This window comes from Marmota monax, unplaced genomic scaffold (assembly GCF_021218885.2).
Source record: "Marmota monax isolate L192 unplaced genomic scaffold, Marmota_monax_Labrador192_F-V1.1 WCK01_AAM20220418_F8-fsc00015, whole genome shotgun sequence".
NCBI lineage: Eukaryota > Metazoa > Chordata > Mammalia > Rodentia > Sciuridae > Marmota > Marmota monax.
This window is the reverse complement of record NW_026692194.1, coordinates 6141342-6213430: the sequence shown is the minus strand read 5'-3', so window position 1 is coordinate 6213430 and position 72089 is coordinate 6141342. Positions and strand designations below refer to the sequence as shown.

Here is a 72089-nt window from a genome sequence, read left to right as displayed (position 1 = left end):
ATGGTCTTTGAGAGCCTGTGTTTACCCAGGTGTATCTCTTTCTAGCCCTGCTGTATTTGATGCATTACAAATAGCTACTACAAAGTACAAAAGCATCATGTAGGCATTTTTGTACACATTTTTCTCTATCCTTACACAAACTATATAAGCACGGTATTATTATTTCAATTTCTCAGTTGATGTTCTGGTTATCTACTGATGCCTAACAAATCACCCCCAAATTTTGGTAATTTGGGGGTGGATGTAGCACAGTGGTAGTATACTTGCCTACCATGCACAAGTACCTGGGTTCCACCCCCAGTACTACGAAAAAAAAACAAAAAACTATTAAACTGGACACCTAAGAAAGCTTCTTCACTCAAGCCTGATGTCTCAGCTGCGGTGACCAGGACAACTGGAAGCTGACTGAGCATCTCTAGCCTAACACTGGCTCTCCACGTTGGACTTCTTCACAGCATCATTACACCAGGGTAGCTGGAATTCTTATGTGACTTTTGGCTTCCCCAGAACCGGTATTCTAAGATGCCAAGACTTCTTATGACCTGCTGTCACTTCTGCTGCATTCCATTGATTATTATCTGCAGTCTAGTTCAGTGTAGGAGGGAACTGGAAGAGAATATGAATCCTGGAAGACAAGACAATTGGTAGGTAGAGAGCATCTTTGCAGACTAGCTTCCATAGGTGAGGAAATGAAGGCTCTGACAGGTTGTGTCATGTCTCCAAGATTACACTGCCTATAAGTAGGTACATTTAAATTTGAACCTAAGAGTCTACCCCCCAAAACAAGGTCTTTCTTCTGTACCATTCTTCTTGTGAGTGTCCTGTAGCTTTTAAGGTATGTCTATATATTTTTTTAGTCAGGATAGGCTGGATTATGCTGAAAAAAAAAATCCCAGTACCTTAAAGCTACAAAAGTTTATTTTTCACTTATAGTACATGTTCATTGCTCATGAGTTAGGTGTTCTGCTTCTCTGCCCTTTGCCTCCTCACTCTGAGATCCAGGTTAATGGAACAGCCTCTATCCAGAACACTGTTGGTGACGATGGCAATATTATGGTAGATTTCACTCAGCAACTAAATGTGTGGGCCCCAGATGATATGTAGAATAAAACTCACTGGTCAAAGAAATTCTTTGGCCAGAACTGGTCACATAAGGATGCCAAGAAGTATAATACTAACATGTTCCCAGAGGGGACAAAATGAAATGAATGTCTGGCAAAAAATATTAATGATTACTATACATTGATGACCTTATAGGTTTACTTTGCAACTCCATGATGCAAGGAATTGGGTAATCATTTTAATTTTCCACCAGTGCAGAGGGAAGCTCAGGGTCTCCCTCCCAGGGCCTAGCTACCCTTTCCTCTGAAACCCCAAGCCTCAATTTGAATATTCACTTTATTAAACAGACCAGTTTGGGTCCTTTGGATTTCCAAGGGCTCACTTGAGCCTGGCCTCAGGGGCTTACCTGTGTATAATCAGAGTCCATTAATGGGTTTCCCAAACAAAAGGTAAATTCTTTCCCAAAATGAATTCTTACACTCTTGGAATGGGGAATGCTACAGTTAAAAAGTACAACAAAGTAAGAATAGCCCCCTTTATTTCTACTTGTTATTTACCACAGAAATAAGTAGTCTTACTGTGTGTGTTGTGATATTAAAAAAACAGATTTTTGCATCATAACATGTACACACACAACTTAAAAGAATAATACCTTTTGTTGTTATTTGGGATATATATATATATATATATATATATATATATATATACTGGTATATAAATAAATAAATAAATAAATAAATAAATAAATAAAGTGTCTGTATGTGGAGGTTGGTTGGTATATAGTAGAATTCTAAATGTGGCTTAGTTGGAAAAATATTTGTTAAAGGGTAAGTATCTCTCTCTCTCTCTCTCTCTCTCTCTCTCTATTTCTCTATCTCTCTCTCTCTTTTGTACTGGGGATTGAACCCAGAGGGCTTAACCACTGAGCCACATCCCCAGCCCTTTTTATTTTTTCTTTTGAGACAGGGTCTTGCTAAGTTGCTTAGGGCCTCACTAGGTTGCTGAGTTTGGCTTTGAACTTGCAATCTTCTGCCTCAGTCTCCCAAATCACTGGGATTATAGGTATGCCCCACCACGCCAGGCAAGAGTCAGTAGCTCTTAATAAAAATTCTGACTTCAATTATAACCATGCATGACCACATGCAATTTATTTAGGCTTTTTAGCCCTTATGCTCTCATTTCTAAAATACACCATTTCTATTGATTTTTGTGATGTAAAATTCTACACCTTGATATTTTCTACTCTATTTAATTTTTTAAAATGTCGATAATGATCCATGTAGGAGATCATAATATGCCACCCCAAATATGTCCTTTTGGCATAAAGATTATTTTGAGCTGATTATTGGAGAAATAGACACAGGAGAAGTTCAGCTGTTGAAGTTAGCTTTTTGTAAGGGAGATTTATATTTAAGGAGTAAGTTTCTATTTGTAAGTGTACCTCCCTCTCTGTGTCAGGAAGAGTCTCTGAATCCCGGGACTCCAGTCAGTGAGGAAACACAACTGAAGTCTGCTCACCCACTTACCCTTGTTTGTACTTTCCCCTGCTACTCTCATAACTGGCCTCTCCCACACCCTTCTTCCTTTGTTTAGCTGAAGATGTTGTTTATTTAAGCTCAGGTTGTAGCCACCTCTTTGAGTTGTTCCTGAGTTTCTCCCAGGTATATAAAAGACCCACATTTGAATCAATTTCTGAGTGCGGTGCTGGCTGCCTTTAGTCCTAGCTAGAGACTGAGCTGGGACAGTGAAACAGACAGAAATGAAAGAGGACTTCCTGGTCACTGTTTTTCTGCACCCAGTATTTCCTCATATTGAATGTAATGGCTGAAGGGCTGACCCCAGCCTGACAGAGGCCAAGAATGATCAGACAGACACGTTTCTGCTGAAAAATAATCTGGGACTAAATCTACATTTGAATATCACCTAATTTCTGTTTCTGCTTCTGTGGGACCCACTAGAGAAGCAGTCTAGCTGTTTCTCCACAGTTTGATCAAACTGCATAAAATTTATTCTTCCTTTTTTTTTTAATCGTTCTATCATTTTTCCATTTCTTGTGTGTGTGGGAGAAGGCAGAGGATAACCAATTCAGCCAGCCAGAATCCAGGTAGGTTCCCTGGGCTAGGATGCCAGTAATAGCATCAACGTTGCTTAAGCCAGGAGATCCAGGCCAGCTTGATTAATACAGCAAGACTCTGTCTCTGAAAAATAATTAATTTATTAATTAAAAAAATATTCGATTGTTTTTCTTTTGTTAATTTGTCTTTTGTAATAGGTGCTTCAGCTGAGAACCTAGAAGAGAAGGAAACAGTTTCCTTCCCTATACCCACTCCCCACCCCCTTCACAACCTACTGATGGCTCACACAACCCTTACTCTGAAAAACACAGCACTAAACCTAATACCCACTTCTCTTCCCTCCCAGGCCTAAGTATTTGTGTAATGCTTTGATGCCTGCAAAGCATGTTTGAAAGCACACATTATCCTATTTAATCCTTTCACAACCCTAAAGTGGCAAAAATAATTCCTTTTTTACAAAGGAATTCAGGAAGTGCTACCCCAAAATATGTCACTTTGATGTGCTGATTGCTTTGAACTGGGGCACGTGGGGGCCAGGGATACAAGCAGGAGCTTTCTCTAGGCTCCCCTTATATGCCTAAAGAGGGAGCCTCCAAAAGGAACTCAAGAGTCATGAATCCCCTCCTGGGAACTTTACCAACCAGGGAAGATACCTGACTACAGGAGAGGAGACCGGGAGCCCAGACAACCACCTATTCCCAGGGCTGCTGCCTGCCTTTATTCCTAGCTAGAGATTGAGCTGGGACAGTGAAACAGACTGTCACTTCTATCACCCAAGTGACTTCTGTGCATAACATTACAACCTGTATTCACCAAACAATTCCTCCCCAAACTCTCCCTCTGGTCACCACGCCCCAGAACCCCAAGCCTTTATTATCTGTCCCACAGGATGATACCTAAGCTTCAGTTATCTGATTTGTGTGTGTGTGTGTGTGTGTGTGTGTGTACTGGGGATTAAACCTAGGGTGCTCCATCCCCAGTCCTTTTTATTTTTTTACTTTTAGGTAGGGCTTCACTGAGTTGCCCAGCTGGCTTTGAACTTGTAATCCTCTTCCTTTAGCCTTCTAAACTGCTGGGATTACAGGAGTGTGCCACCACTCCCAGACTGGCCCTTCTTAAAGTCCCATAGTTTGTGGAACTTCTATGCATAGAAGAGTTTGTGGAACTTCTATGCATAGAAGCATGACTAAATGTGTGTGTTTGTTTTTTTTTTCTGTTAATCTATCAATTTAATTCATAACGCAGACAAAGGACCCAGGAGGGTAGGGGGAAGTCGTTTTCCTCTATGTGGGGAAAACAAAACCTAAAATGTTGAAACAGTTTGCTCAAAGTCCCACAGACAGAAAGGGAAGAGTTTGGTTGTAGATCTTGCAATCTAAATCCAGGGCACTTTTACCAGAACCAGGCTCCTAGACCCACTTTATCAACGCATTCACCTAATGGTTTAGGTTAAACCAGAAACAGGAAGCTCTTTTTGTGGATGCTGGATTCTTAGTGCTCTCAAAACTTTAGAATTCTTCCCCTCTGTCAGTCTGTATATATGTCTTCCCCTCACCCTTTTTCAACCCAGAGGGCCTGGCAAAGTTGGAAAGGTCTGTGTGGGGTTCCGTGTACACCTGCCCGGGGGTAAGAGGTCAGTTCCGGCTTCTGCCTCCAGGGTGGCTGACCTTGGCTTTGAGGAGCATTGCCTCTAAAAGCAGCAGGAGGGTATAGTTCCTGCCCTGGGATTTGAGTATGGGAGGCTCAGCCCAGTGCCTTCATTCCTTCAGGTTGCTATTACAAAGCATCATAAACTGAGGGGTTCATAACAACCAGAAATTTAATTCTCACAGTTCCAGAAAAGATTGAAGTTCAGCACTCTGTGTCTCCTGGTTCATGGATAGCAGCTTTGAGCTGTGTCCTCCTGTGGTAGAAGGGACAAGGTTCCTCTCTGGGTCCTTTTTTTTTTTAATTAAGACCCAATCCCACTCAAGATGGTCCCACCTTTGTTACCTAAGCACCTCCCAAAGGCCCTCACCCCTCCTAATACTATCACCTGAGGGATTAATATTTTAACATGAATTTGGGGAGGGACACAGGAAACACTCAAGACTATAGCACCCAGGAGGGTGGGAATTATAGCAAGGAGGGCAGACCATAGGCTGAAGAGTCTAGGGTGACTGAGCTGGCCAGAGGATGGGGCAGTGGTGGGACTTGGCCAGAGGGGTCCCTGGTAAGGTCACCTGAATGAATCACTGAAAGGCATAGGGCATCACCTACCCAGGGAACACTATTTGGGTTTTCTACATGAGACAGATGTTAGGAGGGTTTAAAAATACTTCAGACAGCCAGGCGCAGGGTGCATTCCTGTAATCCCAGCAGCCTGGGAGGCTGAGGCAGGAGGATCTTGAGTTCAAAGCCAGCCTCCGCAATTTAGTGAGGCCCTAAGCAATTCAGCAAGACCCTGTCTCAAAATAAAATCCAAAAAAGGGCTGGAGATGTGGGTCAGTGGTTAAGTGCCCCTGGGTTCGATCCCTGGTTAAAAAAAAAATCAGAAGGGATGGGAGACATACGGGAAATGATATTGGTGAAATTATATAGTTATACTGTGTGTATGTATGAATATGTAACAACAAATCCCACCGTTATGTACCACTATAATGAACCAATAAAAATGGAGAAAATCTGGGCAAGGTAGCCCATGCCTGTAATTTAGCGACTTGGGAGGCTGAAGCAGGAGTTTTGAAAGTTTGAGGCCAGCCTTGGCAATTTAGTGTGGCCCTAAACAACTTAGTGAGACCCTGTCTCAAAAAATAAAAATAAAAAGGGCTGATGATGTGGCTCATTGGTAAAGTGCTTTTGGGTTTAATCTCCAGTACCAAAAAAAAAAAAAGGTGTGGGGGGGCCGGAATTAAAAAGAAAAAAAAATTTACACAAATGGTCTCTGTGTGTAGGGACAGCCACTAATGTTTCCAAACATTAGTTGGAGAAACTGACGAAAATAAGCTTTTTAAATGGGCTTCCAAGTTAGAGATAACCCACCAGTACCAACAGGCTGGGATGGTTAAAATTGTTGCTGTATTCTCTGGGTGTGGCTCGGAATACCTGGGATAACACTCTCTTCTCTCCTGGAGATGGCAAGGTTCCAGAGCACCAGGACTGTGCTTTCTAGAATCAACGAAGTCCATCTGGCTGTTGGGGACTGATAGTTACTTGTATTTTATCCAGTCTGAGATGCCACCGACTATAAGCCACACTATGGTTTTATGTGCCACTCAGTGAGGGGGGTAAAAATGCCAAAGATGGAAAAGCTCAGGAAATTATCTTCCCACAGAAGCGACTGGCAGGCACTGTGCCTATCTCCATGTTGGCACTGTGTGGAGAGAGGGATAACAATTCTCTCTAGAGAATTTAAACCACAAAGCTGTCCTTGTGCAGATTTGAGGTCTGAATTCATACTGTCAATGGGGTCTCAAAAAGTCAAGCAAAAAATTGACTGAGGATGGCCTCGCATTAATTGTGCCCCGGAAATGTGCATCCTCTCTGGGAGAACTCAGCTTCAATTCCTGCTGACAGCTGTTTCTAAGACACATCTTGATGTCAGTGATGTTAAATGTAAAGAAATACACTGCTTAGGTTTAGTGACATGGACATAAAACAGATGCGATGTTGCCTGAACAGGCAACCAAATTACCCAGGTTTGCCTAGGACTTTCTTGCTTTTAGCCCTAAAAGTCATGCTTCCTGTGAGATCCCCAATCCCAGACAAACCTACCCAGTGCTCTTCTGAGGTCTCCTCTGGCTTAAGGGGCTATATTGTAACAGCGATCCACTTTATGCTTTAATAAAGCTCAGGCTGCTCTGCCACTGCAATTTATTTTTAAAATGGACAGGTTTCTTTCTCTTCCTGCTCGTCCCTAATCTCAGGGGAAACAGGATTCACTTTCTTCCCCATCTTAGACAGAGTCATCTGTCCTTGGGCACTTACCCACCACAGGAATGAAGTAATCTAGACTTTGGGGAGGGTACCAGAAGATCTCAGACTATCCTCCAAATTAACAAGTGACTTAAACCCCAACAGAGAACACGTGGAATATAGCCTTTGAGATACCTCTTAAAAAGCGCCCCTGTTCCTGCTGTTGGGCAGAGTCACAGCCTTTGGGACAGGAGTCCCCTGTGTTTCTCCTTTGCTAACAGAGCAATAAACCTTCTTTTTCCTTTGTCTCAAAACTGTGTCCTTGTTATTGGACTGGCATCAGGGAAAAGGACCGAGCTTTTGACAACAATATTAGTCAGGATTCTCCAAAGAAACAGGACCAATGAATGTATACATTTTTAGGAGGGGACTTATTAAATAGGCTCACATAGTCAGGGGCTGAATAGTCCTACAGTGGCTGTCTACAGGCTGGAGAGCCAGGGCAACTGGTAGCCACTCAGTCTGAGAAGCCAGAGACTTCAGAATGAGAGAGAGAGAGAGAGAGAGAGAGAGAGAGAGAGAGAGAGAGAGAGAGAGAGAGATAAGTGATGTAGAGACCAGTGACGCAGCCCCAGCCTGAGGCCGAAGGCCGAAAGCCCCAGAGAGTCCCTGGTGCAAGTCCGTATTCAAAGACTAAAGAACCTGGGGTTTGATGTCCAGGGATGACAGGAGCAGAAAATTGCATCTACTCAGGAGGGTTGAGCAGCAAGTGCAAGTTTTCTCCTCCCTCTGCCTTTTCATTCCATTGGGGAACTCAGCCAACTGGATGGTGCCCCCCACATTCAGGGTGGGCCCGCCTGCTTCAGTTCATTGGCCCACCTGCCAATCTTCTCTGGAAACATCCTCACAGACACACCCAGAAGTGTGATTTACTCATCTTCTAACCTCGCTATCTAGGTTGTCCAGTCAAGGTGACAATCTAAATTAACCATCACAGGGGTCTTGAATTGTTTAGAGATGGACTGATAGCATCAGGATGTGGACACCCGGCCCCAGGGTTGACCACCATAAGCCATTTAGCACTAGGACTTAAGGCCTACTCAAGAGATAAAGGAATTTAGGTATTTGGGCTTGGAAATCTGAGGCGCTGAGAACACGAGGCCTGGCCTGGTTATTGAGGTCCTTTGGGGTTCCTGTGCATTGAAATTATTTCAAAAAATTCTCCCGGTTATGCATTTCCTCTTTGGAGGAAATGAGAGACATCTTTGGCCTTTATGGATAAAGGGACCCTAACTAGGTCAGGAAAGCTTCCCTGCAGGGTTTGTTAAGGGCATCCTGACTGTCCTGGGTGTAGACCTGCCATTTGAGATGCTGCCAAGAGGAGACCAGTGTTGCCTGTAGCAGTCCCCGTTCCCAGGGGATGGGTGATCCTCACAGTTGTCTCAATGAAACAAATAACATGAGCTCCATCTAACGTTGCTGTTATTCTCCCAACTCTGTCATTAGCAGAATAATGTGAATTATTCCCTAAACAAAGGTCAGGAGAACAGCTTAGCAATCTGTTTTTAGTAATGTGCTATATAACTAGTTGGAGCTGTGTTTGTTACCAAGTTCCTTCTGACATTTCCCTTTTTTTCTTCCCTGTCTCCCTCACTCAGCAATAAACTCTTAGGGGAAGCATCATATTCTTCTCATATGTCCTCCTCCTGACATTTGCCCCACTGAGCTGAGCATAGGTATTCATTTTTCTATAAGCTCCTAGAGGACAGCAGTGTGTGTTTTTAACACAGAGCACCATTACTGGGACTCAGAGAATGATACCACCACCCTCATAGCATTTGGGGCATGCTAAGCATTTGACCTAAAGAAAAACCTTGTATTGTTTCTGTCCATCCAAGCATAGGGAGAGAATCTCTGGAATTCCCTTATCTGCTTAAGGGCAGACTACAACAGGGACACAATCACCTCCATCCCCACCCCCAAATCCCACCACCTATCTCAGAACAGAGGCCTGAGGAATGCAACCTCACCTGCGGGCCTTCTCTGACCAGGTCCCTTAGTCTCATTCAAATTCCAAAGAGATATTTTTGACAGGGTAATTTTTGTAGGTAACATTCATTGCCCCCAATTATCATTCACAATCCCTCAAAATTGTCTACATTTCCCACTTTCCCCTTCTGCTATAGGAAAAAAAGTTATAGAAGCTTCTGGATGGTGTTGGTCTAGAGAGTAAGCACACTCCTGTGATTTCCCCCAATGCTATAATTCCCTTTTTTGCATGTTAAATACATTAGAATGCCTTTTCTCCTATTTAATCTCTGTTAGTTTATTCCAAGGAGTCTTTAGAAGGTGGAGGGGAAATTTCCCTCCCCTTCACCACGGACCCCATAAGTTCTCAGTGAGTAGAATGGAACTAAGCTGCAGAGTCAACAGTACCTACCTGGGCCAAGCATGGGTTTCTTCATCCATTCACTCACCAACACTCACCATGTGCCAGACATCATGCTGAGCCCTTGGTATTCAGTGAGGAAGGAGGTAGGAGCCATCCTGTCTCTGCACAGGCTTACCTTCTAGTGGAAGGCACACGAAAACCTAGTAAGCAGATGAATAAAGTCAAAATCAAAACTATGATAAATGCAATGGAAAACGAAAAAGGGAGAAGAGGCCTAACTGAGAATGGTCAGGGAGGGCTCCTCTGAGGAGCTGATGACTTCTAGGGAGGAAAAGCATTTCCTCTCCCCTCGAATGTTTAAGGATGGAGGGACTGTGAACTAAACCAACAAAGAACAGATCAATAGAACCAAAGTTGGAATTTTTTTTTTTAACTATGTGTTTGTGTTGCTGAGGTTTAAACCCAGGGCCTTGCACATGCTAGGCAAGCACTCTACCATTGAGCCACATCCCCAGACCCCAAAGACAGAAATTTATCCATGCACATGGGAAGTTCACAGAAAAATGTGACCTTGAAGAGGCATGAGAATTTGGGATTTATGTAACCTTTGAATTGGGAAGGAGAAAACAAATGACCTCTAAGAAAGATAAACTGGCCCTCAGGAGAATAGATGGGAGATGTGATAGTTTTGTGACAATGTCTTTTGAGGGGATTTTTTTTCATGTCCTTGCAACTTCTCTTGGTGATAGGAGTCAGTCTTCCCTAGTGGGGAAACTCCTGGAAATGGAGTTTATGACAGCTGAATTATTTTGGAAAAGGCTCTGCTTTTAATCAGATAAGGGTAGTTCAGGAAAAAAAAAAAAAAAAAGCAGGGCTAGGCCACTTTGTGGCCTCTGGGAATTTGTGGTGCTTTCCAGAAGCGTTCCTGCTGTCTCGTGAGGCCTCCTGCTCCCAGGCAAGGAAGCCTGAGGAAGCTTCTCTGTGACATCACAAATCTTTGCAGCCAGAAGTATCCTGAGCCACAAGAGGTTCCATCATTATTTTATAGCTGTACTATCAAGACCCAATTGACAACTTGTTTAAGATCCCTGGACTTGTGGGATTTATTTATTTATTTATTGGTGCTGAGATTGGACCCAGGGCCTCACAGCATGCTTGAGCTCTACCATGAGCTACCACCAGCCCTTGTGAGCACCTGGACAGGGCTCCAGCCTCTGCCTGTGGGGCCCTCCAGTCATCCTCACTTGTGAAGTATCCTTAGTGCACTCATACCTGGGACTCAGAAGCCAAGGTTCCTGTGAGCCTTTACCCACCAAGCCAGCCTGCTGGGCTGTTAGGCTCAGTGATGGGCATCCAAGGGGGATGGTGTAGTCTTGAGCCAGTTCCAGGCACGTTGGGCCAGTGGAACAACTATTAGGAGAGGCACCAATACATCATGTTTGCCAAGTGGTCTTTGCTTCTCAAGGTGATTTCATGCAAAGGAGGTCATGTGGGTTTCTTGGCAGCCCTGCAAGTGTGCACAGTGCACAGATGAGCTTAGGCCTAGGGTGAGGAGAGCTGGGCCTGCATCCCAGCTCCACTCCTGAGAGCACGAACCTGGACGACTTACCTCTCTTCTCTGATCTTCAGTTTCCTTCTGCACATGGTAAAATGGGATCCTCGCCTCTGACACGAAGAGAGGCTGTGTGTGGAGTATGGGCAAGGTTCCCCACGCTGGAGTGCTGGTGCCTCTGGAGCAGCATATCTGCAGGGCACATGGCTCATCCGTTTTCAACAGAGGAAGAAACAGTTTCGTTGATCATCTTCTTTCATTGTTCACCACATCTCTGCAAGTGGATATTCATATCTCCAATAAAAAGTCAGTGGGGATGAAGGAAGTCCAGGTCACCGAGCACGAGTGGCCCAGTTGCACTGGTCTGTGGGCGCTGGGTCAACACAAGCTCAACAGTGGTGCTGGGAGGGAAAAAGGGACATACCAGCCCTCTCCTTTCTAAATGGGTAGACATGGAGAACCTGTGCTACCCACCAGGGCTTGAGAGGACAAGGCTGGCCAGGTGAGATGTGCGGCAGGTACCAGCAGGAGTTGAAGCTAAGGCCCAGCTCTGGATCTCCCAGGTGCAGGGGAGGCCGTGTCACCTAAGGCTTCCTGAAATTAATTCCCTCAGCTGGGAGATCTGTGAGAGGGAAGTCTAGAGAACTTTCCAAGAATCTCCAAGATGAATCAGTAAAAGTGGGGGTTCTGGGTGTTGTGGTTCCTGGGTTGAGTCTTCTTAAACCACACCCATGGCTCTGAGTCAGCCCATAAGGCTGACCAACTCTTATAAGACTCCATGGTTTACATTTCCTCATGGATAGAAGCGAAGGGGATGTTCCATGGACCTCACTAACACCCTACATGCCCATATTTTCCTCCTACATTCTCAAAACAAGAGGCTGCTGAGTCCAATAATAAGGCTTCCTTCCAATCACTTCCATCTCAGACCCTCACCCTTAAGTTGCCTTCCAGGTCTGGGGCTATTGTCACATTGGCCCCACACTTGATTCAGGGAGGGGAGTCATGCTCACTTTCTTTCTCCTTGATCCTTTTAACCAGCTTGCCAAGTGCTGTGCCTCCCCGAATGTCCTTGTTTCTCTGCCAAGGTCATGAGAGAACTAGGGGCCAGGAACAGGAGCTCAGAGTCAGAGGTTAGTGGTAGCTTCTAAATATATGTGCAGGGATAAATTCTGAACCAAGGTGGCTCCCCCCTTTGCTTAAAAATCTATTTTTATTAAATGCCTTGTCAAAAATTTTTTTTTTAAATTAACATGGACTCATTGCAGCTTGTGTAACAGTTCGAAGGAGAAAAGTGAGCACAAAAAGCTGACTGTGTCTATACTATTTGTGCATCTCCTTCTACAGTATCTCAGTTCTCACTATTATTAGCTGAACTGTGACCCCCCACAAGCCCCCAATGTGACTGTATTTGGAGAAAGGGTTGATAAGGAGATAAAAAGGGATAGGTGGGGCCGTAAAGGTAGGGCCTAAATCCAAAAGAGCTGGTGTCCTTTTAAGAAGAAGAAGAGGAAGGAGAGAGCCTCTCTTTTCACTCATGCAGGCACAGGAAGAGGCAGGTAAGGACAGTGGGAAGCAGCTGTCTCCCAGTCAGGAAGAGAGGCCTCCCCAGAAGCCAGCCCTGATGGCATCTTCTGGCTTCTAGAACTGAAGAAAGTGTCTTTCTGTTGTTTAAGCCACCCTGTCTCTGGTATGGCAGCTCCAGCCGACTTATACCCTCATATAACCCCTGCATGAAGATCCACACAAAGGGAGAGAGGGTTTCATTGGATGTTTACTTGAGCAAAAATGGGATCATGCTTACATGAGTCTGGAACTAGCATTACTCATCTGTGCTACTTAACAGCCATCTGGCTCCTTGGCCACACCCCACATCCAGTTCCATTAGGATGTCCTGCAGGCCTCACATTCAGACTCCACTGGGAATTCCCCCACCCCACTGCCTCCCTGTGACGTCAGCTCCATCCGCTAGGGCTCAGGGCTCATCAGCGTTACTGTAACTGCCTCTTCACTCCTCCCTCGCTCCTAGCAGTCTGCGCAGCCAGAGGGATCCTTTCAAAAACCTGTCAGATCCCATATCTCCTCAGCTCAGAAGCCTTCAGTGGCTCACAGCCTACTCAGGATAAGAATCCAGGCTTCTGCAAAGGCCCTTCATGATCTGCACGCACACATACACCCAACCCCAACGCTGTCCGCCCTGACCTCCTTCCTACCCAGTACTTGGGCCACCCTCCTCCATGGTGTTTCTAGACCACACCATGCACATCCCCTAATCAGGGCCTTTGCACTTACTGTTACCTCAGTCTGGACTGTCCTTCCTCTACTGGTTACCAAGTTTCTTCCCTCACTTCCGGGCTCGACCACTCATCTCACCACCATTATTCTTCATAGCATTCATTACCATCTGACATACCATGTAGTTATTTGTTTATGATCTGTTTTCTTCCACTAAGATATGAACTCCATGAGCAACAGATCTTGTTTTTTTCCTTCCTGTATTTCTAGTGGTTAGAACAATGCTGGGTTTATGGTTGATGTTTAATAAATATTTAATGAATGAAAGAACAAACAAATCTCTCCAAGTCAACAGATATTAATATAACCACACTTTTAACTTTGCATAACATTTGTTAATGTGGATGGACTGCAGTTCACTTCACCCTTCCCCTATTAATGATTTTTTGTGTGAGGTACTGGGGTTTGAACCTAGGGCCTCCAACATGCTAGGCAAATGCTCTCCCAGTGAGCTACATCCCCAGCCTTTCTGATATTTTATTTTGAGATGGGGTCTCACTAAGTTGCTTGAGTTGGACTCCAAATTGAGATCCTCCTGCCTCAGCTTCCCTACTAGCTGGGATTTACAGGTGTTTGCCTAGCTTAATGATGTTAAAGTTGTTTCCACTTTTTCTTAATTTAAGCCAAGTTTGTGATAAACGTTTTTGCACATCTACCTTTATCTATTGGGCCTTTTATTTCTTCGGGAGATTTTCCCTAAAGTCTGTATCAACAGGCAAATTTAAGCTTTAATAACTGTTGCTTTTCCTTAGTCATAATTCATTGGCAAGTGCCCAAGTCTGGCCTCAATCATGTCGCCAAATAGGCCAGGACAATGTTGTGCTTATGTATGGCAAGTGGATTTTTGCTCTGGGTCCTGATGCCTTGCATATCACAAACATACACAAAAAGTTAAGTTTATTGAAGACCACATGGGAGCTTTTGTCACCTGGGTTCTTGCAAGTGCCACTGGCACAGTGCAGCCTGCAACCATGAACACTAATATGCATGGCTAACACCCTACGTGTCCATATTTTCCTCCTATATTCTCAAAACAAGAGGCTGCTGAGTCCAAATTCTGTGAAATTTTGCTGATTGCATCCCTGCTGACATTGGAGGCAGATCAGATACTGCTCTGGAGGGAGAAATAATGGAATTGGCTAATAATGTGTGTCTCTCCTCTCAGAGAGGGTGAATTCAGAAGGTCCCACATAACCAAGTATTGCTTCTCAGTAGTGCCTGGGACCCATTTTCTTCTTGTTCTAATTCGTGGTTCTGGAGGTATTCATGAAGTAGTATAGTGTTCACAACAGTTGTCTGTATCAGTTGCCTATTGCTGTGTAATAACCATACCAAAACTTGGTGGTTTAAGAATATAATTCTTTTGTTTCAAAATTAGGGTCAGTTTAGCTGCATAATTTCCATGCTGAGCTCCTTTGGAGTCACTTATGTAACTGTGCTAAGCCAACAGCTAACCTGGGATTGGATGGTTCAAGCTGGCTTTGTTCACTTTTGACAGGTACAGCACTGGCTGTTGGCTGGGATACTTTGGTTCTCCTCCAAATGGCCTTTATTCCTCTTGTCTGGATAGAGCTTTTTAACCTAGTTCAGAAATGTTCAAAGAAGGAAAAAGCAAGAACTACATGACTTCTTAAGGCCTTACTAGGGTGGGACTTGCACAATGTTACTTCTGGCTCATTCTATTGAGCAAAAGGAAAGTTGAGCATTTCTCAGATTCAAGGAGTGGGGGCAAGGCAGAAATCAAACTGCAAAGGGGATGGACACAGGAAGTTGTGATATGTTGGGGTCATTATGTAACAAAATACCGCAGTTGTCTCAGAAACATTTTGATATGGTAAAGAATTAATATTTTTCTTAAATTTATATACATGTAGCTATAACATATCTGAGGCGTGATAGTTTTTGCTTATTAAGTAGACTTTTTTTTTTTTAGTTGTTGAAGGACTTTTATTTTATTCACTTATTTATATGTTGTGCTGAGAATCGAACCCAATTCCTCACGCATGCTGGGCAAATGGTTTACCACTGAGCCACAACCCCAGCCCTTAAGTAGACATTAAAACCTCAGATTTGTCAACTTTTATTTCGTAACAATGCATGTACTCATTTAGCTTAGCCAGTCGTGGTGGCACATATCTGTAATTCTAGCTATGGAAGAGGCTGAGACAGGAGGATCACAAGTTGGAGGCTAGCCGGGGCAATGTAGTGAGATGCTGTCTGAAAATAAAAATAGAAAGGGCTGGGGATGTAGCTCAGTTCAAGGGCATTCCTGGGTTCAATCTCCAGTAGGGGTGGGGGCAGAGATCATACAGATTTAAGTAACTTGATTTAAAATTTTCTTCATTTTACCTTATAATGCTAATAAATCTGAATGTTTTAGAAGAAAGACAATTTTATTTTACAAACTCAACTGTCCTTTGCAAAGTCTTGGATCATTGGGAATGAGTACAAATTAAGTTGGGATTGATCTAGAAAACATCATGTGGAGCTCAGAAGAGAGAAAAAGCCAAAAAAGGAAAAGAATTCAGAAAAGCAGTCTGCTGAGATTCTTACAAAATGTACATGCTGAAAGTGAGCAGACTTCTGTTGAGCAAGTTCCTCATAAAGTTCTGAGCAGAAAGCTTCACAAATTCTTTTTGAATAAAGTCTTAGTTGCTGATGAAAACTGAAAATGAGCAAGAAAACTATTCTTATTAAATCCATAATGTGAACAGGTAGAATGCAATACCTGCATTGCCATCATTCTGTCTACCAGGGCGGTGGGATGGTGTCTACCAGCGCCTTTCTCCTGAGGAGTCTATTTCCAGGTTAGGCAAAGCAGGGTGGAGGCATTCTGGGAAGCTTGTGCCTTGTCATATTCTTCAGAAGGGATGGGTCTCCTGGGGCTGGGGGAGGAGGCACAGGTAGGGCCCAGTCCTGACAAAGTCCCTGAGTCATGCCAGAGCAGACTCTGGGTCCCAATGCCCTTGTGTTGGATGCTCCTGCCTCTGCACCTGGAGTCAGGGGACCTCTGCTGGCCCATCAGCCTGAGTTGGTGCAGACCAATGGCATCACTTTCTTTTCTGCTTGCCCTATCAAATCTGCTACCACCTACCAGCTGCCCCAAGCCACTCGTGTGTGGTGTCGGAGCAACTGAGCCACAGAGGGAGGGACACAAGACATCTTTCCATATGGAAGCCCAGAGAGGGAAAGTGATTTCTATAAGGTCACACAACTGGACTTAACTATAGGAAATTTCTCTTTAGTTAGGGGTGTTGGTTTCATTATGTATTGCAAGGTTTTATAACCAAAGTTAAAGGAGCATAAAAAGACTTCAGCATCCTATTTGCTATGACATATGAATAGTGAATATTCAGACTGCTTTATTTATAACAGAGAAAGTTTAGGAATGACTTAATTGTCCATTGAAAGAGGACTGATGAAATGACCTATAGGACATTCACAGGACAGCATAATTTGGAGCTATAAAAAATAAATGGAGCCTGGTGTGTTGACGCATGCCTGTAATCCCACTGGCTCAGGAGGCTGAGGCAGGAAGATCACAAGTTCAAAACCAGCCTCAGCAAGGACAAGGTGCTTAGCAACTCAGTGAGACCCTGTCTCTAAATAAAACACAAAATAGGGCTGGGGATGTGGCTCAGTGGTTGAGTGTCTCTGAGTTCAATCCCTGTTACTCAACCCCCTCAAAAAAATAGCATGAGAACTTTCTTTTTACTTTAAAAATTTATTATTATTATTATTATTATTATTATTATTAGTAGTAGTAGTAGCAGTAGAAATAGTAGTAGTATTAGTAGTATTGGGGATTGAACCCAGGAGCTACATTCCCAGTCCTTTTTATTTTTTATTTTGAGATGGGGTCTCACTAAGTTGCTGAGGCTGACCTTGAACTGCCTCATCCTCCCCAATACTAGAATTATGGCTTCTTTTTACTTTTAAATTTAAAAATTTTTGGAAAGTTAATGATCTATGCATATGCATATAGTAAAAAAAGCCTCCCTTCTATTCTTTTAGACACCTCCAGCAGAGAACCAGCATGACCTAGTTCTGTAAACTTTTAAGATATCTCATGTACCCAGAAGCATTTCTATGGATACTCAATCCCTCTCTTAAAGTAAATAGAAGCATGTTAAAAATCACTGCCTAGTATCTTGCTTTTTTCACTTAACATATTCATTTATTCAATTAATATTTACTGAGCACCTACTGTGTGTTGAGCAGTTGAGCATTAGGACTTGGTAATGAACAGTTGAGCATTAGGACTTGGTAATGAACAAAACAGATCCATTCCTCCCCCTCCTGGAGGTTCTGGGAAATAAATAAACAAGAAAATACATAATGATAAGGGTAAATGCTATGGAGAAAAGCAGGGCAAGGGGGACAGAGAGTGGAAGTAGGTGTGGGGGGTGGTGTGGCTTGTTGTCATTTCACATAGGGTGGAATGGGATAATAGACACCAGAATAGAATAACCTCCCTGCCAGTGAAGGACTCTTGAGCTGAAGGCAATTAAGAAGCAGATGCCGGAAAGCTCTCTCCCCTTTCTCTATTTTCCTAAAAGCAGGATACAGATTTATAAAAACAAAAGGCATCCTTCCCCAATCTGCTTTCAACCAGAGAGAACAAAAGATAACTTTGGACCCTTAAGGGCCTGGAGATGTTACCAGAGGACTTTGTGTCAACTAGCTTTACTAACCAGCTTTTAATTGCCTTACCCCTAAAGTTGCAGTTCCTAAAGACTCAAAATCCTTTTCCTTTGTCTTCTCACTTCTTAAAAACATCTTCTTTGTTGAAGATGCTGGAATCCAAAGCCATTTCTCTGAGAACTACTCTCTGGGTGTCCCCATGTATATATGAAATACACAAGTCAATAAACTTGAACTTGTTTTTCTCAACCTATGTATAGTTACAGAAGTTTGCTTGACCTAAGAGCCTAAGAGAATGGAAGAAAAAGCTATATTTCTTCTCTGGCAGTGGCCAGTGAAGGACTTGCTATGGCTTGATGTGAAGGAATGAGCTAGGCACAGACTCCAGCAAAATATTCAGAGCAGAGGGAACACCCTTCTAAGGCAGGAGCTGATAGGACCAAAGCAACCATTGTGGCTGGAACAGAGTGACTATCTCAGGGATACACTGTAGCACAAAAACTTTCTCAGTGTTTTTCACATCTGCACCTTCTTTCATTATAGGTATGAAGCATAGCTGAGCTCAATCAGCTCCTCCTGATGGATACTTAGGAGACTTCTGCTCTCTTGTGATTGCAAACAATATTGCAAAGAGTTACTTTATCAGGTGGCCCTTTGCACATGCGCAAGTTATCTGTAGAATTAATTCCCAGAAGTGGAATAACTAGGTCAAGGGTATGTGTACTTTTTTCTTTAAAAAAGATTTTTTTTTTTTTACCAAACTGTAACCAACAAAGAAGTTGTAGTATTTTTTTTTCAGTTGTTCATTTATTTATTTTTTATTGGTGCATTAAAATTGCACACAATGGTGGGATTCATTGTTACATATTTGTACATGAACACAATATAATGATATAATTTGGCCAATATCATTTGAAGTTGTGGTATTTTTGCTCGGCTGCCAACATGTATTGATTTTTAAAAAAATTTTATTTATCTTTTTATATTGTATCTTTTTTATTTATTTATTTTTGTGGTGCTGGGGATTTAACCCAGGGCCTTACATATGCTAGGCATTTGTTCTGCTGTTTAGCCACAACCCCAGTCCTGATTTTTAATTCTTTCAACATTTTTTTTTTAAAAATCGAGCTCCATGAGGAACAGAAACTGCACCAGCATAGCCTGACTCACAAACTTGTGCCAAACCAAGCTACAATGTGCTCCATATACATCAAAATTCAAATACCAGACACCAGTTCATTCAGACCATTAATGCTTCCATTAATTTTTTTTTTTTTTGTACCAGGGATTGAATCCAGGGGTGTTTAGCACTGAGCCACATCCCCAGCATTTTTTATATCTTATTTTGAGACAGGGTCAGGGTTTCCCTAAGTTGCTTAGGGCCTTGCTAAGTTGCCAATGCTGGTTTTGAATTCATGATCCTCCTGCTTCAGCCTCCCAAGTCACTGGGATTACAGATGTGCGCCACTGTGCTGGGCTGCTTCCATTAATTTTTGAGTTTAAAAATCTAATTAATCCTTGAAAAAAGCATCCTATGTCTAAATACCATCTAAGGTACAATGCACCTGACATTAAAAGAAATGATTTTATTCCAGCTAGTGCAATAGGGAAAGAGTTCATTAATGAGGAAAGTCTCAAAGGAGAGTGTTATGGTTTATGAAATTTATGGTTTTAGAAAACAAGGGAATCATGGAGGAAGGGTGGAGGCAAGTCTCATTTTGGGTATGTCAGGGTGAGGTGGTCTTTTGTCTCTGAACAACCAAGGAAAGAAGAATTTCTTAACCATTAAAAAACACTACCTTAGGGGCTGGGGGTGTGGCTCAAGCAGTAGCGCGTTCGCCTGGCGTGTGTGCAGCCCGGGTTCGATCCTCAGTACCACATACAAACAAAGATGTTGTGTCCACCGAAAACTAGAAAATAAATATTAAAAATTCTCCCTCTCTCTCTCTCTCTGTCTCTCTCTTTCTCTTTAAAAAAAAATCTTTATTAAAAAAAACAACAAAAAACACTACCTTGGTATAGTTTTGGTAAGTACCAGCTTGAGGTAAAAATTCACATACTATATAATTAACTCATTTAGAGTGTGCAATTCATTGACTTTCAATATTGTTACTAAGTTGTGCAGCCATTACCACAATCCATTTTAGAACAGTTTCATCTCTCAAAAAGAAATGCCAAGCCCATTAACAGTCGCTCCCCATTTCCAATTGTCCAGTTCCAGGCAATGGCTAATCTACTTTCTGCCTCTATGGATTTGCCTATTTGACATTCATATAAATGGAATTGTCTAATTCGTGGTATTTTGTAACTGGTCCTTCCACCTGGCACAACGTTTTCAACATCCATTCATGTTGTAACATGCAGTACTTCGTTCCTTCTTATTGCCAAATTGCATTTCATTGTTTACCACAATTTGGTTTTGCATCACCAGTTGGTAGACGTTTGGGTTATTTCCCCTTTTAGCTATTATTTTCCCTATTTAGCTATAATACTGCTATGAACATTTTGTTGCAAGTTTTTGTGTGAAAATAGGTTTTCAATTCTTTTGACTATCTATCTAGGAAATTGCTGGGTCCAATAGTAACTCTGTTTAATTTTTTGAAGAACTGCCAAACTTTTTCCAATTGGCTACACCATTTTCTATTCTTACCAACAATACATGGGGGTTCTCATTTCTCTATACTCTTGCCAACACTTTATTTATTTATTTATTTTTGGTAATGGGGATTGAACTCGGGGTACTCTACCACCAAGTCACATCCCCAACCCTTTTTATTTTTTATTTTGAGACAGGGTCTCGCTAAGTTGCTTAGGGCCTCGCTAAGTTGCTGATAACTGGCTTTGAACTTATGATCCTCCTGCCTCGGCCTCCCAAGTCACTGAGATTACTGTGTGTGCCACCCTGCCTGGCTCCAACACTTAAAAAAAAAAAAAAAAAAAAAAATATATATATATATATATATATATATATATATATATATATATATATATCCCAGTGGGCATTAAGTACGATCTGTGTATGTGTGTGCATGTGTACGCACGCATGTGTATATGTGTATATATTGAAGATAAAATGTCACATGAAGTTTTCATAGGCATATATATCCTGCATCCATAACCTCCATAATCTGACCGGTCATCTTCTTTTGTGGTGGTAGTTTACCACCAGGAAGTACATCTTTCTACTTTTTGGCCTTGCTTTGTTTTTCTTGCGCATGCGCGTGCGCGTGTGTGTATGTGTGTTAACTGCAAAGCCCAGTCAATTGAATTCAATTGAAAAAGATTGAATTGTCAATCTTTTTCGAACGATCCATTTCTAATGAAATACACTCCTCTCAAACTGAAATTTTCAAAAACTTGGTAAAATAGAGCTGGGCATGATGGCTCATGCCTGTAATCCCAGTGGCTCAAGAGCTGAGGCAGGAAGATCTTGAGTTCAAAGCCAGCCTTAGCAACTTAGTGAGGGCCTAAGCAACTCATTGAGACCCTGTCTCTAAATAAAAGATAAAAAGGGCTGGGGATATGGCTCAGTGGTTAAATGCCCCTGGGTTCAATCCTCAGTACTAAAATTTAAAAAATAAATTAAAAAAATAACATAGTATAATATAGTGATTTCATATTGTATAATTTATCGTTAGTAACTTTCCACACTCTATGACATCATCACTTGAAGAGGGATTTATAACATCTATTTCATAAACTGCATTATTCACACCCAGAGTTTCCTTTGCTGGTTTTCGATCCGGCCATAATTTGTTTAGCCACAGTTTATCTGTTAGTTGTTCTTCTGGTAGGTGTTGGGTTTTCAGTTCTTCTGACCTCTTTAATTTCCCCTTGTCTTCGGTTCCTGTTCTTTCTCTATTATCTTCTCTGCTCTTCTTTTCTTTTTTTTTTAATTTAATTTTTTTTCGTTACTTCTGAACTTTTTACTTCTTGTTTTACTTCTGCTTCCTCTCCATCCCCACCCCTGCCCCACTTCCCTGGACGACAAGGTCATCCCAGTTATCCCTGATATCCTGATCCTGGTCTTCCATTGGTTCTGCCCAGCATCGATGCTGCCCCCACCTTCTGCACCTTCTCTTCCATGAAGAACATGTCCACATTGGTCCTAGGAGAGTCCCACCTGCTACTGCTGCTGCCTGCCATCTGCAGCCAAGTGTGACTGTGTGTGAAGCGACCTTTAGGTTAGCTGAGGTGAGTCACTGAATTTGCTCCCCTTTGGTGGCTTGGTGTCCACTGTGGCTTTGATTGACATTTCCCAAATGACTAATGATGCTGAGCAGTTCTTCATGTGCTTGTTTATCATCATTTAAAATTGCATATCCCTTTTAATTTTGTTTTCATACTTTTATTTTTAATTGACAAATAATAATTATATGTATTTCTGAGGTATGATGTGATATTTTGATACATGTATGTATTGTGGAATGATAAAATCAGACCAGGCAGCATATCTATTACTTCAAATACTTATCATTTTCTTGTTTTTTTTTTTTTTTTTGTGTGTGTGTGTACCGGGGTTTGAACTCAGGGACACTCAACCACTGAGCCACATCTCCAGCCCTATTTTGTATTTAGAGATAGGGTCTCACTGAGCTGCTTAGCACCTTGCTGTTGCTGAGGCTTGCTTTGAATTTGCAATCCTCCTGCCTCAGTCTCCTGAGCTGCTAGGTCATTTCTTTGTGATGAGAACATTTAAAAATGTTTCTTTGGCCAATGGGGTGGTGCATGCCTATAATCTCAGTGACTGGAGAGGTTGAGGCAAGAGGATTCAAGTTCAAAGCCAGCCTCAGCAACTTAGCAAGACCCTGTCTCAAAATAAAAAATAAAAATGGCTGAAAATGTGGCTTAGTTAAGAACCCGTGGGTTCAATTCCTGGTATAAAAACAAAACAAGCAAAAAAAAATTTTTTCTTTTTAGCTACTTTGAAATGTATGTTAATTATAGTCACTTTACTGTGACTTCTTCCTCCTACAGAAGTGTGATTTTTTTTTATCCATTGACCAAGTGCTCCCCTTTTCCTGTCTATCCCCCATCCCCTACTAACTCCTGGGGACCACCATTGTACTCTCTACTTCTATAACTTTTGAAGATTGTATTTATAAGTGAGATCATGTAATATTTGTCTCTTTGTACCTGACTTATTTCACTTCTACGTTATATCATCTTCTATGTTCAGTCAATTTGTTGAAAATGACAGAATTTATATATTCATTGTGTATATGTTCATTGTGTATATAGACCATGTTTTAAAAAATGATTCATCCATTGTTGGGCATCACAGTTGTTTTTGTATCTTAGGGATTGAGAATAATGCTGCAACAAGCATGGGAATATAGGCATCTTCTGGGCATCCTGACTTCAGTTCGGGTACGTACCCAGTCGTGGAACTGTCGGATCATATGGTAATTCTATTTTTAGGTTTTTGAGGATCCTCCATGCTATTTTCCACAACGGCTATACTAGTGTACAATACTACCAACAGGGTCCTTTCTCTGCACATTCTCACCAACACTCACAATCTTTTATCTATTTTTACATGTGTTGGGGGGGGGAGAGAGAGAGAGAGAGAGAGGGAGAAAGAAAGAAAGAAAGAAAGAAAGAAAGAAAGAAAGAAAGATTATTAGACCTGGAGGCTCATATATGATTTTCTTTTTTAAATTTATTGTAATTTTAACATATTAATTGTATGAATCGATTGGATTCGCTGTGATATTTCCATTCTTGCATATATAATGCATTTTATACATCCTCCTTACTCTTCTCTCTTTCCTTTTTCCCCTCTCCCCAATTCCCTCCCCACTAGTTCCTCTTCTACTTTCAGGTCATCTTTTTTTTTCTTTAAGTTTATACATATGAGAAAAAGCATACTATACTTGTCTTTCTGTGTCTAGCTTATTTTGCGTAACATATCTTCCAGTGCCATCCATTTTCCTCCAAATGATAGGATTTCATTCATCTTTATGATTGAGTGATATTCCATTTTAAAAAATCCATTCATCCATTGATGGGCATCTAGGCTGATTTCATATCTTGGCTATTGTGACTAGTTCCACAGTAAACATGGATATGCAGGTATATCATTTGTGTGCTGACTTTACTTCCTTCAGATATAAATCCAGGAGTGGGATAGCTGGATCATATGGCAGTTCTATTTTTATTTTTTTGCGGAACCTTTATACTATTTTCCTAGTGGCTGTACAAATTTACATTTATACCAACAGTGTGTAAGGGTTCCTTTTCCTCCACATCCTTGCCATCATCTTTTCTTTCTTTCTTTCTCTTTCTTTCTTTCTTTCTTTCTCTTTCTTTCTTTCTTTCTTTCTTTCTTTCTTTCTTTCTTTCTTTCTTTCTTTCTTTCTCTCTCTCTCTTTCTTTCTTTACTGGGGACTGAACTCAGGGACACTTTACTACTGAGCTACATCTCCAGCCCTTTTAACTTTTTAATTTTGAGACAGTACCTTGCTAAATCATTGAAGCTGGCCTTGAGCTTGTAATCCTCCTGCCTCAGCCTCCTGAGTTGCTGAAATCACAGGCATGTGTCACCACACCTGGCTATTTTTTTAATGATAGGCATCCTAATTGGAGTGAGATGGAATCTCATTGTAGTTTTTATGTGCGTTTCTCAGATGGCTGTAGATGTTGAGCATTTTTAAATATATTTATTGACCATTTTATTTCTTGTTTGAGAAGTGTCTATTCATATCATTCACCCATTTTAACATTGGATTGATTGTGTATGTTCAATTTTTTGAGTTCTTTATACATTCTGGATATGAATCCTCTGTTGGGTAGACAACTGGCAGAGATTATCTTCCATTCTGTCAGTTACCTGTCCTCTCTGTTCATTATTTCTTTTGCTGTGCAGAAGTTTTTTAGTTTGATGTAATTCATTTGTCAATTCTTGCTTTTGGCATCCTACTAGGAAATCGTTGCCTGTGCCAATATCTTAAATGTTTCCCCAGTGTTTTCTTCTAGTAGTTTCAGAGTTCCAGGTCTTACATTAAAGTCTTTGATCCATTTTGATTTAATTTTTGTACAAGGTGAGACAGACATAGGGTCAAGTTTCAATTTTCTACATGGTTAAATCCAGATTTCCCAGCAATATTTGTTGAAGAGGCTGTCCTTTTTCTATTTCTGACAACTTTGTTTAAATCAATTGACTTAAAATGTGTGCATTTATTTCTGAGTCCTCTATTCTGTTCCATTGGTCCATGAGTCTGTTTTTCTGCCAAAATATGCTGGTTTTGTTACTATGGCTCTATAGTGTGTGTTGAAACCAGGTATTGTGATGCCGCCAGCATTGCTCTTTTGCTCAAGATTGCTTTGTCATTTGGTTTTTTAAATTTTTTATTTGTTGTTGTTTCCCTGTGACTTTTAGGATTTTTTTCATAGTTTTGTGAAAAAAAAAATGTCACTGGGTTTTTTGTTTGTTTGTTTTGTGGAACTGGAGGTTGAACACTTTCACTAAGTTACCTCCTCAGCTGTTTTATTTCTTTATTTTGAAACAGAGTCTCACTAAATTACCCAGGCTGGTCTCAAACTTGCAGTCCTCTTGCCTTAGCCTTTCCAATCATTGGAATCATAGATGTGCGTTAGCATGACCAGCTGTCATTCCTATCTGGATGGGACTGCATTGACTGTAGATTGCTTTGGGTAGTATGGACATTTTAACAAGATTAGTTCTCCTAATCCATGAACATGGAAGGCCTTTCCACCTTTTTGGTTCTTCTTCAATTTATTTCTTTAGTGTTTTGTAATTTTCATTGTAGAGGACTTTCACATCCTTAGTTGGTTTTTTTTTCCTAGGTATTTGTGTGTCTGTGTGGCTATTGTGAATGGGATTACTTTCTTGATTTTTTTTTTCTCAGTGAGTTCATTATTGGTGTACAGAAAAGCTACTGATTTTGTAGGTTGATTTTATATGCTTTTACTTTACTGAATCTATCAGTTCTAGTAGTCTTTTTAAATTATTTTATTTGTTTTAATTAGTTATACATGACAGTAGAATGCATTTATGCACTTTGAAATATCATACATAGATGGGATATAATTGCTCGTTTTTCTGAGTGTACATGTTGCAGAATCATTTTGGTCATGTAGTCACATATATACATACAGTAATCATGTCTATTTCATTCTATTATCTTTCCTATCCCCACATCCCCTCCCCTCCCATCACATCCCTCTACCTAATCTAAGGTAACACTATTCTTCCCTAGTGCACCCCTGCCTTATTGTGAATTCGACCTTTGGTTTTGTGGGATTGGCTTATTTTGTTTAGCATGATATTCTCCAACTCCAACCATTTATTGGCAAATGCCATAATTTTACTCTTCTTTAAAGCTGAGTAATATTCCATTGAGTATATACACCACATTTTCTTTATCTATTCATCTATTGAGGGTATCTTTAGGTTTTTCAATATAGATTCATATACAGGGATGATTTGGCTTCCTTCTTGCCAGTTTGCCTTTTAATTTATTCATTTGCATGATTGGCTCAAATTTCTTGAAAAAGAGTGATAAGAGTGGACACTCTTATCTTGTTTCTGATTTTACAGGAAATGCTTTCAATTTTCCTCATTCAGTGTGGTGTTGACTCTGAGTTTATCATGTGTGATCCTTCTGTACCTAGTTTATTTGGGGCTTTTATCAAGAAGGTATGTTGAATTTTATCAATTTTTTTCTGGATTTATTGAATTGATCATGGGATTTTCCCCCTTGATTCTGTTTATGTGCTGTATTACTTTTATTGATTTGTGTATTTTGAACCCTACTTGCATTTCTGGAATTAATCCAACTTGATCCTGGTATATGGTCTTCTGATTTGCTGTTGAATTCAATTTGCTAGTATTTTGATGAGGATTTTTATTTCTTTGTTCATCAGGGATATTGGCCATTAGTTTTCTTTTTTATTGTGGCTCTTTCAGGTTTTGGTAGCAGGGTAAGGCAGACTTTGTGGAATGATTTGGGGGAGTTTCCTTTCCTTGCAATTTTATAGAATAATGTGATAAACATTGGTGCTAGTTCTTTATAAGTCTGGTGAAATTCAACAGTGAAGTCACCTGGTCCTGGACTTTTCTTTGTTGGGAGACTTTTTTTTATTGCTGATTAATTTCATTATTAATTATTGGTCTATTTAGTTTTTTTATATCCTCTTACTTCAATTTTGGTTGGTCATATGTGTCTAGAAATTGGTTCATTTCTTCCAGATTTTTAAATGTATTAGCATATTTAGAAATTTTCCTAATGATCTTTGCATTCTGTGGTATTAATTGCAATGTGTCCTTTTTCATCTTTAACTTTATTTGGGTCTTCTCTTTCTTTTCTTCAATTTATATAAAGATTTGTCAATTTTGTTCATCTCTTCAAGAACCAATTGTTTCACTGGTCCTTTGTATTGTTCTTTTAGTCTCTTATTTCATTTATTTCTACTCTGATCTTTATTCTTTCCTTCTACTGATTTGGGGTTTGGTTTTTCTTGTTAGTTTCTAAGAACTTGAAATGTATTATTTATTTGAGATCTGTATCTTTTCTTCTTTTTTTTTATGTAGGCACTTATTGCTAGGAAACTCTTTCTTAGCACGGCTTTTGCTGTATCCTACAGATTTTAATACGTTGTGATTCCATTGTCATTATGATTCAGGATTTTTCTTTTTTGGCAGTACTGAGCCCATGGCCTCTCACAGGCTAGGTAAATGATCAACCACTGATCTACATCCTCAACCTGTTTTACTGTATTTTGAGACAGGGTCTTACTAAGTTGCCCAGGCTGGCCTTGAATTTGAGATCCTCCTTCTTCATCCTTCTTTGTATCTGGGATTACAGGCATGCACCAACATGTCCAGCTAATTCAAGGAATTTAAAAATTTCCCTTCTGACTTCTTCAATGACCCACTGTTTGTTCAGAAGTATGTTGTTCAATCTTCATGTGTTTGTATAATTTCTACAGTTTCTTTTGCTGTTGATTTTCAGTTTCATTCCATTGTGATCAGAAAAGATGCAGAATATCATCTCTGTTTTAAATTTTTTAAGACTTACTTTGTAGCCTAATATATGTCTATTCTAGGAAATATTGCATGCCGATGAAAAAAGTGTGTATTCTGCATCTGTTAGGTGAAATATTCTGTAAATGTCTGGTGAGTCCATTTGCCTATGGTGTAACTTAACTCATAGTTCTTTGTTGATTTCTTTGTCTGGATGATATATCTGTTCAGGAGCGTGGTATTGATATCATCCACTATTATTGTATTGGGGCCTATGTCTCACTTTATGTCTAGTAGTGTTTGTTTTATATATTGGGTGCTCTGATAAATAAATCAGTATATAAATTTATAATTGTTATATCTCTTGATGGATTGTTTCCTTGATCAATACATAGTGACAACCTTTATTTCTTCTAATCTTGTCCAAAAGTCTGTTTTGTTGTATATAAGTATTGCTACTTCTGCTTGCTTTGGGATTTCATTTGCTTGGAATATGATTTTCCATCCTTTTCTTTTCAGTCTGTGTGTGTCTTTACAGGTGAGGTAAGTTTCTTGTAGGCAGCATATTGTTGAGTCTTATTTTTAAACTTACTCAGTGTCATTTAATGGGATAATTAAGACCACTTACAATCAGAGTTATTAACAAAACATATGGGATTATTGCTTCATTTGTTGTTTTTCTTTTTTTAAATATTCTTTGTTTCCTCCTCTCTTATTCATATCTGAAGTTTGATATTTTACTGTATTGATAATGTTTGATTTTTTTTATTTCTCCTTTGTGTATCTGCTTTTCTTTGGGGATTTATTCTTTCACATGCTCTCATAATGGTAATTATCTCTCTTCCTCCTGGTGTCTCTTAAACAACTTTTGTAATGCCTTCTACTGATCATGAACTCCCTTAATTTGTGTTTGTCTTGGATGCTCTTTATTTTTTCTTTGATTCTGTAGAATAGCCTTGCTGGGTATAGTAATCTTAGCAGTTATTTTCTTTCAGGGCATCATTCCATGCCCTCCTGGCCTTTAAGGTTTATGCTGAGAAATCTGATTTTTGTCTTAAAGTCTATTTTTTTGTATATAAGTATAGATACTTCTGCTTTCTTTAGGAAAGAAAGAAATATGATTTTTCCTTGCTTGAAATATGATTTTTCCATTCTTTTACTTTCAGACTGTATATGTTTTTACAGATGAGGTGGTTCTGCCCTTAAATGGGACTTGTCTCTTCTCTCTTATAGATATTAATATTCTTTCTTTGTCCTGTACTTTTGGCAATTTAACTAAGTTGTATTATGGAGAGGCTCTTTTCTGGTCATGTCTCTTTGGGGTTCTAACTGCCTCCTGCGCCTGGATATCCATATCTTTCCTGAGATATGGACCTTTTCTGCTATTATTTCATTTGAACAGGTTTTCTATACTCTGAACCTGTAGTTCTTCTTCTTTAGGTATACTAATGAGCTAGATGTTTGATCATTTAATAGTGTTCCAGAGATCTTTTGCATTATTTTCATTCTTTCTTATTTTTTTAAATTTCTGTATAAATACAGTATTTTGAACAATTTATCTTCAAGCTATGATAGTCTTTCTTCTACTCCAGCTAGTCTGTTGTTGAGGCTTTCAATTGAGTTATTTTTTTTTACACTTAGTGAGCTTTTTCATTTCCAAGATTTCTATTTGATTCTTTATCAAAATCTCTATCTCTTTACTGAACTTTTCATTTCTATCTTGCAGTATGTTTCTTATTTCATTAAACAGTGTGTGTTTCAGTCAGCATTTGAGTCATTGTGATCAAAAGATCTGACAAAAACAAGTTAGAGGAGGAAAAGTTTATTTTGGTTCACAGTTTCAGGGGTTCAGTTCATGGCTGGCTAATTCTATAGTTCTGGGCCTAGATAAAGCAGATTAGCAAAAGGGAAGAAGGAAAGCAGTTTAGGACATGGCCACCAGGAAGCAGAGAGTTAGTTCTGCTCACCAGGGAAAAAATATAAACCCCAAAGCCCCTAGTGACCTACTTCCTCCAGCCACACCCTACCTGACTATAGTCACTGCCCACTTAATCCATACCAGTTAATTAATCCATTGATTAGGTTATACATTTCATGATCTAATCATTTCACCTCTGAACATTCTTGCAGTGTCTCACACATGAGCTTTTGGGGGACACCTTATATTGAAGCCATACAATTTGTATTCTCTTATAATTCATTGTGTTTTTTTTAAAAAATAATTCTTTTCTATTCTTTATTTGGCATTTCATCCATTTTGATATCTTTGATATTTAAGAGTTATAAACTTTAGGAGGCATCGTATTTATTTGTTCTTAATCTTTCTTGGGTTTCTCTGTTGACATTTGAGCATCTGTTGGGATGGAAAGCTCTTCCACTCTAAGGTGATGGCTTACTTGGTATGCAGCTTTTTCCTGATGATATATCTTGGGGGTACTACTGTTCTGAAATGTTGAGTTTATTTCAAACTGGATGCCTGAGTGTGAACTCCCCATAGCTTCTTTGATTGTGATTCATGGGTTTGGGCACAGATTGTACCAAATTTTAATTGGGGAAATCTACTGTTTCTGCAGGTCTTACAAGAGTAGGGACAATCTGGTATTTAGGTAGGTGTGGTGGGGATAGTAGCTGAGTATGTGAGGTTTACCCTTTGTGGTTGCTTCTATTATAAGAATGGTAGCCCCTATCAGGTGATGGGGCTTTTCATGGGCATGGTTTATACTGGCTCTGTTACTTTCAAGCAGCAGTTTTATTTTTAGCTTTTTTGCAGTGCTGGGGTTTGAACGCAGGGTGTCACACATGTTAGGCAAGCACTCTGCCCCTGAGCCACAGCCACGGCCCACTTGAAAGCAATTCTGATTATGGTAGCTCCAGTTGTGGTGAAAGGCTTGATGTTCTTATCCTCTGATCGGACACTGGTGCAGGTTGAGGTGCTTCATAGGAAGAAGTAGGGGCCAGAACCACAGCTCCCCTTCTGTGGTACTCTCCTCTAGATTTGTGCGCAATGTGAAATCTGACAAGATGCTGCTACAACCAATGTAGAGAACCCACACAGGAGCCATGTCAGCAACCATTGTAGTTTTCCTCTCTGCTGCTACTGTGGGGATGTTTGCCCAGGAATGGGGCCTCAGATCCCCCTAACTGTGCTCACCTGGGGATTGATGGACATCTGAGAGGTGTACCAGGTGTACCCTATTTCTTAATAGAAGTATCTGTCAGGGTTTAAATAGGACTGGGTTGTGGCTGGAGTGGGCACAATTCCTCTCAGGGGGCTGGAGGTGTAGCTTAGTGGCAGAGCACCCAGCCAATGTGTGCAAAACCGTGGGTTTGATACCCAATGGTGAAGAAAGAAGAAAAGTAAAAAAAGATTTCAAAATAAAGAAAAAAAAAGTGTTGAGTCGGGTGCAGTGTCATATATCTGTAATACCAGCACAGGAGCAATGCTCTGACTCAGGTGATTGCAGGTTGGAGGCTAGCCTCAGTAATGTAGCCAGACCCTGTGCCAAAGTGAAAAATGAAAGGACTGGTGATATAGCTCAGTGGTAGAGCACCTCTGGGTTCAATCCTGTATCATAGATAAACAAATAAATAAAAAATGATAAACAGATTTTAATAATGAATGAGAACAAAAAAGAAAAAGGTAAAAGATAAAAAGAAAAAATTAAATAAAACTAAAAATAAAAAGATAAAAATGGGAAAAATGGAAAGTAATAGAATCAAAAATACACAAATAAAAATAGAAAGTAAAAATGAAGAAAACAAAAAAATTTTAAAAAGAAAAAATAATAAAAATTTTAAGAAAAAGAAAAATTAAAAATAGAATTAAAAATTTAAAAATAATAAACTACATAAAATGACTCTTCCTAGCCGAGGTGCTCAGAACTCAAGTGAGTGCAGAAGATCCTGGACTTTAACAATCTAAGCTTATCTCCAAGTCTTCTTTGGCTGTGCACCCCCAGGCAGGGAGCAGGGAGGCAGGCAGGAGTTTTTCCATCCACCTCCACGTCCCACCCCCACCCCCACCCCACTGTTCTTCCATCTGTGATACCCCCCAGGCATCAGTCAGGAGTGAGTTGTGGCTATATTAATTGAAATACTGTTCAGCTGCATTTCCAGCCTGAATAAGCAGTCAGATCCAGCCACATTCTCTCTGGACCCTCCCCTCCCCTCCCCTTCTCTCCCCTCCCCTTTTCTCTTTTCTGTTTCCCTTCTAACCCAGGGCCTCATGCATAGTAGGCAAGCACTCAATCACTGAGCTGCATCCCCACCATTTTTTATTTGAGACTGGTTCTCACTAAGTCACTGAGGATGACCTTGAATTTGCAATCCTCCTACCTCAGCCTCCGTAATTGCAGGGATTACAGGCGTGTGCCACTGTGCCTGGCTTCTCTGGAGCTTCTTAAGCTGTACACTATAGTGTGGGGTGAAGGCCACAGCAGGAGAGGATCCTTGAATGTCTCTGAAAATTGGTCGCCATTGACCACAAAGACCTGTGCTGGGAGCCTGTGTTGGGAACCACGGGATCTTTATCCTGGATCCTGACCTTAGCAGACCTGGGCCCCTTATAAAACCACATGAACTGCTCTTCTCTGGGTCTCAGAGGGAAAGCTCATCAATCTGCAGATTCCAAATGTCAGTGTCTTCTGCTCCCCTTCATGTTGTGGTCCATGATTCTTGTAACACAGAACTCCCAGTGGGCCTGTGTCAATCACTCACCGAGCCAGGACTGCCTTGAGGCCACTGTTCAGGCCACGGAGCAGACTTGTTAGGTAGGAATTCAGGGACACCAAGATGGTGGGGACAGGATATTAAAAAGAAGCTGCTAGAAGACAAGGAGACAGTCCTGTCCCTGTTTACAATAAATCCCATTACTATGACAACTCCCACCACTGACGACTTATCACCATGACAACTCCCGCCACAGGTTCAAATTTTAAAAAGACCATGGAAGTAAAGTAGGTAGTATTCTAATTAGGTTTTCTAAAGTAACCAGTGGGGGTGGGGATTGGAAAATATTCTAATCGGGTATCATAAGATAACAAATGGGAGAAAATGGGTAAGGTCTTTAATTGGGTTTGTATAGGAAAGAGAAAGCCCCACAGTTCAGGATGTGAGACCTTAATTTCTAGACATTGGGGCCTTGAGCCTGCCGCCCCCTCCCCACCCTCAGCCCACTTCCTTCTTCCTATTTGCACCTTCAATAAATCAGTTCTCTGTTACTTCTGTGTGTCTTACTCAATTCTTTGTTCGGGACACCAAGGACCTGGGCTTCGACTGGACATCCCAATGGTAACAGAGTCTTCATAGATCCCAGAGATGGACATATGCCAAGGTTTCTGACCTCCAGAGCAGTACAGACTCTGATAATGGGGACTCTTCTCTGGATGGCTCCCAGCTACAGCACTCTGAGGGAATGCTGGGAGATGCTGCGGATTTCTTCTCCTAGTTTAGACTTTGATGCAGATTCCAAGTCTCTCACTTATTTAGGCTGTGTCTGTAATGGGCAAGCATCTGAGCCAATGCCAAGACTCTCTCTGTCTTTCATCATATTTACCTCCTCTCCCTGGTGCCAGATGACAAGTGCTTGGCACTTTATTTCTCTGGCTGTGCTAATATGCGTCTGAAATATTTCCAGGTCATCTTCTCTTTGCTTTTGAATTCCAGTGTACATCCACAGCCACTCATCTCCACATACAGCTACATACCTGTTGCTTTGTTTCAATATGGTGGGGAAACAGGTGAGCATTGTGGGCCTCTATTCCACCAACTTGCTCCACTGAGAAATGGATGCTTGTGAAATAGATCTATACAGGGCTCTATCTAAGATTTCTCTCTCTCTCTCTCTCTCTTTTTTTTAGCTGAGAGAATAGTTCACACAGCAGAAAGCTGTGGGCTTACCTATTTGCAATCTGGCTCCAAAGCTTTATTTATTTTTGGCACTTTATTTCTCTGGCTGTGCTAATATGCGTCTGAAATATTTCCAGAGCATAAAATCTGAAATATTTCCAGAGCATAAAATCAACAGAAGAGTTTGACATTCTTTGCAATTCTGGATCTGGAAGTCCAAGAGGAAGGTGTCAGCAAGACATTAACATTCTTCTAAGAGCTTTCTTCTTATCTTGTAAACAACCATCTTTCTCCCTGTGTCTTTACATGGTCTTCTTTCTTTGAATCTTACATGGCATTTTGACACAGGGTAATAAACTTTGGAGTATTGACTAGACACTAGCAATGTTATTGAACAAGGACTCACTGCCTGCCATGCATAGAAGCCAGTGCTATGGTACTGGGTTTTTGCAAAAAGAAAAGAGGCTTATTATTGCATGTCTAATTGGCAAGAAGGCCCTTGGTAGGTTGGTGGTGGGGGGAATTTATGGAAGGGAGAGGGGAGAAGTTGCTTGTTGACTAGACTGCATGCCTCTTCCCAGGCCTTGTATTTCTTTGCAGGGGTAGGGGTTAGGTTATGTTCTGTGCAGGGAATGTTGAGCTTATGACATCATTGACTGATGACCTGGCTTCTTTTGCTCATATCAGATCTTGAAAAGCCAGTTCGTGAAAGGCCGGGAGGCTTTTCCTGGACAAACAACTTAAGGAATTTATGTACAGGTGTGTCTAGGCCTTAACCAATTTCAAGAGGAGGGCTGCCTCTTATTGTCTTCAGCCCCAAATAATCCGTAACCCAGAGTGGTGTAAATTTAGGTGTTATGTTCTGATCCCTTTCATTTATACATTCCGTACTTCCTTCTTTTTCCTCCTCCTCATATTTGCCTCTGTTTGAACCAAGTATTGAGTAAGGGAGAGCAATAAATGGCTAACCGTTTATTTAACCAGTTGGTTCTTTCTATTTTCTCATTCCCATAATTAATTTCTAGTTTTATTACATTCTGATTAGAAAATGGCATTTCTATTTCTTCCAGAATTTATTGAAGTATTTTTTATGACCTAATTACTTTAGGGTCAATTAATTTTGAAAAATTTCTATACATGAAAATAAACTTTTAGTTTTCCAATTATAAATTTGATATATGTAAAGCAACTCTATTTTAAAAATTATGCTATTTAGGTTTGCCTTAGGACCATGGCCTAAAAAGGTGGTAGATTAATCTCCCCTACTATTGTGTTTCTATTTCTCTTTGTATTTCACATAGTTTTTGTTTGTTAATATATGTTGTTGCATAGACATTAACAAGATATTCGGATTATTTTTGTGAATTTCACAGTCATATAATTAAAGAACCCTTGTCTCATTTAATGACTTTTGGCCAGAATTCACCTGTCTAGTATTTTTGTATTTTTTGGTCCTAGGGATTGAACCCAGGGGTGTCCTGTCACTGAGTTACACCCTTTTTTAGTTTTTTATTTGAGACAGGTCTCACTAAGTTGCCAAGGCTTGACCTCAAACTTGTGATGCTTTTGCCTCAGCCTCCTGAGTGGCTTGGATTACAGGTATGAACCACCACACCCAAATTTCAACCTTTCTTAACCATTTGGATTTATCATTAGATTTTACTTTGTGATATGAGACTTGGCAGATTTAGAAGATGATTGTGACCTACTATTTGATATGACAGTTATGTTTTGGTTCATTGCCTTTGTTTTATTATTGTTTTTGACTTTTTAGTGATGATTTGAAAGGTTTGTGTTTTTGTTCTAGTTGCCTTCATGGCAAAACATTTAAAACTGCTAAAAAAAACGTTTTTCAGTAGGGTACAATGGCACATGCCTGTAACCTCAATGACTCTGGATGCTGAGGCAGGATCACAAGTTTGAGGCCACCCTCAGAAACTTAATGAGACCCTATCATAACACACACACACACACACACACACACACACACACACACACACACATATATATATATATATATATATATATATATATATATATATATATATATAATGTAGCTCAGTGGTAAAGTGCCCCTGGGTTCAATCCCTAGCATACACGCACACACACACACACGCATACACAAACACACAAACACGGATATATATTCATATATATCCCCCACTCCCCAAAATTGTAAAGATAGGACTCTAATACAAGAATGAATGTGTGTTAAAGATTTTATTTTGCTCCTTAAACAAAAAGGAAACCAGACTGGAATTATAACTGGTTGAAAGAAAAAAAACAAAACAAAGGAACACAAATATGACCGGAATAAACGGATTGAATACAAATAAGGCAAACTGTTTTTCTGCAAGGGGAAAAGAAGTCAAAGGAGACTCTAACAGATACTACCTTTCTATCAGTTACCTTCAGTTTACAAAGAGTTTCAAAATAGTCCAAAGACAATGAACAGGGCCAGAATCGAATTGGTTGGAGGACTGTTTTATAGACAATGTGTATTTTTTCATGCAAGTACAGAATTTCTTTCTATAGTCTTTTTTTTCTTTCCTTCCTTCTCTCTTCCTCTCTCTCTTTCTTTTTTGTGGTAATGAGGATTGAACCCAGGGCCTCACACATACTAGGGAAATGCTCTACTGTTGAGCTACATCCAAGCCTCTTCTTTCTATAGGGTTAATTAAGGAATAAATATTGATAGCAATACACTAATCCTCTATTTCTTTAGACATAGCATACAGTTTTCTCTATGGGGTGAGTATCTCATCTCAATTTCCCTGGGACTTTCCTATCTTCAGCCTTGAAAGTCCTGGGAAACCCCTTAATCCCCAGAGAACCAAGACAATTGGTCACCCTAATTTTCTACTATAAGCAATGATGGAATTATTACAATCCCTCCTCTTTCTACTTCCTTTCTAAGAAAGCTCTGTTTTAGCAGTGGTATGTAACTTTGGGTGAACCTGAAAAAGCTTTTTTAAAAAAAAATCTCTGATGTGTGGGGCTCACCCTTAGAGATTCTATATTATTTGGATCTAACTAACTTAGATTGGATTAGTTAGATCTAACTAACTAATGGCTTGAGTATTCAGGATTTTTCAAAGTTACTTAGGAACTTTTCTTCCTCCAGTGCTGGGGATTGAACCCAGGGCCTCCTGCAGGCTAGGCAAGCTCTCTACCATTGAACTACATCACCAGCCCAATGCAGGTGATTCTTAAGTTATTGAAGGTTGAGGCTGAACCACCTGCATATATAGACATTGAACTATCTTCAAGATGTGTTGAGTACAGCATTGTATGCCATCACTATATAAAAAGTGGAAAAGAAAATATTTATAGATTTGCTTGTAGGCCCATAAATTATCTCTGGAAGGGCATAGAAAGAACTGCCAGGAATGTGAATTGGTAGTGAAATGGGAGGGAAAGTTTGTGAATTCTTCTGACTTTGTCAGTCTATTATCTATTTTTTTTAAAGTTGTTTTAAAATTCTGTCTCTTCACCCAGCATGGTGGCCCTCACCTGTAATCCCAGTTACTTAGGGAGGCTGAGGCAGAAGAATTGCAAGTTTGATACCATTCTCCACAATCCAGTGAGACCCTGTCTCAAAGAAAGAGAGAAAGAAAGAAAAGAGGTGGGGACATAGTGCCCTCGGGTTCAATCTGCAGTACCACAAAAACAAACCACACTACAGAAAAAAAAATATTTTTTTCTCTTTAATCTAGAGAAACATTTTGCATCTTTAAAAGTAAGTAGATAATTGAATAGATAGTATGATTATTTTTATTTTTTTCAAGCACCCAAACTGCACATGGTAAAAAAAAAAAAAAAAAGATGTAACTCTGCATTGAAAACATTTTCTAAGGAAGGAAATTACACACACACACACACGATCTTCAGTGATAGAACTCTGGCTTTTATTTCTTAGTTCCTTTAAAAAAATATAAACCATATTTATTTTTTGTACAATAAAACAAAATAGGAAGAAACCTAAGAATCCTGGCTTTGTCTAGAAGCAAGAATTTGTCTAATGGTTCTATTGGAAGAAGTCAGCTTTGACAAGCTGCTGTGGCAGGCTTTGCTCTCTGGCTTCCTTCCTGTGCCATGTGGGGGTCCTCTCTTTTTGCTCAAGAGGAAGCCCAACCACTGAGACTTCAACATCAGCCGAGCTGCCTCATGAGAGGCCTTGTGGGGAGGGCGCTACCCTGGGCACTGGGCACTGCCAGTGGATGTCACACAACTCTGCTGACTGCTGACCACATAATGGAGACCACTGTGCTAGGCTATGTTGGAGGCAAAAGACCAGCAGACAGGACCCTGGCACGAGGTCCTCCCTGCCCATGAGGTCCTTCCTGCCCACAAGGTCCTCCCTGTGTGAGGTGACAGCCAGGACATATGCATTGAATAGGCCTGTCCCTAACATTGGTATTGGTGGATGGAAGCCCACATATCACATCTTTAAATACTTGAAAGCTATAAGTCAAGCTAATAAACTGTTGACTAAAATATTATCTATTTTCCTCCCTTAATAAATACAATTTCATAATGACTTGGGAAATCCAGGTTTGAATCTAGAACTTTCTCTGAGTACTTGGAGTTCTCTGTTGGTTATGACTGGCAGGCAGCTTCCAAGATGAACCCTAGTGATTTGCATCTCCTGATATTTACACCTATGTGATCCCTTCTCTTAAGGGTAGGCAGGATCCATGAATTGCTTCTAATCAATGCATGTGGCAAAGTTAATAGAAGGTCATTTTCCTGATTAGGTTACCTAAGATAGTAATTCCTCTTTTCTAGCAGACTCTCTCTCTTCCTGGCTCCCACGAGAAAGTTGCAATGTTGGAGATACATTGGCTTCAGAAGGTTGAATGTGCACCAGAGGCCGCAGGCTTGGCACACTTGAAGTGTGTTGGGATCGTGTTGGATCAGGCCAGAGAGCTGCCTGGGTGCAGTGAGCAAGCAGAGCACACCTGAGGGAATGTTCAAAGGGAGCTGTGGGTTGAGTGGAACCAACCCACAGGAGGGTTTGATGCAGCAGTCAGAGCCTTGCCCTGCACTTCCCACAATGGTGTTCTTTGATGGGGGTTGAGGAGCTGGTGAAGCGGAGTCATCAGTTCAGATCCCGCCTGGAGTGTGCTGGTTCCATGACTCTAGTCACATTATCTAAACTCCCTGTTTTCTTATCTGTAAAATCTGGATTATTACCTGTCACATAGGATTGTGGAAAGGATCAGTGCATAAAAAATGCCTGGTAAATTCTTATTAGTTATTATTAAGGAAACTGGGGCTCAGGACAGATGAAAGATGATCTTTTGTTCTCCAGTGCTATTTGCCTTCCCTCATGGGTCAGAGGGAGAAGTGGGAAAGGGGTCTTTGAGTTGCTAGGATGCTCATTTGCTCCTCACACTATGAAAATGTTTGGAACAAGGTTGTGACTCATGCCACCCTTCCTCAAAGTCCCTGAGAGCTGTGGTGGTGCTGCAGGAGGTGTGGGGGTGCTGGCCAAGGGAGACCTGGTGGTGCGTGCTGCGCTAAGAAGGGGAGTGCCACTGGGTTGGCACCTCCATCTGGGCTTCTGTTGCCTCATCTGGGAAATGAAAGGGTTGCCAGTGGCCCTGGGAGTGTGGGTCAGAAGTCACAGCCTCGGCACAGCTAGGGTGCAAACTCTCCGGCCTCCCACACCTCCTGAGTCAGAGCTGTGGGACTGGGCTTTGAGAATCGCCATTTCTAACACTCTCCAGGTGGTGTTTTTGCTTGCCCTAGTTGAGCAACATTAGGATCGCTGGTCCCAACTAGGGCAACACCACTTTACCAGGCCCCTGTGGGGTTCTGATGGAGCAATGTCACCCCCACCCCATCCATTGTGTTTAGAAAATACTGGGCTGGCGAAGGGGGAGCAGAGCCTGCTTTACAACTTGTGGGTCCCATTGCAAAATGAAAATGCAGGGCCCACATTCAAAAAGCAGGAGAAAAGCATTTCCTTTCTTCTCTGGTCTCCCTCTTGACCTGTCACGTGTGCTTTAATTTGCTACTTGATATCACTCCTAGTTGAGGCACAGAGATGTGGGCAAGGTGAATACAGAACCTTGCAGGCTCTGGCACCTTCCCTGTGTCTGCACCAAGGCCCTGCCCAGGGCCCTGCATCTCTCAGGGAGACCTTTGAGCTCTGGCTGGAGCAAAAGTGGTTGCTGCAGGAGAAGGCAGTGTGGCTGGCACACACAGGTACTCAGGTGATTAATGACTGCATTTCCCCCGTCTTGGCCTTGGGCTGCACCTGAGCTGTGGTGGATGCAGCCCTACGTTTTTGTGTAATCTCTTTTGACAACTGGGGGAAGGGGGACAAACCCACAAGACTAACCCAATTACAGTGACACAGAGCTCTGGCTGCTCCCTGTTGACAAGGTGAACACAAGGGCATCCCAATTCAGGACCAGCACAGAAAGTACTTTCCTACTCCAATGTCCTGAGATATTTTTGCCTTATGACAAACGGTGGCTGTCACCCTTGGGCTATGTCAATTAAGGTAACATGAAAAGAACTAGATGGATTGGGCTCCCAACTATCCCATAACTGGGCCTGTGATACTTCAGCCCTGGAAGAGATGTGCAGTGTTAGGAGCCCTAATAACAGAATCAGAAAGCTGGGGTCTTTGATTATTTTGCTAAGGGGACTTGGGTAGAGCACCCAGCCTCCCTGGACATCAGTATTCTCTTCTATAACATAAGAGTATCAAATCACATTATCCCTGAGCAACTCTTCTCCCTATTTAATACTCCATGAGGTTAAGGACTTAAAAGCCAAGCCTAGACTGTTAATTTTGAAGGAAGAGCAGTAAGAACACAGTAAGAACAGAGGGTATATAAACGGAAAAGTGGGTTGGGATTACATTGTGAAGGCCAAAATGTCCACTTAGAGTTCAGTGTTCTTTCTAGGCAGCAGGGAACCATGGAAAACATCTAAAAGAGAGGGTTTGTGTTCAGAGCTGAACTTTAGAAAGATGAAGGAAATCATGTTTCAGAAAAATTGAGGGCAGAGTAGGAACCAGTTAAGTGGCTACATGTACCCCATTTACCCTTATTGGGCAGGGCCAGGCTCTCCTCCTAACAGGCTGTTCTGACTCAGCACCCAGCTGCCGGCAGAGAGATTTCTTGTTTCTCATGACACTTGACATTATCAGACTTCTACATTTTTGCCAATCAGATGGGTAGGAACAGGCATTTCATTTTAATTTTAACTATATTTCCCTGGTTAGTAGTGCAGCTAATTTTTTTTTCTTTTCCATAAATTTCCTGTTTATTCTTTTGTCCAGTTTTCCTTATTTATTTATTTATTTAGGTGCAGGGATTGAACCCAGGGTAAGATAAGTGCTCTACCACTGAGCTACACCCCCAGACCCCCCCCCCCCACTTTAAAAAATTATCCTATATGTTCTGGATACTCACCTTTTTAAAAAAAAATTTAAAGTTGTAGATGGACACAATACCTTTATTTCATTTTATTTATTTATTTTTGGGTACAGGGGATTGAACTCAGGGGCACTCAACCACTGAGCCACATCCCCAGGTTAAGGATTTTATTTAGAGACAGGGTCTCACTGAGTTGCTTGGTGCCTCACTTTTGCTGAGACTGGCTTTGAACTCTCTATCCTCCTGCCTCAGCCTCTCTAACTGCTGGGATTGATTATAGGCATGCGCAACACATCCAGTGTATTTATTTATTTTTATGTGGTGCTGAGGATCTAACCCAATCAATGCCTCACAGGTGCTAGGCAAGTGCTCTACCACTAAGCTACAACTCACCTCTTGTGCTTATAGGCAATGCAAATTTTTTTTTCCAGTTTATACTTTGTCTTTTAACTTTGGTTATTATGGTGGCTTTACAAAGGTAATCACAGACAACCATAACATAGTTTATTAACGTTTAAATTTGTGGCTTTATTTTTGGTGTCTGAAAAAAATCTCTACTCTCAAATCATAAAGCTATTTTTCTATATTTTCCAAAAAGTTTTCATGTTTTCTTCTTACTTTTAAGTTTTAGATCCACATTGAATTTATTTTTGTGTCTGGCATAAGGATCTAGTTTTATCTTTTTCTACATGGGCATCCAATTGTCCCAGCACTGTATATTGAGCTGTTTATGTCTCAGCTCTGTTGCCCAGGACCAAGACAAGGATGAGGCAAGCACAGCACCCATTGGCAGGGTCACGAAAGTTCATGGTTAACAGCTAAGGGTGGGCACCTTCTTCAATTTTGCCTCACCCTATCACAGGACTGCTTTTGTTCTCTCCTTCTGGGAAGGGTCCTCTTGCAACAAACAGTCCCCAACACATAGGAGACTTGGGTTCTCCTGCCCAGGAATGTGGGTTCTGGATGCAGAGAAGGAGGAGTATAAACCTTGGAAACTCCCACTGGCTATGGAAGGAGGAAAGATGGGATGGTCAGAGTGAAGCCTCTGGGATTGGAGAGACTGGGACCTTATGTCTCAGAGATGCTGTTAGAAGTTTCATAGTTTTCTGAGGCTCTGGGGGACAGAAGGCTGGTGCACACAGGACCTCTCCCCTCCGTGGTTGTGAGTGGAGTCTGCAGCCTCTGTACTTGTGGGTTCTGTCCCCTGTGTTCCTTGTAGAATATGGGAAATGCTTGGGAGCACCCCAGAATGTTTCAGCTACTCACAGACATGGAATCAGATAATAGTAAAAGTAAAGGAATTTTTCCTTCTAATTTTCTTTTAATAGCATCTATAACACCGCCCCCACCCCCCCACCCGACACCAACAGTTGCTAACCCCCTCTCTATTAACCCTTAGGGACTGGCCTCAGGCTTTGGAGCCTTGGAGGGCTCTGGAGTCTTTCTAGATATTTAATCACCTTGTTTTTTCATTGTGTTTTAGGGTGTTACCTATCATTCTGGTGACTGAGTTTGATATTAATGATGCTAATAGAGCATTTACTTTTGAATTTATTTGAACAAAAAAGTTTGCCTTGTGTACATAAAAATCATATTGTATGTGCATTTGGATAAAGAGATAGAAATCGAGAGTCACCAATGTGTTCGTGGTAATAGGATTTCAGATGATTTTTGTCTTCCTTATATTTTTAAGTTGCTTGCCCTTTTTACAACAAGCATATATTAGTTATATAACCAGAAAATAACTGTTTTTGCTCTGGAGAAAGATATACATGTTTAAAGGAACTTATTAAGTGAATAATACAAGGATATATTTATCAGCAAGTTGACTGAGGTTAGGAACTTGAACTCAGAATGGTGGCTTAGCCAACTCTGAGGAAGGGGCCTGAGCAGAAGACAGGGAGAGGTTGTGGGGAGCAGGGAGGGGCCAGGTGAACCCCAACTGACATCAGGGAAGCCTGAGGAAGCCTGGCTTCCTGTCATAGGAAGTTCTGGCAGCCACCACCCAGAGGCTGGGCTTTGTTTTTTCAATGTTATGCAGAGGATTCTATTTCAGAGTCTCAGCTGTGACTTTTTAATCAAGTAACCTATTATTTGGTGAGCTCAGGGCTGAGTTTCTGTAGTGCGTTCACCTTTATTTGCACTTAGACATCCCAGGTTGGGTGGAGAAGAGGGAACTGGGGGTGTAGCTCAGTGGTAGAACATATTTGCCTAGTATGTGCAAGGCCTTGGGTTTAGTCCCCAACACTGCAAAAAAACAAAGCAAGAGGGAACCTTGCCAGGGTCTAGATGTCTCTGGTTTGGAAGCACTGGGTGAGGTCTGTTGCACCCGAGCTGACAGGTGACAGCCCCGCCCCTTGCCCCACTGGGCTGTCCCTTCCATTCCCAGAGCCCTGGCAGCTGGTTCCAAGCTCAGAGTGCTGACCCCTTCCTTGGGAGGGCATAATTTGATAGGCGCCTGAGTGCAACAAATTCCTGATGTGTAGTCTTAGGAATCCTGGGCTCACTGGACTCTTTTTCAGATCACACCCCAAGTTACTGTTTAAACTTTAATGCGGCCAACACAGTCCAAACACAACAGGGAGTAGAAGTTACTTGCTTTCCTTTGGGACTATCTGGCTTCATGCTCTGATTCCTATTTTGGGTGTTGGATGTGGGACGTGATGGGCTGGGTGACAGTAGTCTGAGTAGTCCGATGGTCATGAGACAATGCAGACCCAGTAGCTGCCACTCACGGGCACTGTGAGAGGATGAGATATCTGTGGTCCCTGCCCTCCTGGAGGTGGCATTGTATGGAGAAAGCAGCTGTGAAGGGGGGCTTGGTAGAAGGGTGGGGTAGGGGCTGCTGCAGCCCATAGTAACCAGCTTTAAAGAAAGGGACAGGGAAGGGACCCTGAGTAGGAGACATTTGACTGAGACATAAAGAGTTTGCCAGATGACAAGAGATCGGGAGGGCAGTCCTGGAGAGGAATTGTACACAGAAGTCTTGAGGCTGGAGGGGCTATATTCAGCTGAGCTGTCCCTCAGGTGGCTAAACAAGAGACTCCAGGGTGGGAAAATAGGCCAGATCCTGTAGGACTTCCCAGAACAGGCTTCCTGTCCTCCGGAGACTTTTGGCAAGGTTGTCACAAGTGTGTGTTGGGGGTTTGGGCAGGGGAGGGTGCTTCGGGGATGCTGCTAAACATCCTGCAAAGTGCAGAACAGCCCCTGTCAATAAAGAATGATTCCGATAAAGAATTCAATAGGACGGGCCCAGTGTGGTGGCACACGCCTATAATCCCAGTGACTCAGGAGGCTGAGGCAAGAGGATCATGAGTTCAAAATCAGCCTCAGCAAAAGCAAGGTGCTAAGCAACTCAGTGAGAACCTGTCTCTAAATAAAATACAAAATAGGGCTGAGGATATGGCTCAGTGGTTGAGTGGCCCTGAGTTCAATCCCTGGTACCACAAAAAAAAAAAAAAAAAAAAAAGAGAGAGAGAGAGAGAGAAAGAGAGAGAATTAATAGGACAGAGGCTGGGAAACTTTCTAGAGCCACACTAAGGACTTTGTTCCTTATTCTGAAGCCCAGGGGGAGTCATGAAGGGGTTTTACCCAGGAGAGCGATGTGACCAGATTTATGTGTTAAAATTGATCCAGCTGCTCAGAAGAAATTTCAAGACCTAACTGTTCGGGTAGTTTTTGAGACCCGCCTGCTCTTTCCAGCTGTGGAGTTTCCAGTCTCTGCTGTTATTCTGGGGTTCGCCTTTTGGCTACTTTCTGGTCATCTGGGTCTCTATCAGGCAGGGACACCACCAACTCAGATATTTAAGAGTTACACAGGATAGGGGCTTTTCCCAGAGCCACAAGAGCACCGCACTGGGGCATACCAAAATATTTCAGGCATCTGTGATGGGCAGCCAAATGCCCCACGGAGCTGTTTACATCCTAATGCCTCACTCGGCAAAGGGATTTTTCAAATGTGATTAGTTAAGGATCTTGAGAAGTGAGAAGATTACCCTGGATTATGTTGGTGAACCCACCGCAATCAAAAGGATTCTTATAAAAGGAAGACAGGCAGCGCTGATCAGGGGAAATGTGATGACAGAAACCGGATAGAGAGACAGATTTGAAGATGGTGTGGTGTTGGTTTTGAAGATGAAGGAGGGGACCAGAACTACAAGATAATAATCTCTTTTGTACCACTATCTTTTTGATAATTTGCTATATGTCTACAAGAAATTAATACAACCTGGAAAATTTTTTTTTAAATTAACTGACAGGAAAACTGAAAACTAGAAACTAACATGTTATCTATTTTTAAATTTGTTTTTATCATATTTAATAAATATAAAAGGTATAAGGACAGATACAATGCACAACTGGTCATCATTTCCAAACTCAAGAAATAAAGCATTTCTAATATAGCTCAAGCCCCTTGCAAACCCAACTCTGGTTTCATTTCCCTCTCTGCTTTGTAGAGCTAATCAATATCCTAATTTTGGTATTCTTTTTATTCCCATGAGTTTTTTTGGAGGGATAGTACTAGGTTTCTTTTTTTTTTTTTTTTTTTTTTTGAGGAGGTACCCTGGATTGAACCCAGGGACACTCAAACATTGAGCCACATCCCTAGCCCTATTTTGTATTATATTTAGATACAGTGTCTCACTGAGTTGCTTAGTGCCTCACTGTTGCTGAGGCTGGCTTTGAACTTGTGATCCTCCTACCTCAGCCTCCTGTGCCATTGGAATTACGGGTGTGCACCACCATGCCCAGTTTGGGGAGTGATACTAGGAATTGAACCCTGGGTGCTGTACCACTGAGCTATACCCCCAGTGCATCTCCATTTTTTTTCCTTAATTTTTGAGACTGGGCCTTGCTAAATTGCCCAGGCTCTTGTTGAATTTGCAATCTCCCCGCCTCAGCCTCCTGAATCACTCGGATTATAGGCATGTGCTTCCACACTTGGCTGCCATACATTTTTATGCATGTATCCCCAACAATATGTCACACAGATGTTCTTTGACTTACAATGGGGTGACATCCCAATACCAGTTGAAAATGCTGAATATTATAGCTTAGCCTCACTTACCTTACATATGCTCAGAAGGCTTACCTTAGCCTGTATGGTTGGGCAAAACCAACTAGCACAAAGTCTATTTGATAAGAAATTGTTGAATATTTCATATCACTTATTGAAAACTTGTGTCCAAAAAATGTTAGCAACACAGTTCACCCTCGAGTCTCTGTTGCTCACTCTTGGGATTGAATGGCTGACAGGGCACTGTGACTCACAGTCACAGTGAGTTTTGAGGGGGTGTGGTGCCATTTACCATCAGCCTGGGGAAAGATTCATATTCAAAATTCAAAGATTAGTTTCTACCAAATGCATACTGCTTTTGCACCCTTGTAAAGTTAAAAAAAAATTCTTAGGTTGAGACTGTTTGTACTGCTTTGCATGCTATCTTATATGTTAGGCTTTTTGTGCCTAATATGGTGGAGATTTTTGGATTGGAATTGACCTTAGGGGGCACTTTACCACTGAGCTAGACACCTGGACCTTATTTTATTTTTAATTTTGAGACAGGGTCTCACTAAATTGCTGAGGCTGGCCTTGAACTTCTGATCCTGCTGCCTTAGCTTCCCAAATTGTTGAGATTATAGGTGTGAGCCACCGTGGGTAGTGTCTGATGTTTTGAGACTCATTCTTTAAAAAAAAATATTTATGTTTTAGTTGTAGTTGGGCACAATACCTTTATTTTATTTATTTATTTTTATGTGGTGCTGAGGATCGAACCCAAAGCCTCACACATGCTAGATGAGTGCTCTACTGGTGAGCCACAACCCCAACCTGAGACTCATTCTTATTGATGCCTGTGGAATCTGTGTTACCCCATTGTTATGAATATGTCATACTTTATTCTGCCAGTGAACATTTAGTTTATTATCAGTTTGGGGATATTACAAATAATATGCCCATGAGTGGTTTTTGTACCTGTCTCATGAATTTCTGCAAGGGTTTCTCTAGGATTTATTCCTGGGAGTGGAATTTCTGAAACCTTGGATAAACAGCTTCTCTAGAGAGTTCCAAACCACTCTTCAGAGAGGATGGGTCAATCTAAATTCAACTGGTTGATGCAAATAACACTAGGTGATATTGTTAAACTACTGGATATTTGCCAATATGATGGGTATGAAAAGAAATTTTGTTAATATTAACCTTTATTTTCTAGATTACTAGGGTACTGAGCATCTGAAAATGCATTTATTGATTATTTCCATTCCTTCCTCTGTGAATCATATGGTCATCTCTTTGCCTCTTTTTATATGAACTGGTTGTCTATTTCTTAACTTCTTCTAGAAGTTCTTTGTGTTATTCTGGATACCACTTATTTGCTGCTATAAGTGTCATCAGTGTCTTCTCCTATTTGTCTTGTTAGGAGTATGTGGTGTCTTTTGATGAAGATTTGAGCCCAGGGCTGCGTTGGGCAGAGATGCAGTTCTGTGATCCTCTTGGGATCATGTTTCAAGGCTTTGTTGATGAGAATAGCTAAGGAGTGTCCCATAAAGTGATTTTCAAAGGTAAGGAAAATCTTCTGGACATGTTCAATTTGGTTAATAATCCATTATTAACCATTAAAATGGTAATCACATATTTATTTAAACTGTAAACTCATTGCCTTCAGGAGGCCAGGTGGGTAACAAAAGATTAAAGAGGATGAGGTGGAGCCACATCTCTCTCCAAGACACTTATTTGATGCTGTCTAAAGCATTTAAATCCCCACAGCAACCCTATATGAGGAGGAAATCAGTATTAATGTCAATTTGCAGATAAGAAAGCCCAGGCTGAAAAGTTAAGCAACTTTTCCAAAGCCACATAAGTAGAAAGTTAATGCACCAGATTCGACACTAAACTATCTGCTTCCCTAGCCCATCTCCTGAACCATGATGCTAAGAAATACAGTGGTGCAGTTGAGATGATGTGTGACGACTGGGCCTTAGTGTTGGAAAGTGATAGGGCATGGTGGGGACTGCAGCAAGCTGGAGAGGAAATGCCTGTCTGGATATAATGTTTCCTCCATTCTACCTGCCTCAATTCAGCCAGGAATGCAGACCTAGAGCTGCCAGATTGAATTTTTTTTTTTTTTTCATGAGAGGCTACAAATCCAGATGTTTGTGGGAATGGCAACTGATTTTTAAGTACTGGCAATCAAATTCAATAATTTCACAAAATTTTCAGGACAAATAAAGTGTTTTTATGGGTCCCTTTCATGACCTTTGATTTGACCCAGAATGAATGATTTCTTTGTAGTCAAAATTGCCTTTGGGGATAAAACCATATGAAATGCTACTTTCTTCTACTTGTTACTCAACAGAGGTTATTTTAGTGCAAGGATCTCCCCTTATTTGAATGCTTAGTAATTGGAGTCCCCAAAACAATCATGTGTCATATTAATCTAACTTTTTTGAGTTCCTTTTACCACAGGGGACAAGCAAAACAACTGAGCAGGAAGGAATCAGATTTGTGGGATGTTTGCCAGCTAATATTTTCACCTAAACTCTGAATCAGAGAAGCGTTTTCTTAGTAATTTTTAAACGTATCTGCAGTAGCTATAACTGTCTTAAGATTATAGAAGCCTAATAGACACTGTTCTTATGCTGTAAGGGTTAACAAAATATCTTTCTTTTCCAACAAATAGATTGATAAATGTGACAAAATTTCTCCTTTGGGGATCACCATGGTTTAAATTAGTTCTTCCATTGGAGAAATATCTGTTCTTTTTCATCTTCTTTAAGTCTATTTCTTTGTCTGAATTATTTACTTCATAAATTCTTCTTTTCTCTTTTATTTTTTTGAAATGGTCCCTGAAACACTTTCTATGGTTCCCCTTCAAACTTTAGCATACCTTTTCAATCAAATATTTATTCATGTTCTTTGGCCTGAATCTCATCTTCAAAATTACACTCAAGGCAGGGAATTTCTCTTGTTCAACAAAGAGATGGTGTCACTGCATTTCTAAAACATCCTTTTCTTTTATGAATATATATAATTTCAATCAGATTTTAGAACTATGGACTACAAGTGTGTTTTTAACTTCTTTTGTATCTCTCTGCCCTGTAGCTCTTATTCCACAAAGTAAATATCAATAATCACTTCTTTTTGTAGTACTAGGGATTGAACCCAGGGCCTCATGCATATTAGGTAAGCACTCTACCACTGAACCACATCCCCAGCCCTCCATAAATAATTCTAACCCTTCTTTGAAGATTTATAATCCATAAATGTATGATTCTATTGAATAGAACTGGAAATCTCTAGATTAGCATGGGGGTGGGGCTTACCATTGTTATAGCTAACATTTTTTTTAGCAGTTATTAATCTAGAATTTCATTTAATCCTCATACAACAATTCTATGAAGTAGGTGTTATTATTATCCCTATGAAAAATTTGAAACCAAAATTTAGTAGTTTCAAGATCATAGAGAAGCCCTCCACCCCTGGGTTAGCCCCAAATTCTGAAAAATGATCTGGTGGTAGAAAGGGGAGGAATGAACAGAGGGAGAGAAATTTGCTTCTCATCAAGACTATAAAGTAAGGCCTATTTATTAGTTGGTAATTTCAAAATATTTCACAAATTCTTTGATATTTCTCCCTTCAAAAAGTGGAGCCTAATTTTCTCCCCTTGAGAGTGGACTGTGTTTTTATTGGCTAGCATGTGATAGAAGGACAATGTATGACTTCTGATATAGTCATAAAAGGCATTTTTTATTTCCTTCTTGCTTTCTCTCTTGGTCACTCACTCTGGGGGAAGCCAGTTGCCATGTTGTGAGGATGCTCAAGCAGATCCGTGGAGAGATCCATATGCCAAGAAACTGAGGCCTCCTGCCAATAGCCATGTGAGACAATAATCTTGGATAACCATTCTTTAGCCCAGTTAAGTCTGCAGATAATGACAACCTTTATTGACTTCTTGACAGCAACCTCATAAAAGACCATGATGGAATAGAATCTCTCAGCTAAATTGTCATAAATTCCTGACCTATATGAACTGTGAGATAACAAATATTAGTTATGTTACCCAGATGTTTGGAGGTAATTTGCTACATAGCAATAAATAACTAGTTTAGCTAGGTTATCCTCTAAGTGAGTAAGTCTTACTTTTTGGTGGGGATGGGCCAGGGACTTCTTTTAGAATTTATAAAAAAAATATAGACCCTTTCCTTAGAAAAATGTACAGACACAAAAACATATATTCTATCAAAGCCAATTCATGGATCTCACATTAAAAACTCCTTTCCCAAATACTAAAGTAGTCCCAGTATATACGCTTTCCCTCCAAACTCCCTTTCCTGTGGATAACTATTTTAAAATATTCTTTATTCTGTGTTTCAGTTTGTTTTTCCTTGAGCTGAAAGAATGGCTAGAAAGGCTCTGCCCTTCCCTGCTTGCCCCAGGCTCTTTCCACCAGCACATTTCAGAGGGCAAAGAGGTCGAGCTAACTTTTCTCATGGTTCTATTTTTGTGACTTAATTCTTATGGAAAAGAGAATCAGGGTGCCTGGTGGGATTTCCAGAAAAGTCAGAAACAGTAGTTACTAGAAATACAGGAAGGAAGTATGTTCTTGAAAGATGAAAACTCCCAAGTCCAGAGCTCAATGAGTTGGCTCCATTTGTGTTCTCAGGACACATCCAAGCATTTCGGGGATTCCTCTTAAGTTCACGCTGAGTCTACTTGAGGACTCTTAGTCTTCATTTTCACATAGAATTGTCTGCAGGCTGACATCATTGGGTGCAAAGGGGAAGAATAGCTATATCTCTCCATTTTTTCTCTGGGGAGAGAAAGTCCTTTGAGGGGATGTGACCAGCAGGGAGAGCAGTCAAACTTCCTCTCTGCAGACAGCATCTGCTGATCCCTTGAGGCCATAATTTCTGACGAAACCAGGGAAGTATTGCAAGTCTCAGTCAACTTCCTCTCTGGGGCTTCCAGAATGGTCTCACTTCTGTTCAGGAGCACCCTTCTCTGGGCTACAGAGGCTCTGTCAGGAAATGTAACCGATGGCTAAAGTCATAGCCACGAATAAGGCAGAGACTGCCATCAGCCTCTGTGGTGAGCTAAGAGGCAGATGGTAGGATGTGGTGATGAGAAGGGATTCTAATCTACCTTCACTGAGTGAATGAAACCACGTTTTTAATAAACAGAGGTCTCTAGAGCTATATTTATTATTTTGTGTGAAGAAGTTAGTGTGAGTAAGGAGAGCACTGGTAATCCAAAGGTTAGGGCAGTGGGTGGTAAGATGGTCCCTTCTGCTTTGTCTAGATAGATGGGACTTCAGAGACAACCCAGACTCCTTGAATAATTAGCACCAATCTTAGAAGTATCTAGAGAGCAAAGAGGAGACGGACAGATTGCAACAATTATAGAACTTAGATTCTCAATATGACCTGTAGTTATTTGAAATGAATTGATTTTCTGTATGTTTTCATGAATGATTTTATGTATGTTTAATAGTAATCTTTCTGTTTAAAAGAAAAAAGCAAATAGTAAACATAGACAATATTTTCCAAGAAGGGTCTCAGTCAGTAGCTGGCAGGTGCTGCCCTTATGGGCTCCTGCTAGGTTCCCCGTTGCTCAGCATTCACTGAAGGCTTACCACCTGCCTCTGTTTCTATGTTACTATGACAACCTGTCTATTGAGTCTGTCCCCTGGAGACATGTGATCCCCTGCCCTATGGCACAGACTCCACTTTTTTTTTGATTTTTGTTGTTGCTAGGGAAGTTTCCTGGTTTCCCAAGAAAGCACAGGAAGAAAAGTAATAAAAGATACATTTCCTGCCAAACATTAGGGGACAACCAGATAGAAGAGGAGGAACAATAATTTGTGAATATGATGACAACCATTATGTACAGATGCCTTTCCTGTTGAAAAATCGGGCCTCGAGGAGAGTGGAGGACTTGGTCACATGGCTGTGAGCTCAGGACACACAGAGCAGCCCTCTTGGTAGCGGGCCCCAGAACACAGGCAACTTCCTGATTGGTTTATGTGAGCACTGACTTTTTTGCTGTCGCAATAAAGTGAATGCTAGCTTCTCTCAGAAATTAGAGGGCAAGTCTGACTCATTTTGCTGAACTTGGAGGTCATGGGGCTTCTCTGGGTGTTGAGCATGACTGTATAAAGTTCTTGACACATGTGGCGGCATCTGCTGTCGAAGGAGTTTTCTGCCACAGTAGTGTGAAGCAAGCCCCAGGTTTAGGAAGTTCCCTTAACACCCAGAAACATCACATTGGCTGGGACATGGACTGATCTCATGGTTCTCGGCACCCCCAATGCCTACAGAGAAAGCTTTTGGCAGGAAGGGGCTTGGTGGAGAAAGGCGGAAGAATGACTTTGTTGTTTTTGTTCAAAATAACACATATTCTTGTAAAAAATTCAAATTATATAGAAAAGTACATCAGTTTTTTTTAGACCCTTTACTGTAAATCCTCACTGCCCAGAGATAACCATCCCCACATTTATCAAATATGATTTGAGACTCAGTAGATGAATGAGTGGATGGATGAACAAATACAATTTTAAAAATAGGATGGTATTCTGCATACTGTTTTAGATTTTTTAAAAAACTAAATATAATTTTACTTGAATTTAACATCAGAAAAACAGAAGAAACACTCAGAATTACTAAATTGGTTGCTTCATCAGTACAAGATATAATAGTTCCTCAAAGATATCATTCTAGAATTAAGAAAAACATTAGAAGACTGAATATACAATTGTTTTTTTTAAAAGATCATTTTCAATTTGAAATGAATGTCTATTGACTTTCTATTATGAAAGGTGAGGAATTATCCACACATAGTTCAGCCCACTGCCTGACTCTATTCTTGATTTTTATTATATTCCTTTGGCAGTGTTCACCTCGTTTCATTTTGCTGTCTAACCATATCTTTCTGTTGTTTAGTTTTTGCTCTGTCTTTAGTGGACTCAGTACTGACCACACCTGTGTTACCCCAGTGTTATGGATGGAATTGTGCCTTCCCCACCAAGAGAAGGTATGTTGAATCTTCAAGATGTGACCTTATTTGGAAATAGGATCTTCATGGAGGTAACCAAATTAAAATGAGGTCATAAGAGTGGGCCCTAATCCAAATGACTAATCCTTATAAAAAGGGGAAAATTAGACACAGGCACAGAAGAAAGACGATGCGAAAAGACACCAGGGATAATACAGTGAAGAGCAGTCAGTTTCCCCAAGCCAAGGAATATGCCTGCCTATCGGAGCTGGAGGAGGCAGGGTGGATCCTTCCCTAGCTCCTTCAGAGGGAGCCTGCCTCTGAACACCTTGCTTCCATACTTCTGGCCTCCATCACTTGGGGCAACAAATCTCTGCTGTTCTAACACATTTGATCTATGGTATTTGTTATGGCATTCCTAGGAAACCAAGAGACCCAGGTTCTTCATTCTAGAATTTATTTTGACACATCTCTTGGTTGGATGCACTTTATTCATGTTTTTCCAGAAAGTTCCTGGGTCTTTTATTTCCTGAGGTTTTACATGTTTGAGACTGTCTGTGCCACGGTGGGCAAAGACACAACTTAGGCAGTTGAGGGGAGAAATAAAGAATGTCCATGCACTTCTGCCCTTTTCAAAGTTTTATTCACTCAAATCACTCAATAGAATTTCACTCTATAGGTTCTTAATCAAGAAAATGACAATCTTTAATGATGGGCACGGTAATAGACATAATCAATTCAAAACAAACAATTCTAAGTCAACTCTAAGCACTGCAAATACACTTAATCATGACAGACCTATTACAGACGTTCCCTCTGCATGATAAGCTCAAGTGCCAGATCTAGTCTCAAGTCTTAGGCCTTAAGTCCAGCAGATGCACACTCACTCAGACTGCAGTGATCAGGTCAGGAACTCATGGAGGCTTCTCCTGATGTGGAGTTGACAGCCAGTTGAGGAGACAATTGTAAGGAGATGTCACCATTCTCACTAGGGTTAGGAGGCTGCTGTAGAGTTTAAGAGCGGAGCGGATGATGCAGAGGATCAGGTAGATGATGAAGAGAGTTGGGATGTCAGTCCAGGTCCTCATCAGGCTCTCTAGTGTGTGTGCATCAGTATTGGCTAGCTCTAATGTCTATTCATTTGCTCCACCTTTATACTAAATTTTGGAATTCTGCTCCCCTTTGGGTCCCTATGAGCTATTACCAGTTTTCTTAGTGACATTTTACATTTCAGGACATATGGTTTGGTGATTTCCTCCCTGATCTTACACTTCTGACTCTTATCAGGGCGAAGGCAAATGACATGTGATTTCACTCTGACTCTCATCAGGTTGTGGAAAGTTACATGTCTTTATCAGGCTGTTGACATATTGGAGGGCTCTGTGGCTGGTGCCGGGTGAGACTGCAGGTTTATTTAAAATGGAGTTGCTTAGGCTAAGGCCATCCTCACAGTCTGTCTGTTGTCTTTATTGTTGTATATAAAGTCCTTGAGTCGTGTTTTATTTCCTTCAGAACATTTGAGATGTTGGTCCTCTGTCTTCTGATTCTTCTCTCTGCACATGGTTTCCTAACTGGACACCCATGTGAGATTTTTCCTTATCCTTGGTGTTTCTTAACTTCAGTAAGATATATCTTGGTGTTGAACAATCTATATCAACTTTTCTCGGAATATGTATAGCCTTTTGATCAGAAGATTTAAATCATCCTTGTTTCAAGGAAGCTCTGTTTAACTTTGAAAAAAAAATCATATTTAATTCCTTTTTTTCCTCCTTCTTCAAAAGTGACTATTCACCTTCAGAAACGACAACCTCTCTTTTCTTGGTTTTCTTTAACAATATTAATTTTCTCCATAATCATTAGCAAGTTGTAGGGTTTGTTGTTCGTCTCATTTTGTGTGATTTCCAGGAGTCTGTCCCCCATGTGCTGAACTAGTTATTTTTATCTTATGTTCTGTTGCTTCTAACATAGATCCCATCTCTATCATGGTTTACTCTTCCATTTTTATCCTGCATCTACTAGTTTACTTTTTACCTCTTTCTGCTATTTTGTAACCTCTTTGTTGAAGGGAAAAAAAACCATTTTGGGGGGTGGGGGCATGTATTGGGGATTGAACCCTGGAGTGCTTTACTGCTGAACAACAACCCCAGTCCTTTTTATTTTTTTTATTTTGATATAGGGTTTCACTAAGTTGCTGAGGGTCTCACTAAATTACTGAGACTGGCTTTAAACTTGCAATTTTCCTGCCTCAGCCTCCCGAGTTGCTGGAATTACAGGCATGTGTCACTGTACCTGGCTCAGCTCTTTGGACTTTTAGGTGTTTCCTTTGGAATCATTTTATAGAAATGGTATTGTCTGAATTTTCTTTGAGAATACAGAGAATTTATCTGAACATCTTTTCTGTTTCATTAGGTAACTCCCTTTTAGTGTGTGTGTGTGTGTGTGTGTTTTTTAATCAGCCTTTTGTGTATATTTTCTTTCTCGGCAATTTCTAGGCATAAATCCCCTTTTGATTATTACTTATCTTTGAATGGGGTCTACTACTGATGGAATAACAGTATGAAGAAAGCAGAAGGAAGTTGGGGATTGGAGAAAACTAAGATCCTTCAGATATAATAGTTTCGTTTGTTTGTTTGTTTGTTGTTGTTGTTGCTGGTGGTGGTTTTTTGTCTCAAACACCCTTTCAGTTGTTTTCTTTTTCTTGGGGATCATCTCTCTGATGTTTTGGTGTTCAGGAAGTCCATGCGGCCGAGACACATGGGTCCCTGGTGCAATCTGGTGGTCTCTGCTTCCTCCTTCCCTTGGTCTCCACTTCCTCTTTCCTCACCATCCCCACATGTAGCCCATCCTCTCTGCCACTCTAGAACTGGCTGCTCTCTACAGGACCTCTGCCCCCACATGCCCCAGTCTCTGGAAGCCAGCCTGTGCTACCATGTCTTCTACGTGAAGTCAAAGCACCATCAACCAAGCTTCCACCATAGAATTTTACAGAGACCTGGTCCCACCCTGGGTGTACCTGGCACCTCCCTTTCCTGTTCCAGTTCTCATCCCATGTAAACAGCAGGTTTGTTTCATGGGCTCTGGTTTGGTGCTGTGGAAGTTCCTTGTCCTGTGGAAAATGGAGGGCTCCTTCCCTCTATATTTTTTTCATTTGTTTGACTATGATCAGAGGTTTTCATAACGGGAGGAGGAAATAAATATTTTAATGGGAAGTTTCTTCTTTTGAAAAGTTAATTGGTATTATAGTAAGCTATTTATAGCCTGGGAAGATTTATCTTTATTATGTGAATAATATTACAAAGTATAAATAGGAACACGATCTATTTTTTCCATTTCTTAATATTCTATTTCTCCTAACTTAGACTTAAAAGTGTCCTGTTCACGTCATGAACAGCATTCCCTCCATTCTGTTTCTGTTCAAAATAAGGATGTATTTTTACTTTTTTATTATAAAAATAACAATGCTCAAAAAATGTTCACTAGAAAACATTGAACAACACTAAAAAAAGAATGACAGTGAAAATCATCTGAAATCCCTCTATACATAATTGCTATTAAAGTTATGTGATCATCTTTTGAGACATTTTCTATACATACACAAGTAATATCTGTAATTGGACCAAGTGGGATATATTTGCTGTTTTGTCATGTTTTGTTTTATATAAATACTGCATTAGGACCTTGTCACTGAAAGAAATTCAAAGGACACAGACAAACCCTCCTTCATCCTCCTTCCATCCTTTTCCCCTCTCCTGCAAAAGCACCTGTCTCAGACTTCCAGAATATTTTCTGTTCATTTCCATACATAATTGTAAACACACAGAAACATACATTTTTATAAACATAAATTAGATCACTGAGTATAGCTGAAATTCTCATTCAGTAATTTTTTGAAGACTAGTGTGAATGGGACCTAATTCTAATTAAAATTTCTAATTATAGTGGGATCTTACTCTAATTAATATTTCTAATTAGTTCAAAGGAATTATATTGTGTTTTGAATATACACTGTATTCTCTTTTCTTCTACCTTATGCAACTGTTTTAATTCATATGAGGTATAACCTAAACATTTGGATTTATTTATTTTCCTTTACTTATTTATTTTTGGTGGTACTGGGATCAAACACTAGCACCCACTTCATACGTGCTAGGCAAATGCTGTACTACTGAGCTATATCCCACAACCCAACCTTTATATGTAAAAGAATCTGGGGTGTAGTTCAGTGGCAAGATGCTCCTAGATTCAATTCCCAGTACCGGAGGGGTGAGGGAAACTAAAAAGGCAAGACAATTCTGTGTACAATAGGTACATAGATATCTCAGTGGAATAGAGTGTATAAGGAGATTCATCCAAATATGCTCAACTGATGTTTGGCAAAGTTATTGGAGCAATTCAACTAGGGAAAGGATAGTCTTTTCAACAAATGCTGAACCAATTAGAGAGCCATATGCAAAACAAAACAAAACAAACAAAAAACACCATATCAAATCTTGATCCTTACCTCACACCATATATAAAACTAAGAGGAAACACATGACAAATTAAGAACCTGTCACAGACTAGGGGAGACAAAGGAAATTATATATGCAGTGTAGGATCCTGGACTGGATCCTAGAACAGGAAAAGCACAATAAGGAAAATATCAGTGAGATTTAAATATAGTCTATAGCTTATTAATAAATGCTAATTTCCCAGTTTTGATAATTGTACTATGATTATGTTGTTAACATGGGGGGAACCTGGGTGAAAGGTATGTGTGAACTGTCTGTACTATTTTTGTAGCTTTTCTGTAAGTCCAAATTTATTTCAAAATAAAGCTTTTAAAGATTTAATTTTAAATGGATATCTAAATTTAAGAGCTAAAACGTCTAGAAGAAATTGTAGTAGAAAATCCGTAGCTTTAGGTTTAACAAAATTTCTTAATATGACACAAAAGGCATAAATTATAAGAGATAAAACCAGTAAATTGGACTTCATCAAAATTTAAGACTTTTGCACTTCAAAAGCCCCAATTTTACAAAAATAAAAAGATAAGCCAAAGACTAGAAGAAAATATTTGCAAAATATATATCTGACAAAAAACGTATATCTAGAATATATGAGAAGTTCTTACAACTCAATAATATGATAAGCACTCAATTTAAAACAGGAAAATATTTGAACAGATAATGTACCAAAGAAAATGTGCAGATGACAAATAAGCACATGAAGAGATGCTCAAAATCATTAGGCATTAGGAAAATGCAAATAAAAATCACAGATCCCATTTACACATCTATTAGAAGAGCTAAGATGTTAAAAGACTGAGTATTAACAAGGATGTTCTGCAAGGAATGCAAAACAGAGCAACTGCTTTAGAAAACAATTTGGCCCAAATTTAAAGATAAACTCACACCTACCACATGATCTAGTCATTCCACTTCTAAATATTTATCCAACAGAAATGAAAACATATGTCTACACAAAGACTTGTACATGACTATTCATAGCAACTTTATAATAGCCCCAAATGGGAAACAACCCAAATGTCCATAAATAGGTTAATAAATAAATATCTATATCTATATTATGAAACAGTACTCATCTTTAAAAAGGAATGTTACAGCAATATTGATGAATGTCAAATTTATTATTCTGACTGAAAGAAACAACACAAAGAAGAGTGTGCACTGTATGATTCCACTTATGTAAAGTAAGAAAAATTGCAAACTGATCCATAGTGACAAATCAGTGGTTGCCTGGTGACATTGGCAGTGTGTATTGGCGGGAAGGAGTAGGAGGAATCACAAAGGGGCAAGAAGAAAGTTGAGGGTGATGAACGTGTATGTGCGTTATCTTGAAGGTGGTAGTAGTTTCAGAGATATGTATACATAGGTCAAAACTCACCAACTTGTGCTCTATTTATTGTATGTGAACTATACCTCAATGGAGTGGTTTAAAAAAGGGGCTGGGGGGCAAAAAAAAAAAACCCCTAGAACACTTGTTGAAGAGTTTGCTGGACCCCACTCCTAGAATTTTTGATTCAGTCAATGTTGGGTAGGGACAAGAATTTGCATTTCTAATGTGCTCTGGAGTTGCTGAGGCTGGTATTCTACACTTTGAGGACCACTGGTGTATAGAATGTGGCCAAGAGCTTTGCAATGATATTGGCCTTTCTGTCTGCCCGGCATCCCAATATTTTTCTTGCTATGAGAGCATCTCTACATATCATGGGAGGCAAGACTCCATCTCCAACATCAGAAGCAGGTGGGCAAGATCTGCCTTCTCCTGTCCCCTGGCCACATTCTGTTCTCCACCTCTCCACCACTCTGATCAGGACTTGGGTTTAGCACACTCATTTTTGTAGATTTCTTGCTCCCTCTGAGACCACAGTCAGACACCACTCTCAAGGATCGTTCATTCTGGCTCACTCCCTTTCACCCTCTGAGTAAAGTGGACTGAGGGTGTGCCAAGCCAAGTAAGGCTAGAATGATGAGACAGGTTTGCGTGCAGCAGGAGAAATCAAGCTTCCCAAGGATTCCAGAAGGATCCAGAAGGAAGAGTTCAATGGACTGCATGTTTGTGACCCTCCCTTGGATTCCTAGGTTGAAATCCTAACCCCCATGTGATGGTATTAGGGGGCGAGGTCTTTGGAGGTAATTAGTTTATGAGGGTGGAGCCCTGGTGAACAGAATTAGTGTCCCTCTAAAAGGGTCCCCACATGACTGTCTTACTCTTTTGGATGCCACAGGAAGTAAACAGTCTCTGACCTGGAAGAAGTCCCTCTCCAAACACTGCATCTATCAGCATCTTGATCTTGGACCTCCCACATCCAGACTGTGAGAGATAAATGTCTGTCATCTCAGTCACACAGTTTATGGCATTTTGTTAGAGCAGCATGACAGAAACAATAGGTGCCAGGTGCCAGGGACCCAGGAAACTGCCATTCAGGAGGTGCCCCTGGTGCAGAGGTTGACAAAGACCTCTAGCTACTCCAGACAAAGGACAGTAGAAGACCATTTGCAGACCTGCTTGCAGCATGGGACCTCCTGGCTAGAGGCAGATGATTGTTTCAGGAGGCTGGGGTGAAGGTGGGCCTGGCAGATCTTCCTGTTTTGTTCCTATTTTTAGTAACAACGGTCTGCTTTGTATAAAGATAAAGCCAGGACTGTTTTAAATAGCTGCATATTTTGTTACGGTAATATATTTCTATTCCTCTTTTTTTTAAAAAAAAAATGAGAAATGACTTTCCAGCATCTGTTGAAATCACATGTTCATGATTTAATCTGGTGCAAGGGTGATATTTTATTATTATTAATGGTTATCTTTGGGTCAAACCTTACAGTTATTCTTGGGATAAAGCCTCTCTGTTCATGGCATAAGGTTTCCCACAATATATTAATGAAATCCATTCTATGTATGCTTTAATGCAAGATCTATGGGTGCTTTATAGGACTAGGTAAGGTTTTTCTAGAACAATGATTTTCAATCTTTTTCTCATTATTGCCTCCATAAGGAATCTTTTTAGACCTTTTTTTTTTCCTTAATTGCCACCCCCATTTAATTTTCATACCACAGATATACCATAATTCTACTACAGGTAGAGTTGCATTTTCTACATGCAAAGAATAAGGTTTTCTTTAACCCCTACAAGAGTCAAATCTGATGCTTGGGGGAGATACCCCGATGGAGAAAGTGTGCCCTGGAATATTCTTTATTTGTGCATAATGACCTACGCAACAGGGCACATTTTCAAGGCTCAGAAAAAACAGAACAGCATGAGTTCTCTAAGGCCAATACATTTTAGTAAAGACTTATTGTGTTCATTGATTCCTCTCTGACTATCTTACAAAATGGGCCAACAAATACGTTTGACCTTTGGCAGAGCCTTCTACCTCCACTTCAGAATCCATCCCTAGAGAGCCTTCCCCAAGTAGCACTTCCTAACTCGTTCCCCATCTCTCTAGCCACTCACACCAGCTACTCTCTGAACTACCCTGCTTCAGCCAGGCACTCCCAGGCTGTGAGAGGTGCCCCTCCCAGCTCAGGCCCCCCACTAGCTGTACTCACAGACACTCCACAACCCTTACTTCAGCCCTGACACCTGTCCTCGCCCTGGAGAAAAAGTATCTGAGAGATAAAATTAGTGCCATCCTGTACTATGTATAATTTTCATCTGTTCTTGGCAAGTCTGCATACGGTCTCATAGATCATATACTAGATCACAAACATACCCTCGACTGGCTCCAAAAGAACAGAAACGATGTGTGTTATGCTCTCTGGCCAAAATAAGATGAAAAATAAAGTAACAACCCAAACAAAAATAAACCAGCTACTTGGAAACTTAAAAATACTTATTGAATCAACAATTGACTTGGAAAGGAAATCAAGAACACAAAAGGAGTTTATTCAGAAAACAATAATGGTTCAGCCTGCCATGCTAATCTCTGTGGAATGTGTTCAAAGCAGTACTTTTAGGAAACTTTATGGCTCAAAAAAAATTTTTGTTTTCTTTTTTGGTGGTTGATAAAAAGAAAACATTTTATAAAGAATTCAACTTAAGATATGAGGAAAGGAATGAGAAGACCACCCAAAGTAAAGAGGAAGAAGAAAATTAAGGCAAGAAAAGCAGAAGGAGATACTTTTGAAAGTGAAAAAAATAATTTCAATGAGCTTAATAACCAAAAGCTAAGAATTGGACAGGAAATATATAATTCAATAAAATATGAATTGAGAAAGGATATATACACACGCACACACACACACACACACATACACACAGACATATAAAATTATTTCCCTGAGGAAGTCCTATTTGATAAAACACAAAAGTTTGTATTAATAACATTTGAACATATAAATGAAAAGTAGATTATTTATATTATAAAATATAAAACTCTAAACTTTTACAATATGAAAGTCTAAACTTTAATATTAAAGCTTATAACTCAATTGAGGAGAAAGTTTGGAAAGTTATTCAGCAAGAAGTGTTCAGAAAGGATGCAGGACCTGAGAGATCAGGAGGGCGCTCAGGACACCTGGTGGAATGGGAGCCTGCAATAGAAGTCAGTGTGCATTAAGGAAAACAGAGATGTTTGACAGAGACAGGAACCTCCTGGGATCCCCCAAGAACCCTCTTGCAGCAAGCCTCAGAACTGAGGGGGCAGTGGTCTCCCCGCTGTGGAGTAACTGGATTGAGCGGGTGAGAGGGACCCTCAGAGGTCACTAATGATTTAGGAAATCTTTTTGTCCTTCTGTTTGATTTTTATCAAAATAGTTGCCTGTTTCCTGGATTTTGTCTTAAAAAACAAAACCAAGTATACCCATTATAATTAATTTACTAATGGATTTTGGTTTTCAATAGTGGCAAGACAGACCAAGAGGAAATGTAACAGGGGTTCACTTGATGCTTTGACTATATCCCTTGTGGCTTTGAAACATACATTTTTTTTTCTTTTTCCCATCCTTCTTCTCCCTCATCTTCTTTTCCCTAACTTTCTCCTTCCTGACCTTCTCTTCCCGGATCTTCTTTTCCTTAGCCTTTTCCCTGATCTTCTCTGATCTTTCTCTAACCTTTCTTTCCTGATCTTCTCCTTCCTGATCTCTCCTCCCTAATCTAATTTTCTCTGAATCACCTCTTTAAAAGCCCCCTGTTCCTTCTGATGGGCAGAATCACAGCCTCTGAGACAGGAGTCCCCTGTGTCTCTCCTTTGCTATCAAAGCAATAAGCCTTATTTTTCCTTTTTTTCAAAACTCTGTCCTTGTTATTGGATTGGCATGGCATGGCATGAGCTTTCGGCAACAGAAACAAGCAGAGAAATCAAACGGGGATAAAAAGAGAGGTATGAATATCCTTAAAAAATAATCTCTGTATCAGGTAGGATTTGTGTTGGCAATATACAACAGTATATTATTAATTTAATAATATTTGCTTCAATATCTTAGTGTTCATCTTTCATGTACAAGACATCTGGAGAAAGGCTGTCCAGGGCTGGAATGGTGGCTCACAGAACCAGAGTCGACCCCAGGGTCCTTCCCTCTGTCTCTTCTGCCAGTCTCACCACCTCTACACTCCTGGGACAGGAAGGGAAAGGTGGAAAGGACCAGAAAACTCACCTTCTAGCAGAATCGACTTCTGTCCTCCTGGAAATACCACATTGCCAACTCATGGTCAAGTCACATGACCAGTCCTAACTGTAGGGAAAGCTGGGAAAGGTTACCACCATGAGCAGAATCAGAGCTCTGTTACTAAGCAAGAAGAGGAAACTAGATAGACAGTGGGCAGACCACCGGTGGTCTCCGTCATGTTCCCCAACATGGAAACCCTGCCTGGGCTACCAGGACGTTCCTAATTCTTGCTACACTCTGGGCCTTCATAAATATTAACTGACTTAGAATGTAGGGGTTTAGAAAGTGAAGTCTGAATTCATTTTAAGCAGAGCAGGAACACCTCTTGGTAGTGATAGTGGCCCGAGTGAACAAGGGTAACCGCTACTGCTGGCTGAGCTTGAACTCTGAGTTTAGTAATTTAATTTATGTAAGAAAAATTCCTCCTGAATATATTGCTTATATATTGCCTTTTCAGAAAGGGCCACTGTGACTGCTCTATTTAAGACTGTATTGGCCGCTACCCATCGTCCTGGTACTTCTTATCTCATTTTTTTTTCTTCTGCCAGGCAGAAAGCAGTGGACAGAGGTCATCCAGACGACCTCTCCAACAATCCCCAAGGTCGGCGTTGCCATTGCCCCCTGTTACATACTTGGCACATCTAAGGTTTGGAGGGCTGGATGAGCTTTGCCAGTAATCAGGCAATGGAGCTGGAGTATATTCTGGATTTTTTTCCTTTCTTACTCTTAATGTCGCCATTCTACTCCTTTTCCTTGTTTGTATTTTGCTGCTTGTCTTAGCTCAGGCTGCTATAACAAAATGCCATAGACTGGGTGGCTGAAACAACAGACATTTATTTCTTACAGACGGATATTTATTCCTTTCTTCAGGCTTCGAGGTCCAAGATCAAAATGCCATTGGGTCCAGGGTACGAGGGCCACTTGAAAAACAGCTCTTTCTCTTCCTCTTTTTATAAGGCTCCATTCCCATCATGAGATACCCACATGAACTGATGGAAATTTGGAAATTTCCCAAGGTCCTACTTCCAAATACCATTATATTGGAGGTTATAACTTCAATATATGAAACAAAAATGGAATGAGGACGAAAACATCCAGCCCATAATATTGATTTACTGGTAGGTGTGGGGCAGATGCTACTACTTAATAGATCATATGCAGCCTCTATATTTTTCTTACTAAAACAACTCTGATTTTCTTCAAGATGACTATGCAGCAGATAAAAAAAACCATTTACCTCATTTGCAAACAGAAAAGGCCATGAAACCTAGTTGATGCCTGATGAGATCTAAAAGAGAATATTGGATGGCATTTCCAGGAAAACTATTGTTTTCCTATTTAGAGAGACTAATTAGCTGGCATGACTTCTTTCAATCTTTCCCCTTCTGCCTGGAATGCAGACTGAGTATCTGGAGACAGCAGCTATTTTATATAATGAGGTCAAGAACAGCACATTATAACAGAGCATACAGTTAGGAGTCTGCAGGACTTCTACCAAAGTTATTGTTACTTTGGAAAAGCCCCATTTGATGAAGCTGCCATATTTGGGTTTCTATTATTATGCAACTGAATTGACACCTAATTGAAATGAGACATTAAATTTCTTACTGTAATTGTTTTCTAAAATGAAATTTCCTTGTGTTTATACTAATTTTTCTTTTTTGAAGGGGAAGCGCTAGGGATGGAACCCAAGGCTTCACATTTGCTCTATTGCTGAATCGCACCTATGTCCCCACCATTTTTGCTTCAGGTATAAATTTGGAGGTCATATTAATTCAATATTCTTCTCATTTTATTATTAAATATGTCTCTTCCATTGTATGATTCTTTTAAAAAAATTCTTTAGAATATTACTTGCAAAACTCCTTTTCCCCTCTCAGAAAGAAGTTGAAAGTTCTGGGAAGGCTGTGACCCCCTCCCCTCTCTGGGGTCTTTCCACCTCTCTAAAGAGTAAGAAGTGATATATCCCACACAGACTAGACCCCACACGTCCATTGGGGATTTTACTCTCCCTGGGGCTCAGCACAGGGCACAGGGCCCCAAATCCTTTTTTTTTCTTTCCCCAGGATCCTGTAACACCTAAGCTAGGGATAGCAAATAGCATGCAGGTCTAATCCAGTTCAGAAGGAATTTCATTTGGCTCAGACAGCATTTAAGCCTTCTTGTGAAAAGATTGTGAACATTTTAAAAAATGAGATCTTTAGCTTTTTAGATACAAATACCCAGTTTCAGAACACGCAGAAGACAAGAGCATGTTAAAGGACACCAGCAAATCCAGACGCTGGGAACTTTGTAAGACAAAGGAGTTGGCTCTTTAACAAATACACTGCAAAGGGGAAAAGATGAGGGGAATAAAACAGTGGATTAAAGGAGACTTGAAAATATGTCAATCACTCAACTCACAGACCTTGTTTGGATTGGACAAACCATAAAAAATCAAATTAGGGCTGGAAGCAGACCTCACAGGTAGATCGTGTCCTTAGGCAGCACAAGTCTTGGCTTGGATTCCCAGCATAAATAAATAAGTAATAAATTACATTAAATAAATATTTTATGAGAAAACTATGAATTTTAACACTGATGGGACATTTGATGTTAAGAAATTATTGGGGTTTTTTAAGCTATGATACTGTGCCATGGTTAGAAACAAGAGTCCTGTCTTTATAAAGAAAAGGATGGATTAGGGATTTACTTTAAAATAATTCAGGATGGGGAAAGTAGTGAAGTTATGGATGAAACAAAACTCATGATCAATAATCATTGTTGAAATTTGGTGGTGGGTGGGGTTTACTATGGTCTTTTGTTTATTGTTAAATATGTTTAAAGTTTTCCATAGCATTAAAAAGAACGTGTGTGTGTGTGTGTGTGGTGTGTGTGTGATGGTACTGGGGAGAAACCTAGGGCCTCACAAATGCTAGGTAAGTATTCTACCACTGAGCTACATCCCAGCCCTGTAATAATATTTTTTAAAGAAGAACTTCCAGCTGGGTTTGGTGGCCTGTAATCCTAGTAGCTTGGGAGGCTAAGGTAAGAGGATTGCAAGTCCAAGGCCAGCTTGAACAATTTAGAGAGGTCCTAAGCAATTTAGTGAGACCCTGTGTCAAAATAAAAAATAAAAAGGGGGGTTGTAGCTCAGTGGTTAAGCGCTCCTGGGTTCAGTCTCCAATACCAAAAAAAAAAAAAAAGAGAGAGTTTTCCTATAACAATTCTGAGTTTGGATTCTCATGGAAAGCTCTGGTGTCACCAGGCCAGACTCCCACATTGCAACAACAGCGGGAGTGTTTCCATGCTGGCACTGTGCAGGCAGCCATCGTTCCTGCCACTCGGGTTGCACTGGCCTGGCCATATCCTGCCTGCATACCTGCACAGGTGTCCATCAGCCTCAGTACTCCAGGCTGCCCTCTACCGGGCACTTCCCATACTTCCCCTCTCATGTTCTTCTCACCCAGACCAGCATCACTGTTCAAGTGGGGCAAAGCCAGCTGCTTCCTCTTTCTTCCTTTTTCATGATGTTCTTCCCCCAGGTCCTTTTTTTCTGTGCCATGAATCCTTTTTTGATCCCCCAAGAGTCCAGGATTTTGAAACTCAATAGCTGGAAAAAACCACTTCTCTCTCTGCCTCCCGCTCTCTGTCATCATATCACTTTTCCGGGCAGTGAGAACAGAATACGCTGACCCTTAAATAGGGAAACCAACAGATGGGAATGAAAAAGAAAACTGGGAAGCATTTGGTGAAGATGTGGATCCAGGTCTTACACCCATCATACTGGCAAATATTAAGAGTTGAGTTTCAAGTGCTGCTAAGGTGAATGGAAATCAGAAGCTGGGAACATCACCTGGTGTAAGCTCCCTGGGAAGCAATGTGATGCGTTGGGTGGACCGTTGGGTCAGCTTTTCATTACTGTGACCAAAGACCCAATGAGAACAATTTTAGAGAAGGAAAAGTTTATTTGGGGCTCATAGTTTCAGAGATCTCAGTCCATAGATGACCAACTTCATTACCCTGTGCCCAAGATGAAGCAGAACATCATGGTGAAAGGGTATGGCAAAAGAAAGAATCTGGAGTCAGGGCATCAGGAAGCAGAGAGAGAGAGAGAGAGAGCACTCCCTACCCACCGGGGACAAACTATAGGCACATCCCAGTGACCCTCTAGCCACACTCTACATGCCTACAGTTACTACCCAGGTAATCCATTCAAGTGAATTAATGCACCGATTAGGTTAAGGCTCTTATAACTTGATCGATTCACCTCTGAAATTTCTTGGATTCTCTGTTATGGTTTAGATATTAGGCGTTCCCCCAGAAGCTCATGTGTGAGACAATGCAATAAGGTTTAGAGGTGAAATGATTGGATTATAAGAGCCTTAACCTAATCAGTGTTAATCTCCTGATAGGGATTAACTGGTGACTGTAGTCAGGTAGAGTGTGGCTGGAGCAGGAGGGTCATGAAGGCGTATCTCTGGGGTTATGTATTTTGTGAGCTAAATTTAGTCTCCCTCTCTCTGCTTCTCATGTCCTGAGCTGCCGTGATGTTCTCCCTCACCTCGAGCCCTAAGAAATGCAGCCAGCTGTCTGTGGACTGAGACCCCTGAAGTTGTGAGCCTCAAAATAAACTTTTCCTCTTCTAAAATTGTTCTTTCAGGTCTTTTGGTTACAGCAATGAACAAGCTGACTAAAACAGTCTCACACATGAGCTTTTGGGAACATCTCCTGTCTAACATGGACTGAACCAATACTTCCCACCCAGCCATGACATCCTGGATGCTGAACCCAAGAAACTCCTTCCCATGTCTCCAACAAGATGTGTAAAGCTCTGTTCATTGTAGAAATGTTTGTAATACAGAAGATTTGGAAACACCTAAAAGCTTGCAAATGGGAAAGTAGATAAATAAAATGTGTTACATACAAATAATGAAAAATGTTAGGCAGATAAAGGAATGCTCAGGCCCACATCTACTTATATCAGTCTGGAGCAATCTCAAAAGCATCACCTGGGCTGGGAAAAGGTGAGAAGCAGTAAGAGATGTATACCAACAGGCCATGCATATATATTTTTTAAAATATTTTTTTAGTTTGCAGATGGACACAATACCTTTATTTTATTTATTTTTCTGTGGTACTGAGGATCAAATCCAGAGCCTTACACAAGCTAAGCAAGCACTCTATCACTAAGCCACAACCCCAGCCCCTGCATATATGTTTAAAAGCACACACATAATACCAAAATTGCAAATAGAAATATAATCAAGGAAGACATAGAAAAAAATCGAAACAAAAAAAAATCACAGGAATAAATCCTGTGGTAGGTCGAGGAAAATGAGATTTGGGATAGGGTAAGGGGTCAAAAAACAAAGTAAAATAAAAGTGAGCCCTTCCTGTGTCGATGAAGTCTGTGCACCTTGACCCAGGGAGAATGGCTGATTTCCTCTGAGCACGCCCCATCTCAGCAAGCAGAAAACTAAACCAAAACACGAGTTAATATTTAACGCATGTGGAAAGAAAACTCCAGTGAGTGCCCGTGGATACCCCTATGCCTGATGTGTGCTCAGAGGTGGCAGAGGGCAGTCACTCAGGCTGGGTCCTGAGGGCAGAGGGAGGCCTCAGGCAGCTTCAGGAAGTTGAGGAGCCCCAGACCTTCAGCCCTTGCGATTCTCTCCAGACGGCTGGTCTTATTCCAGGGCCACACCACAGTGTAGCCTTGACTCACTTTAATCACACAGCCTCCTAGAGGTGCTGCACACTGCTCTCAAGAAACTGCTGGGTCACTAGATGGTCCCACAGAGATTGTCACCACAGGGGTTTCACCCTGTCATTCACCTGAAGCTCCTCCAGCACAGTCTGGAGACCCTGGGCACAAACTCCTCCAGCCTCTTCTGTTGCCGGCCTCCAGTGACAAAAGCTACTTCTCAAGACAATCAAGTCCAGAATGGTCCAGCTTATGTTTCATGTGGAGGACAGAGGGGAGTGGCAGCTTTGATGATGTTTGAGGTCTCACTCTTGGAGAAAGAAGTAGGGAGAGATAGATGATGAGTTACCTGCTGTCCCCCAAATCCCCTTTATTTTCTTGGTCTCTGTTTGGAGAGGCGTCCGTGAGGTTGAAGCACCCCTGCCCCAATGTCTTGACCCAACCGTGGGGCGACTGGCCCAGTTCTGTGTGGTTATGTTGTTCAGTGAGGAAGCAGGTGGAGGAAGTAGGAACAGCACCAAGTCAGGCCCCAGGCCACTGGGGTTTCAACTGAGGGGCTTCCTCCAGGTGTGCCTGGCCCGGGTTGACAGAGGGAGAACTGAGGCCTGTGGTCGCCTGCCTCTAAGATGGTGCTCAGTGATCCCTATCTCCTGGTTTTCATGTCTATGTATGGTTTCCTCCCACATTGTATCAGGGTTGGTCCGTAAGACCAACAAAATACGGCAGAAGTGGTGATGTTGGTCTCAGAGGCTAGCCAAAGACACTGTGATATCTGCCTTAGTTTCCTTTTTGGGCTGCTAACTTTGGAAGAAACCAGCTGCCACGTTGTGAGTTCCTGCAGCCCTCTTGGAGATCCTCAGGGTGAGGAACAGAGGCTTCCTGCCGGCAGCCATCCAGGAGCCATCCTGGACGTGTGTCCTCCAACACAGTCAAGACCTCGAATGACAGCAACCTCTTTCAATATCTTAACCCTGAACCAGAACCTTCCAGCTTGACTACTTCAAATTCCTGACTCTCCAAATTAGAGAGTTAGAGATGATGATAGGTGTGTGTGTTTGTTTAAGCAGCTAAATTTTGCGTTAGTTTGATACACAGAAAGGGCTAGGTCAGGACCTGGGCTGTAGCTCAGTGGTAAGGCACTTGCCTAGCATGCATAAGGCCCTGAGTTCGATCTCCAGCACTGCCAAAAAAAAAAAAAAAAAAGAAAAGAAAGAAAAGAAAAGAATGAAAGAAAAAAAGAAATGTCATCCAATGCACTTGGCAGCTGTAAGTGCATTCTTGGCTGTGTCTGGGGAGGCTTCTGGGCTGGGGGTTTGCCTCCTGTGCCAGACAGGAAGTAGTAGGGCTCCCAGAAGGTTTTAGCCCCTCACTCCCTCTTCCTTCCCTCACACCTCAGGAACTTCCCTTCAAAATCCCAACAGCAGATGTGGAAAGAAATCCTAACAGAACTTCCCTTATTTGACTAAAAGCCAAACTTTACCACAAACCCCTCCCTGCCAGTCAGTAAGGTGACCAGCCTTGGCCACCTGGACATTTCAAAAAGAGTATGTAAACAAGTCACATCAAAATCTTCCTCCTTGGAAGCCTAATCTGCCGCCCTTTTGTTAAGTTGGTACAAACCCTTAACCTCTAGATATTCAGCAAGGTACTTGTTACTTAGTGCTTCTACTGGTAACTAGACCAGGTCTTTTCTTTTGTTAATCTATCAGTTAATTCACAGGCCACCTACTCAAAGCCTAAATTGGGAAAGGAAAAGTTTTCCCTTCCAACACCTTTAAATGAAAGAAATCTCCAGGGGCCACCATGTGCGAAGTTCTAGAGCCTTCTGCACTGTTTTCTCTCTGGTATAATGAACTTTCCATGAGAGCAGCCTCTGCAGAGGGGAGGCCCCAGGCACTCACAGTTCCCATCCTCCACCTGCCTTGGTGCAGATGGCCAGGGACCCAGGAAAACGCAACTGCTAACCTTAGGTCACAGCCTGAGCACCTCTGCATACATGAGGCTGTGCCTCCTGGTTGTTAGTCACCACCTTTGGTGGTGATTTTGGTTTATTTCACGAACAACTTTGCTATGTACCAGGCTCTGTTCTAAGTTCTTTACAGATATCAAGTCATTTAATCCTCAGAACAACCCTATGCAGTAAATGTTATTATTACCTTCACTTTACAAATGAGGATCATAGGACACAGAGGGGTTAAGCAGTTTGCCCTAGGTTACACAGTGAAGGAGTGGCAACACTAGGCAGCTCCCATGCTCCGGCCGCAGATGAGAATTGACTCAGTGTCTATTTAGTGAGCATTTGGTGTCACTGGGGCACTATTTCTTGGCGAGGCCTCCCAAGGTTAGACAAGGTTACATACTTTGGTTCAGGATTTAGGGAACTCAGAGCTCCACATCCAAGCAGAGCTTCACCTCCTGAGGAAACCAAGCCACATGTCACTGGGAAAACCACAGGGGTTCATTTTCCAAGGCCAACCTGTATGCTCAACTCTGAGGGTTGGCCTGACTCCTGTTGCTTGGCCAGTTCCCTATGGAGATGGCCCTATCCTTCCCCATCTTCCTAGTTCAAAGCTTCTCAACCCAGGGCATCTTTGCCCTCCACCCGGAGGAATATTTGGCAAAGTCTAGAGACATTTTTGACTAGAAGGCTGCTACTGGCTGGCACCTAGTGAGCAGGGGCCAAAGATGTTGCTGGACTTTCTCAAATGCACTTGGCAATGTCTCAGTTCAACGGTGCCACACTTGAAAAACTGAGCTGGGCTCACCTCATTCCAACCATAAGTCCTTGGAAATACAATATAGATTTTGAGGTACTGACAGATGTAGCTGACATTATTTTGTAACAGGTTTTTGTGCTATTTTATATTGTCATTCTCATAAGTCAGGCTTTGTTACTATTATTATTATTTTTATATTTATTTTTTAGTTGTAGTTGGACACCATACCTTTATTTATTTATTTTTATGTGGTGCTGAGGATTGAACCCAGGGCCTTGCACGTGCTAGGCGAGGGCTGTACCGCTAAGTCACAACCCCAGCCCCTTTGTTGCTATTATTATTTTTGCAGCCCTGGGGATTGAATCCAGGGGTTTTCTATCACTGAGCTACATGCCCAGTCCTTTTTATTTATTCATTTTTTATTTTGAGATAGGGTCTCGCTCAGTT

At 40.9% G+C, this 72089-nt stretch overlaps 1 long non-coding RNA gene across 3 annotated transcripts; it reads left to right on the top strand.

Moving 5' to 3' along the window:
- Positions 1 to 21671: 21671 nt before the first annotated feature.
- Positions 21672 to 69442, top strand: LOC124079915 (uncharacterized). 3 transcript variants are annotated; one of them, XR_009225015.1, is made up of 7 exons: positions 21672 to 22108; positions 23216 to 23284; positions 47563 to 47704; positions 53081 to 53171; positions 64197 to 64357; positions 64907 to 64989; positions 67882 to 69442. It is a non-coding gene; the product is annotated as an uncharacterized LOC124079915 (long non-coding RNA). The 3 variants fall into 3 exon arrangements; XR_009225016.1 differs by lacking the exon at positions 64197 to 64357; XR_006847522.2 differs by lacking the exons at positions 64197 to 64357; positions 64907 to 64989.
- The last annotated feature ends 2647 nt before the right edge of the window (positions 69443 to 72089 follow it).